Raw genomic sequence first — 63,859 nt, forward strand, 5'->3', positions numbered from 1 at the left:
CCATATAATAATTGACTTTCTCTGCTTGACTTATTTCACTTAGCATTATCTCCAGTCCCATTCATGTTGATATAAAAGTTGGATATTCATCCTTTCTGATGGCTGAGTACTATTCCATTGTGTATATGGACCACATCTTCTTTATCCATTCATCTGTTGAAGGGCATCTCAGCTCTTTCCACAGTTTGGCTATTGTGGACATTGCTGCTATGAACATTGGGGTGCATGTGGCCCTTCTTTTCACTGCCTCTGTGTCTTTGGGGTAAATACCCAGGAGTGCAATTGCTGGGTCATAGGGTAGCTCTATTTTTAATTTTTTGAGGCACCTCCACACTGTTTTCCAAAGTGGCTGCACCAACTTGCATTCCCACCAACATTGTAAAAGGGTTCCCCTTACTCCACAACCTCTCCAACATTTGTTGTTTCTTTCTCTATTTTTGCCATTCTAACTGGTGTAAGGTGGTATCTCAATGTGGTTTTGATTTGAATTTCCTTGATGGCTAATGATGATGAACATTTTTTTAAATTTAATTTAATTTTGTTATGTTATGTTAGTCACCATACAGTACTTCATTAGTTTTTGATGTAGTGTTCCATGATTCATTGTTTGCATATAACACCCAGTGCTCCATGCAGTACGTGCCCTCCTTACCTTAATGCCCATCACCGGGCTAACCCATCCCCCCTTCCTCCTCCCCTCTAAAACCCTCAGTTTGTTTCTCAGAGTCCATAGTCTCTCATGGTTCATCTCTCCCTCCGATTTCCCTCCCTTCATCTTTCCCTTCCTTCTCCTAATGTCCCCCCTGCTATTCCTTACGTTCCACAAATAAGTGAAACCATATGACAATTGACTTTCTCTGCTTGACTTATTTCACTTAGCATAATCTCCTCCAGTCCCATCCAAGTCGATGTAAAAATTGGGTATTCATCCTTTCTGATGGCTAAGTAATATTCCATTGTGTACATGGACCACATCTTCTTTATCCATTCATCTGCTGAAGGGCATCTCAGCTCTTTCCACAGTTTGGCTATTGCGGACATTGCTGCTATGAACACTGGGGTGCATATGGTCCTTCTTTTCACTACAGCATGGTACTGGCACAAAAACAGACACATAGACCAATGGAACAGAATAGAGAACCCAGATATGGACCCTCAACTCTATAATCTTTGACAAAGCAGGAAAAAATATGCAATGGAAAAAAGACAGTCTCTTCAATAAATGGTGCTGGGAAAATTGGACATCCACACGCATAAGAATGAAACTCGACCATTCCCTAACACCATACCAAAGATAAACTCAAAATGGATGAAAGACCTCAATGTGAGACAATAATCCATAAAAATCCTGGAGGAGAACATAGGCAGTAACCTCTTTGACATTGGCCACAGCAACTTCTTTCAAGATACATCTCCAAAGGCAAGTGAAAAAAAGCAAGAATGAACTTTTGGGACTTCATCAAGATAAAAAGCTTCTACACAGCAAAGGAAACAGTCAACAAAACAAAGAGGCAACCCACAGAATGGGAGAAGATATTTGCAAAGGACACTACAGACAAAGGGCTGGCATCCAAGATCTATAAAGAACTTCTCAAACTCAACACCCAAAAAACAAATAATCAAATCAAAAAATGGGCAGAAGACATGAACAGACACTTCTCAAAGAAGACATACAAATGGCTAACAGACACATGAAAAAGTGTTCATCATCATTAGCCATCAGGGAAATTCAAATCAAAACCACATTGAGATACCACCTTACACCAGTTAGAATGGCAAAAATGGACAAGGCCAGAAACAACGAATGTTGGAGAGGTTGTGGAGAAAGGGGAACCCTCTTACACTGTTGGTGGGAATGAAAGTTGGTGCAGCCACTTTGGAAAACAGTGTGGAGGTGCCTCAAAAAATTAAAAATAGAGCTACCCTATGACCCAGCAATTGCACTCCTGGGTATGAACATTTTTTCATGTGTCTGTTAGCCATTTGTATCGATTACTGACTCTATTTCTTTTCAGTTATTGATCTGCTCACATTTCCCATTTCTTCCTGTTTCGGTTTTGGCACTTTATATGTTTCTAGGAATTTTTCCATTTCTTCTAGGTGATCCAATTTTTTGGCATACAGTTTCTCATAATATTTTCTTAGAATTGTTTGTATTTCTGTGGTGTTGGTTGTTATTTCTTCTCTCTCATTTCTGATTTTATTTATCTGGGTCCTTTCTCTTTTCTTTTTGATCATCAGTCTGACTAGGGGGTTATCAATTTTATTAATTTTTTCAGAGAACCACCTCCTGGGTTCATTGATCTGTTCTACTATGTTTTTAGTTTCTATATCATTTATTTCTGCTCTAATCTTTATTATTTTCCTTCTAGTGGCTTTGTTGGTTGTTCTTTTTCTATCTCCTTTAGGTGTAAGTTTGGGTTGTTTATTTGAGAATTTTCTTGCTTCTTGAGGCAGGCCTGTATTGCTATATGCTTCCCTTGTAGGGCTGCTTTCAGCTACATCCCTAAGATGCTTAGGGATGCTTAGGCTGCATCCCTAAGGTTTTGGACCATCATGTTTCATTTTCATTTATTTCCATGTATTTTTTATTTCTTCTTTGTTTTCCTGGTTAGTAGCTTGTTGTTTAACCTCCACATATTTGTGGTCTTTCCACATTTTTTTTCTCCTGCTTGACATCAAGTTTCAAAGCATTGTGCTCAGAAAATATGTATGGTATGATCTCAATCTCTTTGTACTTATTGAGGCCTGATTTGTGACCTAGTATGTGATCTATTCTGGAATATGTCCCATGTGCACAAAAAGAATGTGTATTCTGGGCGCCTGGGTGGCTCAGTCGTTAAGCGTCTGCCTTCGGCTCAGGTCATGATCCCAGGTTCCTGGGATCGAGTCCCACATCGGGCTCCCTGCTCCGCGGGAAGCCTGCTTCTCCCTCTCCCACTCCCCCTGCTTATGTTCCTGCTCTCGCTATCTCTCTCTGTCAAATAAATAAAATTTAAAAAAAAAGAAAAGAAAAGAATGTGTATTCTGCTGCTGTAGGATGGAATATTCTGAATTTGTCTGTTAAGTCCATCTGGTCCAGTGTGTCATTGAAAGCCATTGTTTCCTTGTTAATGTTCTGCTTAGATGACTTGTCCATTCATGTAAGTGGGGTGTTAAAGTCCCCTGCTATTATTGTATTATTGTCCATGAGGTCCTTTATGTTTGTTGCTACTTGTTTTATATATTTGGGTGCTGCCATGTTGGGCACATAAATATTTACAATTGTAAGATCTTGTTGCATTGCCCCCTATATTATGATATAATGCCCTTCTACATCTCTTGTTACAGTCTTTGACTTAAAATCTAATTTTTCCAATATAAGTATTGCTCCTCTGGCTTTCTTTTGACATCCATTTGCATGATAAATGTTTCTCCATCATCTCACTTTCTTTTCTTTTTTAAGATTTTATTTATTTATTTGTTAGAGAGAGAGCTCACAAGCAGGGGTAGCAGCAGGGAGAAGAAGCCGCAGGCAGAGGGAGACACCAGCAGAGGGAGACGCAGGCTTCCTGATGAGCAAGGAGCCCGATGTGACACTCGATCCCAGGACCCTGGGATCATGACCTGAACCGAAGGCACATGCTTAACTGACTGAGGCACCCAGGCGCCCCTCCATCATCTCACTTTCAATAAGAGTGATCTTTAGGTCTAATAGGAGTCTCTTGTGGGCAGCATACACATGGGTCTTGTTTTTTTATCCATTCTGACAACCTATGTCTTTTCATTGGAGCATTTAGACAATTTACATTCAGAGTAATTATTGATAGATATTTTTTAGTGCCATTTGATTACCTGTTTTGTCCTTCTTTCAGGAGATGGTCTCTGTCCATCTCTTGTCTTTGTCACTTTTGATCTTTCCTTTCCACTCAAAGAGTCCCCTTTCATATTTCTTGCAGGGCTGGTTTAGTGGTCACAAACTCATTTAGTTTTTGTTTGTCCAGGAAACTCTTTATCTCTTCTATTCTGAATGATAACCTGGTAGAATAGAGCAATCTTGGCTGGAGATTTGTTCTATTCGGCACGTTGAATATATCATGCCACCTTCTTCTGGCCTGCCAAGTTTCTGTGGACAGATATGCTGCTAACCTCACGGGTCTTCCCTTGTAAGTTAGGGGCTTCTTTTGTCTTGCTGCTTTTAAGAGTTTTTTCCTTATTGCCATATTTTTCCAATTTACTTACAATATATCCTGGTGTTGACCTGCTTTTGTTCACATTGATGGAAGTTCTCTATGCCTCCTGGATTTGGATGTCTGTTTCCTTCCCCAGATTAGGGAAGTTTTCAGCTATTACTTCCTCAAATTTTCTACCTCCTTTTCTCTCTCTTCTTCTGGGACTCATATGATATGAATGTTATTATGTTTGATGGAATCACTGAGTTCCCTAAGTCTATTCTTCTGTTGCATAATTCTTCTTTCTCTTTTGTTTAGCTTCATTATTTTCCACTATTTTGTCTTCTATGTCACTTATTCATACCGCAGATTCTTCTATCCTTCTGTTCATTGCATCAAGCCTGTTTCAAAACTCAGTTATTGCATTTTTCATTTGTGATTGATCATTTTTAACTCTCTTATCTATGTGCTAAGAGTCTCCAAGGTGTCTTCTTTGTCTTTATTAAGCCCAGCGAGTATCCATATAACTGTTGCTTTAAATTCTCCACCAGGCATGTTCCTTCCATCTGTTTCATTTTGATCTCTGTCCATGACCTTATCTTGTTCTTTCTTTTGGGATGAATTCCTTTGTCTTGGCTTTTTTTTTTTTTTAAGTCTCTGCCTTCTTCTCTGTGTTAGGAAAGCCAGTTATGTTTCCTGCTCCTGAGAGTAATGGTTTTCTGAAGAGGCCATATAGTGTCCAGGGCCTGGCACTTCAGGGATTGTCTCTGGTGCTGCTGCATCCACTCTGCTGTTGTGTTTTGGCTGCTCTATCCTTCAGATCAGTCATCTGCAGATGCTCTCCTTTTCTGCAGTGGGGAGTGTTTGGTCCTTGGCCAGAATGTGGTGAGTTTTAAGGAAGTATGCTCTGGTCTGCTTGTTAAATGTGACCAGATACTACTTGCACTAGAACTGAAACCCTGCAGAACTCTCTGGTCAGGAGACATGCTGTGGACAGGGGCCTGCACTGGTCTGCTGGGGGACAGTCTCACTGCACTGGGACTGAGACAAGCTTAATTGAGAAGGGCAGTCACACTAGATGCAGTGTCATGGGACCTTGTGTAAGTAGGCTGGGAAGCCAGTTAATGGCTGAACAGTTTTCTGCAGGTGGATCTGTATTTATGCTGAGGGGCAGGGGAGGGAAATGGTGCTAGCAGGCTCCTTTGTGCCCAGAGAGGCACCTCCATGAACACTAGTTCTCAGGGACTCCTCCAGGAAGAGTGAATAGTCTCCTCACTGTGTGCCCCAAGCACTATCCAGATGGCTATTTCCACATTGTCTGCCCCACCCCACCCCACCCCCGCCAGGGATGTTTGCCTGCCTTCTCTTCAAGATCAGGGCTCTATCCCAGCCAAGCCAACCAAACTTTAAAACTTCAGGCTTTAAACCCTGCTGGTTGCAGTAATGCACAAAAATCAGCCCCTCTTATTTTCCCAGCCAATTGCTTTTTGGGATTTTCTCCTTGTACATGCCCCTGTCTGTTCCCATCTCTCTCCTTTCTCCACAACCACAGCTCCTTTCCCTCCACAGAACCTACAATCTGTTTCTTTCCTAAACCACGTCTCCACACTTCCTACCTTCTTCAATATGACTCCTTCTCCCACTTTAGTTGTGGAGTTTGTTCTGTCTGGCTTTTGGTTAATTTCTGAGGTATTTAGAATGATTTGAGAGTTATCTAGTTGTGTGCAAGGGATGAGACAAGCCTAGGGCCCTCCAACTACACCTCCATCATAGCTATCCCCTAAAGCGTCTTTGATATCCATAATATTCACCAACCAGAATGAACCACACCTAAGTTTCCATTGAAGACCTCAATCAAAGATCATTGTACAGTGAGGTCTGGTCTCTTCTTCATTCCAGGATGATTTTCCTATTGTTTTTCTGCTCTCTATTTCATTTATTTCTACTCTGATCTTTGCTATTTCCTTCTGTCTGCTAACATTGAGTTTAGTTGGCTCTTTTCAGTTGTTTGAGGATTAAAGTTAGGTTATTTATTTGAGATTTTTTTCTTAATGTAGGTTTTTATTCCTGAAAAGTTCCCCTTAGATTGCTTTTCCGGTATCTCATACATTTTGGTAATTAGTGTTTGTATTTTCATTTTTTCAAGGTATTTCTTGATTTCCCTTTGATGTCTTCTTTCACCCATTGGTTTTGGGGGAGTGTGTTGTTTAATTTTGACATATTTGTGCATTTTCCAGCTTTCTTATGGTTATTGATATTTAGTCTTATGCCATTGTGATAAACAAAAATAGCTACTTGCATGAGTTCAATCCTCTGAAATTTCCTAGGGCTTGTTCTGTAAATTATCTTGGGATCTATCCTAGACAATGTTCCTGGTGTGCTTGACAAGAATGTGTATTCTGCTGCTGTTGGATGAAATGTTCCATGAATATCTGTGAAATTTTTTAGTCTAAAGTATAGTTTGTATCTAATATTTCCTTATAATTTTCTGTCAGAATGATTTATCCATTGTTAATATTATAATATTAAAGTCCCTACTATTAAATTGTTGTCATTTCTCCCTTCATACCTGTTAGTATTTGCTTAATATATTTAGGTACTCTCATGTTGGATCCCATATGTTTACCATTATTGTATCTTTTTGATGAATTGACCGCTGTATTAAATAAAGTTTTTGTCTCTTGTGACCATTTTTGGCTAAAAGTCTATTTTCTCTGAGATAGGTACAGCTACACATCACTCTCAAACACTTTACAAAGAACTTGCACCAGTCCTCCTCAAACTCTTCAAAGAAATTGAACAGGAAAGATGTTCTTACCTCATTTCACAAGATTAGCATTATCCTGATATCAAACATAGAAAAATACTACAGAGAAAAAATAAAGAAAGAAACCTATAGACCAGTATCTTTGGCCAATATAGATGCAAAATTTCTCAACAAAATATTAGCAAACCAAATTCAGCAGCACATGGAAAGGTATAAACACCACGATCAAGAGGGATTTATAGCAGGGACACAGGATGAGCCAACTGCACAAATCAATAGATGCCATGCACCACATTAGTAGAATGAAAGATAAAAACCATATGATTTTCTCAATAGATGCAGAAAAGCATTTAACAAAACACAACATCTTTTCATGGTAAACACGCTCAACAAATTAGATGTAGAAGGAATGTGCCTCCACGTAATAAAGGCCATATAGGACAAACCCATGGCTAACATACTCAATGGCAAAAGGTTGGAAGCTTTTCCTCTAAGATCAGAAGTAAGACAAGGATGCCAGCCTTTCCTACTGTTCCACAACACGGACTGGAACTCCTAGCCTCGACAGTTAAGCAAGAAAGGAAATAAATGGCATCCAAATAAAAAAAATGAAGTATAATCATCTTTGTTTGGAAATGATATGATCTTATATAGAGAAAATCCTAGACACCACCAACACACTGTTAGAACTCATCAACAAGTTTAGTAAAGTTGCAGAATAGAAACTCAACATACAGAAATGAGTTGACTTTCTACACAATAACAACAAAATATGGGAAAAGATTTGTTTAATCCTGCTCACAGGAGCATCAAAAACAATAAAACACTTAGGAATGAATTTAACCAAGGAAGCAAAAGATCTGTACACTTCAAACTACAAGATTCTGATGAACGAAATTGAAGAAGCATTAAGATATCCTGTGTTCATGAATTGAAAGAATTAAAACTGCTAAAATGTCCACAATACTCAAACCCATTATAGATTCAATGCAATCCCTATAAAATTTGACTGGCCTTTTTCACAGATGGAGAAAAAAACTATCTAAAATTTGTGTGGAGCCACAAAAGTCCCCAATTGACAAAGCCACTATGACACCAGAACAAAGCAGGTGGCATCCCACTTCATGTTTCAAACTATATTATAAAACTCTAGTAGTCAAACATTATGGTACTGGCTGAAGAAACAGACATAAACACCAAAGGAACTGAATGAATAGCCCAGAAATAACCCACCCATATACACACAACTGAATTTGACAAGAGAGTCAAGAATATTCATGAGGAAACATAGTCCCCTTAATAAACAGTCCTGGGAAAACTGGATAACTACATACAGATAAATGAAATTCGAACTCTATATTACATGATTCACAAAGATTAACCTGAAATGGAATAAGATGTAAACATAAGACCTGAAATTGTAAAACTCCTAGAATACAACATAGGGAAAATGATTCTTGACATTGGAGGTGTTGACAGTTACCAAATGAGGGTGTTCTAGCATTATCCTATCTACTAACACAGTCCACTCTCTGTGATCTAAATTTCAATGCAGAGACTGAAAGAATGGCACTTCTATGTTTTTTAACTTATATGTTTCTATTATGACAGCACAAAGGGTATAGTTTGTTCCATGGAGCTCCTGAGTGGTACAAGATTCTACCAATAAGATACTCTCACCAACTTCAGGTAAGTGGCTTTTTCTATTCATTGTGACTTACAGGAATAAACTGTTGTCACATACACTTGGGTATATTTCTACATATTTCAGAAAATATTGGAAATACACCATTAATAAGCCTGTCACTTTGAAGTAGTACAAGCTACAGGAAACATATTCTCTTCTACTATTCATCTTCGCAAAAGGATTAAGACATTGATCTAAAAGAGATTGCATGTGGAGTACATGCTTTGTACATGTTCATATCTGTATATGCATAATAATATATTAATATATATGCTGCTTCAAACTAAATACAAACTTAAATGTAACATGTTGTGGTGCAATATGAGGAGAAACATTCTTTGGGAAGGACAGGATGGATTTTCCATGAAGGGTGTGTAACCTGAGAGAGGTTGAGTTCATGAGAAAAATGACACACTGTTAGTCAAGATGCTGCCTGTAAATACATTGAAACAGAGTTCTAATTTCCACAGATAAATTAATGAAGACGTTTTCCCAAAAGAATCTTGCAAAACTATTTCAATGTTTCCAAATGCTTGAAATGGGGGCTTAAAAATAGGTGGAAAGCACTCTTTCTGACCTGATACCACAGAATCAGGATGGGGCCGGGGTGGGGGCTGGGGTCCAGGATCTCCTAAGAAAGGCTTTGACAACTGACTGTGACATCCCACTGACTGTGAGGATCGCAAATAACCCAGTCATTAGACATGTCCAGGATGCTTCACTGAGACTAAAGACACAGGTACAACAACTGAACAACTTCATTCTCGAAAGAAGTTAAAAAAAACTATCCACAGAAATGTTGCCTAATCAGAAGAACTTACACTTCTTAAAGACTGCATAGATTTCTATCAGTTCAGAATGGTTAAAGTATTAAGGAGGGCACGTACTCATGGAGCACTGGGTGTTATACGCAAACAATGAATCATGGAACACTACACCAAAACAAATTATGTAATATATGGTGATTAACATAACAATAAAAAATTTTAAAAAAACCTAATGATGTAATGTATGATGATCATCATAACATAATAAAATTAAATTAAAAAAATAAAAATAAATCCACCCATCAGTGTAAATCAATGGAATTACATTTTTAAAAAGGAGCAAGTGTAGAAGCCCAGGGCAGATCCCCAAACGGGCCTCAAGGGCATATTGCTTGTTCTGAATGGAAGCTACTTGAGAAAGAGCAGGTGCAAGGACATCACACCCTCCTCTGTCCCCCTGAAAGCAGGAAACAAATCTTCCCTATTCAAGGCACCCTCCCAGGAATGAGAAGTAAAAACCATCCTTATCACCAGAGGTAGGGACATGAGAGTTGACAAAGCTGTAGAAATAAGCCTTGCTACTTTTTTACGAATCTACTGCCTCAGCCCAAATTCCACTTAGAATGCCTTCCCAACTAAAGCTCCCGAACACCTGTTTTCTTTATCCTGACAATTCCCCACACATTTCTTGTCTCTGTGTAAAAGGTATAAAAATTGCCTGCCTTGGTCATTTCTTTGGGTCTCAATTTCATTATTGGGCCTCCATGTGCAGGTAATAAATCTTTGGCTCTCCTGTTAACTCTGCTGGAAGGATCCTGGGGGGAGAAGGAAATGTGTCCCTCCCCAGAGCAAGTGTCCTGTCCCTAAGGCCACCTCAGGGACCCCATCCCCTGACCGCTCTGATCAGCAGTCATTCATCCTCATTTCTGCATTTACACAGAGCCTACCTTCCCAGCAAACCACATTTCCATACAGAGTGGTTCCCAGATTCTGCACAGCCAGGTCTGAAATACACTACAGTACCACAATGATGAAAGAAAGCTCTCACCTGTATTATAAAACAAGCATTCAAAAATAAGTCACCTACAAAAGAAAGAGTTCACAGGAATCTATAACCTGTTCCTCCCTCCTCAGTGAGCCTGGACAAAGCAGAACTCTAGCAAAGAGTAACTGTGAAATGCACAGACTACAAGATACATGAGGGTCTTACAGGGGTGGCTCTATTCTGATTACTGACCTAGTAGTGATTTCAGCATGATGTCGAGGGTCTGGTTAGAACCAACACTCTACATGCTGCAGATATGTTACCAAACAACAGTCCTAAAGCCAGAACAGGGTTACAAAGTTAGGGACACATAATCTGAGAATCCCCCAAGCCTCTCTGTGCTGACTTGTACCACAGAAGAGATGGTAGGGAGATGGATTACATAGGTGATGGCAAACAAGGAGTATATCTGTGATGACAGAAGTGTTGAATCACTATACTGAACACTAGAAACTAATGTAACACTGTAGGTTAACTATATTGGAATTAAAATAAAAATTTAATTAAAAAAACTAAAATAAAATGAATAAGGTAATTTCAAAAAAATTTTTGACCAAAAAAGTATTGTGTTTCAAAACTAAGGGAAAACCTACTGAACGGGATAAGATATCTGCAAATGACATATCTGATCAAGAGTTAGTATCCAAAATACATAAATTTCTTATACATACAACACCCCCCAAAAATATTTTAAAAACTGTTCAAAAGACATAAACAGACATTTCTCCAAAAAAGACATACAGATACATGGAAAGATGCTCAACATCACTGATCATCACTAATCACCTGAAACTAATTAACAATGTATATTAACTATACTTGAATTAAAATAAAAACTTAATTGGGGGGCCTAGGTAGTTCAGTAGGTTAAGCATCTGACTCTTGATATCATCTCAGGTCATGATCCCAGGGTCATGAGATCGAGCCCCGCATCAGGCTCAGTGGTGGGCATGGAGGAGAACCTGCTTAAGATGATCTCTTCCTTGAGAAGGGCATAAGGTATATTGGAGCAAATTATAGCAGAGAACTTCCTTCTCTGGGGAAGGAAACAGGCATCCAGGTGCAGAAGGCATAGAGAACCCCCCTCAAAATCAATAAAAATAGGTCAACACCACAACATATAATATTGAAACTTGCAAATCTCAGAGACAAAGAGAAAAATCCTAAAAGCAGCTCAGGAGAAAAGGTCTGTAATCTACAAGTATAGAAACATTAGACTGACAGCAGACCAGTCCACATGACCTGGAAGGCCAGAAAGGACTGGCATGATATGTTCAGTGTGATAAATGAGAAAAATATGCAGCCAAGAATACCTTATCCAGCAAGACTGTCATTCAGTATAGAAGGGGTGATAAAAAGCTTCCAGAAATAGAAACTAAAAGAATCTGTGATCACTAAACCAGCCCTACAAGAAATATTAAAAGGGATCCTCCAAGCAAAGGGAGAGACAAAAGTAACATGGAACAGAGACAATCTACAGAAACAGTGACTTTACATGTAATACAATGGCACTAAACTCATAATATTCAATAGTTACTCTGTCAATGGGCTAAATGTCCCAATCAAAAGACATAGGGTATCAGATTGGATAAAAAAGCAGGACCCATCCTTATGCAGTCTGCAAGAGACTCATTTTAGACCCAAAGACAGCTCCAGATTTAAAGTGAGGGGATGGAAAACCATTTATCATGCTAATGGACACCAAAAGAAAGCTGGGGTAGCAATCCTTATGTAAGACAATTTAGATTTTAAATCAAAGACTGTAATAAGTGATGAGGAACGACACTATATCATACTTAGAGGGTCTATCCAACAAGATCTAACAATTTTAAATATCTATGCCCCTAACATGGGAGAAGCCAATTAATAACAAAATCAAAGAAACACATAGACAATAATACAATAATAGTAGTGTATTTTAACACCCCCCTCACTGAAATGGACAGATCATCTAAGCAAAACATCAACAAGGAAATAAAGGCTTTAAATGACACACTGGACCAGATGGACTTCACAGACATATTCAGAACATTCCATCCCAAAGCAACAAAATACACATTCTTCTCTAATGCACATGGAACATTCTCCAGAATAGATCACATCCTGGGCCAAAAATCAGGTCTCAACCGGTACCAAAAGATTGGGATCATTCCCTGAATATTTTCAGACCACAATGCTTTGAAACTAGAACTCAATCACAAGAGGAAAATTGGAAAGAACTCAAATACATGGAGGCTAACGAGCATCCTACTAAAGAATGAATGGGTCAACCAGGAAATTAAAGAAGAATTAAAAAAAATTGGGGATAAACAGTATTACAAAACTGTTTTTCTACTGGCATACATGAAGTATTACTACGGTGTCAAGATATATCCCAGGTGTTGATTTCAAGTGGGAATATTATTATGTTGCTAGTGATACAGAGAGAACCTTACCATGTGCATAATCTCCCCTGGCTGTCATTTCCAGCCTCCAAATGCTGTCTCTATACAAAGATCACTTGTCATAAGCATGACCAGCTCAGGGGGTTCAAGGCCCTGGGGGATGCTGGTTAGCTGTCAGGATAGGGAACAGTACATTTGTTATGCCTGTGTCCAGTCCAAGACACAAACACATTTACCTGCACTGGGCTACATGTTGGGAAAACCTACCAAAACTCAGAAATATTTCTTTGAAGATGGCATTGTCAAAGCTCCAAGCTCCATAGGACAATACACTGTTTGTGACAATACACATGTACAAAAACCCAGATCCACACCCCAAAACACATTTATGTGCAAACTGAGTCTGAGTTAAGATTTAAGAGCTAAAATGTCAGATTCAATTGTTCTGGCTCGGATGTTCATATATATTACTCATAATTCAGAACTGTATGTCATTTTGTTCATAATGAGATGACTATTCATAAAATTAGACATATGGAGATATTTAATAATTAATGTATATTTTATTTTTTCTTTCAAATTTCTCCTGGCAAATCTGGTAAACTGCACAGAACATTGGATGTCCTGGGAAATAGATAATTTCCCATAGTTTTATAACCCCTGCATTCAAATTGTATGGGGCCTTTGGTAGATTTGAGATACAAAAGCACTGGTCAGTTGATATCTCAATCAAAGAACTATAAAATGGTATGAAGAGAGAATCTAAGTGTATATTACCCTTTGAAACCTTTCCTGTATTACTGCAGATAAAAAGTGTAGAATACAAAATAGGATATGATAATGTCCTCAAAAGTCATTTTTAACTAATGGGGTGGTTCACAAGCTCAAAATAACCAACTTGCAGACCTCACGTTAGTGCCTCTCTGGCTATGGCATAATTACAAAAAAGCACCACCTCTTGTGTTACCAGCTGATGCTTCCCATGTCTCCCTCCCCCTTCTGTAATATATAGGCTACATAAAAACACTCACACTGGCGATGTCACAGTACGGCCTGATTTCTAATGGCTTTGTCAGAATTGATGTTACCAAGTTTTTCTTTGACGTAAAAGTTTGTTTTACCAACAGTTGCCCACCTCCTTCTGCAAAAAAGCTGTGATTCAGTCAACCTATGAACCTTGTCATAGGGCCATGATCACAATGCAAGAATAAGTGAGATGCCTCCAAGAATTGCTAGAAAATCCTAAAACATGAATATTTCTTACACTATTTCAGTGGTTCATATTCTTATTTTTCCTATGCCTTTATGGTATGAGTGTAAAGATCTTCTTGCAAGGAGAAAGGGAGAAGTATTCCCAATGGGGGGGAAGAAATAAGAAAAACCTGGGGAGCTTTTTTATAATAATGATTCATATGCTCTAGGAACACAATATCAGCATCTCTGGAGGCTGCATGAACCATGGACATAGATTTTGAAAACTCACTTGCATAAAAGAATCAGGTAAGGAAATTCCCTTGAGTTGTCAAGAAAAATTTTGGATGACACAGGGAGGGCACAAAAATTTTAATGGCTCTGGCACAGAAAGTCTTCCATCAAAGGGTCTTCCCATGGGATGCCTGGGTAGCTCAGTCAGTTAATTGTCCAACTCTTGATTTTGGCTCAGGTCACGATCTCAGGGTCATGGGATCGAGCCCCACGTTGAGCTCTGTGCTCATCACGGAGTTTGCTTGTCCCTCTCTGTCTATACCTCCCCCCATTCTCTCTCTCTAAAATAAATAAAAACTAGAAATCCCACCATTTCAAGTGGGAATATTATTATGTTGCTAGTGATACAGAGAGAACCTTACCATGTGCATAATCTCCCCTGGCTGTCATTTCCAGCCTCCAAATGCTGTCTCTATACAAAGATCACTTGTCATAAGCATGACCAGCTCAGGGGATTCAAGGCCCTGGGGGATGCTGGTTAGCTGTCAGGATAGGGAACAGTACATTTGTTATGCCTGTGTCCAGTCCAAGACACAAACACATTTACCTGCACTGGGCTACATGTTGGGAAAACCTACCAAAACTCAGAAATATTTCTTTGAAGATGGCATTGTCAAAGCTCCAAGCTCCATAGGACAATACACTGTTTGTGACAATACACATGTACAAAAACCCAGATCCATACCCCAAAACACATTTATGTGCAAACTGAGTCTGAGTTAAGATTTAAGAGCTAAAATGTCAGATTCAATTGTTCTGGCTCGGATGTTCATATATATTACTCATAATTCAGAACTGTATGTCATTTTGTTCATAATGAGATGACTATTCATAAAATTAGACATATGGAGATATTTAATAATTAATGTATATTTTATTTTTTCTTTCAAATTTCTCCTGGCAAATCTGGTAAACTGCACAGAACATTGGATGTCCTGGGAAATAGATAATTTCCCATAGTTTTATAACCCCTGCATTCAAACCCCTGCACCCACTAGAAAATCTAAAATAAATAAAAAAATTAAAAAAAATTTTAAAAGGGGGGGGTCTTCTCCGCCCAGTCATGTGCAGTCATGGCCCCTCCAAAGCACCTTCTTCATTGCTCCCGTTACATCCTTATTCTTCAGCGTATATATGACGGGGTTGACCATGGGGGTGATGATGGTGTAGAACAGAGAAATGAACTTGCCCTGATCCTGGGAGTGGTTGTTGCTGGGCTGGAGGTAAGCATAGATGGCCGTGCCATAGAACAGGGAGACCACTGTGATATGGGACCCACATGTCCCAAATGCTTTCCTCTGCCCTGTAGATGACTTTATTCTTAAGACTGCCCTGACAATCTGACCATAGGAAACTGTGATTAATGCCACAGGAATGAAAAGAAAGATCACGCTGACGAAGAACATCTCAGACTCATACACAGTGGTGTCAGCACAGGCAAGCTTGAGCAGTGGGGGGACCTCACAAAAGAAGTGATCTAGTTTATTTCTCCCACAAAGTGGGACAAGGAAGATGAGCACTGTCTGCAAGGAGGAATTGGCAAAACCAAGAGACCATGATGCAGAAGCCATGAGGGCACAGAGACGGGGGTGCATGATCACTGTGTACTGCAGGGGCTTGCAGATGGCTGCATAGCGGTCCAATGCCATGACCCCTAAGAGAATGCATTCTGTGCCTCCCAACCCTAGAGCAACAAACAGCTGAGCCACACAGCCACCAAAGGAGATAGACTTGTCTGCTCCCCTGAGATGCACCAGGAGCTGCGGGACAGTGCTGGTCGTGTAACACAGGTCCAGAAAGCTTAGGTTGGAGAGGAAAAAGTACATGGGAGTCTGAAGATGTGGGTCCAGGTGGGACAAGGCAATGATGGCGGTGTTTCCCAGCAGAGTGAACAGATAGAAGACCAGAAGAACCACAAAGAGGACTAGCTCCAGTTGAGGCCGGTCAGAGAAACCCAGCAGGATAAACCCAGTGAAAGAACTGCCATTTTTCTGTTCCATCCTCTGTTAGCACATGTTTCCTGCAGGACCAAGCATTTAGCAATTTTTAAAAGAAATCTTCAAAAAAGAAATTACGGGGGGGTTGGATCTATCATGTTATAAGACACGGCCATGGGATATTATAAGTAACTATTTCAATAAATGACTGAAACTGACCTAGCTTATACCAGTTTAGTTCCACATTATCATGAAAAGTGAATCATTAATATGTAATATTAGAAAAATGAAATAATGGACCTTGTGTTGGCATCAGTCATAGGTATGAAAGGTCTTTCAGTCTGAGTTTAAAGAGACTTAAAGTGCTATAAGTATGTACATACATTGTAGAGAGAATGGGGGTGAGGGAAAAAGAGGGAGAGCAGTCAGGAAGGATCAGACAGAGATGCAGACCGAGGGAGAGACGTTATTGTAAATGTGTATCTCATGATAGTACACACCTGGATTTGCTCACACCTCAGTAGATTATAATACAAAATAAACTCAAAAATGCATTCAGATAGAGGAATTTATGATCTAGAATATACTTATACAAAGAATTTAATTACATTCAAAATATCTCAACTAGTCTGCATATAAAAATTTTGGCACAATTGTCTCTCTAAATAAGATATTATATTTAGGAAACCTACACTGGTTTTTCTTTTGTATGGGAGAAGACAATTACATACTCAGAGAGGACCTGAGAACACCACCATTCAATTACAGTGCTTAACTTTGCCTAAAGATGCTTAAAATTTACCGTATCAATTTATCAGGAACTCTGAAAATTCCCTGGCTGTGCATGTGCATGGTCAGGTGGAATAAGAACTCTAAAATTCAGTGGCCACCACACCTTCCTCTTCCTTCTGCAGATTTCTATTTCACACATTGCCAACTAGAATGGGTAAAATTCCTGAAAGAGGTAGGTTTATTCCCTATCAACATTCTAATCAGAATTGGCACTTTATGGCTGCCTGGGTGGCTCAGTCGGTGAAGCGTCTGACTCTTGATTTTGGCAGGTCATTATCTCAGGGTTGTGGGATCAAGCCCTACATCAGGCTCTGTGCTGGGCATAGATCCTGCTTAAGATTCTATCCTTCTTCTCCTTCCTCCAAAAAATAAAAAGAATAAACACTTTAAAAAGTTATCCAATCATGTAATCTATGTACAAAGTGTAATGCTTTACATCACTTCATATGATACAATCATTAATAGATAAAAATCAGATACATGCTGAAAGCAATGACAGGTCAAAGCACTATATTGAAAAACTTAAAGTAATACAAGGAAAGGCACAAAGAAAAAGATATTTTGGTATTATAAACATCTCAGACAGCTGTCGACGTTAGGTTAATTATCACCTTTCTAGAAGCTATCTTTAAGGGTTAGTGACACTGGACCCAATATACGGCTGGCTCTAAGGTGAGTCTGATGTTCATTTTTATCCAGCTGCTCAGTACTGAAGAACCATAGTTACATGCCAACCAAAGAGGCATCAGAAAACGGGAATTTCAGTTCTATCATATACAAATGTTTAGGCATACAGTACATTTTTAAAATTCTTCTAAGACTTTTAAAGTCTGAATATCGGGTTTTGGAGTAGACCCATTGATATGTAAAAGAAACTGGTACAAAACTGGCATAAAATAAATGTTCATAAATTCTGAATAGAGAATGTAGTATTTCACAGTATTTTTTACCTCCTTTGATTTCATATAAGGATGTATTCAGTGGTATCCACAAAAAAAAGTCCATGCACAAAAAATTTCTTAATGGAATTAATTATAAAGATATCTGAAACAGTGTAAATGTGCAACAACAGGGAATATGTCTAGACTCACTCCTGCTCAGAAGAGCAAATAAAAACAAACCATGGTTCAGTCTCACGCACACATGCACAAATACAGATACTTATCTGAAATAAATTGCTGGCAACTTTTTAAATGTGCCTCATAAAGGACACACTCACCAAAGTGAAGGAGGGCAAACATAAAATGTTAATTCATCCAAGGAAAACACCAATTTAATAATGCACCATTAGAATAAAATAATGATATATATTAACATTATCTTATTGATGAGGACTAAGAAGGCAGGAGAGAAAAGATAAAACCCTGGTGAGATGAACTTGTACAAATGATTTGCTGCTTTACAGGATTATATATGTATGTGTGTGTGTATACATACATATAAAGAATGCTAAATGGCTGGGTGATAGACATTGGGGAGCATATGTGCTACGGTGAGTGCTGTGAATTGTGCAAGACTGTTGAATCACAGATCTGTACTTCTGAAACAAATAATGCAACATATGTTAAGAAAAAAGAAAAAGAAGATAGCAGGAGGGGAAGACTGAAGGGGAGTAAGTTGGAGGGGGAGATGAACCATTAGAGACAATGGACTCTGAAAAACAAACTGAGGGTTCTAGAGGGGAGGGGGGTGGGGGATGGGTTAGCCTGGTGATGGGTATTAAAGAGGGCACGTTCTGCACAAACAATGAATCATGGAACACTACATCAAGAACTAATGATGTGATGTATGGTGATTAACATAACAATTAAAAATTTAAAAAAATATTTCAATATAAAGAATGTTAAATGGCTACCTATCTGACAAGTATAAAAATGAAAATCATTTTAAGTTGAAAAATAAAATATCAGGCAGTGGAGATGCCCACTAAAACAGAAAAAAAGAACGTGGTTGTCTCTGCATGTTACAATTGCTTCCAGTGCCTTGTGGGAGATGTACAAATACCAAGCTGCAGAAGAAAAAGTAGGAAGAAACCTGAATGTTTAGTTAATGGACGAATTAGGCAAATAACAAGTTGTGTGTGTGTGTGTGTGTGTGTGTGTGTGTGTGTGTGTGTGTGTGTGTGTGTGAAGTAATTGGGAGGGAACTAGAACACTCATGTCATAGTCTATCATGCTACTTTTATTTTTATTTCTCATTCCATTCAGGAAAATTACTATCCTTTAGTAACACTGAATATGGGAAAGATCAGGCTGTGCATTGCATTCTCCCATCGATTCTCAAGAGTATGTTCTGCTGATTGGGTCACTTTCTTCCCTTTCACCTCCCCTCCTCAGCATCCATCCCTCTCCAATCTGTGTGCACCACCACAGAACACAATCTTCCTAGAGGAAGGATATAGTTTGATTAAGGTTATATGAGAAATTTCACTTCATCTCCTTCTTACCACATTTAAGACTTGTGTAATTAGACTAAAAACCATCATCTATGTGTAGGTAAGCATCAAATGACTGAATGCAGTAAGAGAGATTGATTCCTCTTAGACAAACTATGTAAATAATACTGGCTGGAAATATGAAACACACTCCCTCTCTAAAAAAATAATAATATAAAATGTTCTAGCTAAGAAACAGAATTTTAAACTTTATTTAATTTTAATTAATTTAAATTTAAGTGACTTCCTGTGGCTACTTACTCCTGTATTGGACAGCACAGCTCTGGAGCATGAATTGCATCAGATTTAGTCCTGCCTTGGCATTGGCAGCCTTGTCTATCCCATGAGTCTGTCACTGGCTGTGAGCTGCCCCCACCCTGTCCCTGAGACCACCTGGCAAAGTGGCTCCCTTTCAGCTGAGGGCAAATCTCTGAAGAAGGGAATGGCTGTGAATCTTGCAGCCCATGTTCCTAACACATAGGGTAAGGATTGGATCAGCAGCCAGGTAGACAGCATCTGAGCAGGGCACCAACGGCATTCATACAAGAGTCCATTCAGGATCCTGGGCAAGGATAGAAGGATGGAACCCAGTGTACCTCACACATCACCTCAGTGCAATCACACACACACACACACACACACACACAACTTGTCATTTGCCTAATTCATCCATTAACTAAACATTCAGGTTTCTTCCTACCTTTTCTTCTGCAGATTGGTATTTGTACTCTAGAAATATCATCATTTCTTGTTAACAATAAAGTCAACATAAAGATACATTGACAAAATATTCCCAAAATGGAACTTCTCTGTTGTAAATTTCAACATAGCATTTTTATTTTGCTTTTCAAATTTTTATTTAAATTCTAGTTAGTTATTACATAGTGTAATATTCGTTTTAGGACTAGAGTTTAGTGATTCATCGCTTACATATAACACGCAGTGCTCAACATAAGTGCCTTCCTAATGTCCCTTTCCCCACCCACACCCTCCACAAACCCTCACTTCGTTCTCTATGATTAAGATTCTCTTATGGTTAGTGTCTCTATTTTTTCCCCTTCTCATAAGTTCATCTGTTTTGTTTCTTAAATTCCAAATACGAGTGAAATCAAACAACATAGCATTTTTAAACTCCATACATATTTTAGATATTTTGGTAACCAATAAGTGAGAAAATGAGGATTTAGAAGATATAACTACTGGTGCTGAGTAAGCATTGAGAACAAATATTGTCTAATTTCACAGACAATAAAGACCAAAAGGAAAGCATAGAAGCATATAATCTGATACACATATGTATATAGGGCATATTTTATTACCACTGATATACACATATTTAAAATTATTTTCCACATGTGCATACACAGGTATAATGAAAGTACTACAGTAGAATGAAATGTCTGGGAACGACTTGGTGGAGTCTATAATGAACAACTAAACTTAGTTCCTGTGTTTGGTGACCTTCCACAGTCTTCCTTGAGACAGTGGACCACATATGCAAACCAATACAGCTCTTCTGTTTCAAGAACAATTGCAACTGAAAATAAACTAACTTCCAATTCCTAAAGCAACACAGAAACCAAGTGCCATTTCACTCACCTTTGAATTTAAGCTATTTCACTACCCCCTTTCCAAGGCACTGCCTAAAGACAGTAATGGGGATTGGCCCTTGGACATGTAGAATCAGTTGCACGTGGTAAATGCAAAGGCTGACTATACCAGCACTGGCTTATCCATAGATTTTTCCTAAGTGAAAGGATGCTTTCTCGTGATGACTTCATGTGTCTTCAGGTGGTACAGAGATCTGCACTTTGCCTCTAGGAGGTAGGAGATGAAGTCCCTTGCAAACTCTCACTATGCTTTCCCGAATACAATGACCTGCCTGTATGAGCACAGGAGAGGGTGCTGTGACGCTCAGCTGTGGCTGGGCTGGCACTGAGAACCAAATGTGTTTCCCTGGCTGACGTCTCTGGGGAGCAGATGCCCACACTGCTGATGAGCCCCTGTCACTGAGCGGTCCAGAGATGGCAGTCCTCAGGGAGAATGACGACTAAGGACAAAGCCAGAGGAGACCTCATCCATCTCTTTTGTTATTTCATATATTTCACAGAGGACAAATAACTCCCTAGATCTCCCAAACCACCTTGTTCACATCTATGAATGACCTACATGTTTTACAAAACACTTGAGTTTTTTTGTCACAATCACCCAAAAATTTCTTCTAAATATATAAGTAAGAGTCTATTCAGTTACTTAATTTTAATGTAAATATGTAAATAAATTCTTAATTTCATTGATAACCATCATATATATGGGATCACAGAGCTAATATTTAGGCAATTCTTATCTTTACCATGAATATAAAGGAGGGCAACCAAATTCTACCAAACTTCTAATGTGGCAAAGGAAAAAAACCCTCAAATCCTCTAAAACACTCTTCAGTTTATATCCACAGGTTTTAATGATGTACTCAAACAATTTTTATAAAAATTATCTGTGTTTTGCGCATCTGGGTTGCTCAGTCAGTTAAGTGTCTGCCTTTGGCTCAGGTCATGAGCTCAGGGTCCTGGAACTGAGCTCCACATCAGGCCCCCTGCTCGGCAGGGGGTCTGCTTCTCCCTCTACCTCTGCCCCTCCCCTTTCTCATGTTTGCTCTCTCTAAAATAAATCAGTAAAATCTTTAAATAACATTATCTGTGTTTTTAATAAAACATACATTGTTTATTTAAATTCAACTAGTCTTTGCATTTAAGTTCCAAATGATTTTGACTTTACCGGGTTAATTAAAATAATCACTACAGAAAAACAGAAGGAAGTTGATGGGTGGTTTGTGGCTATTTCTCGTAGGTCCATAAGTTTCAATTTCATTTATCATGTTCGACCAGAAGAGATAAACTACTTCCTGCTAAAAATGTTCTTAGATTTGAATTTTCTCAGTTATTCCCAAGGCAGTTAGATTCCCTCCTGGGAGTTAGAGGGAAAATTGGCAGACTCTATAGCCAGGGTGTCCTTTGAAGAGGGAGGGAATCACAGTCCTGCTATTACCTGCTGTTACACTTTGCATCCCCTGGCAGCCTTACATGCTCAAATGGCTTTAATAATAGTGTGGCCTTATGTAGTAATGTGGACCCACACTTACATCCTAGACTCAATATTATCTAGGATAACGCTCAGGCACCTACTCCAAGATACGCATATAAGGACGGCCAACAGCAGCATTGTTTGTATTAATGGAAACTAGAAACAATCCAAATGCTTATAATGGTAAACTAGGTAAACTGTGGCCCATTATTATAAAAGAGTACTCTACAACAATATGAACAAATCTTAGCTAAACAGGGACACCTGGATGGCTCACTCCCTTAAGGATCTGACTCTTGATCTCAGGGTCATGAGTTCAAGCTCTGTGCTGGGCTCCACGCTGGGTGTGGAGCCTGCTAAAGAACATCGGCTAAACAAACAGAAACTGTTTTTCACACAAAGTGCTGAGCAAATGATGCAAGTCACAAAGTAATCCTTCCGTCTACATAAAGCTCAAAAACAAGTAAAACAAATTATTCTTTATGAATTCGAATATGGGTGGTAAGACTATAGCTAGAGTAAAAAATTATGGTAAAAACTAAAAACGATATCAAAAGGCTGATTATAACAAAGTCAAGATCAAAATAGAGAGAAAGGTGTGCAGTTGAGTAGAGTCCAAGGTTCTGTCCAGGTTCTAGTGAAGGGTGTCAATATCATGACCATTCACTTTTCCATGATTCTTTAAATTAAACGATTTATATGTCGGTCAATTTATATGTCATATTTTTATATGACAGTGTTGTACCCAGTATTATACCTATGACAATAAGAAAGCAGGAAACAAAGTTACTATATAAAAATAATATAAACGATGAAGAGTATTTTTAAAAGGATGAAAGTGGCTGATAAAATCACATTTGGAAAAGCTAACTTTAGACAAAAAAGATACACTATCAAGGACTTGTAAGGAATCACACAGGCGGACTCCAATGAATACCTACCAAAATAAGATTTTACCGAAAAGCAACATAATTGAAAAAGGAAGGAGCAAGAATATTTCTCCAGCAGGAGCCTGGACACCATCCTCCCTGCAAAGCTGCAATTGTGAGGACAGTCTTTCATCTCAAAGATCCAAACTGCCACCAGCTCAGTACATTCTCCAAGAGGCTACTTCTGGTCTCTGAGTTGTTCCCAGCTCTCTGATCCTCTCCTCATTACTTGTCCCCCATCTGAGGGAAGCAGTGGGAAGAGCCCAACCTTCCTACTAAGTGAGATTCCACTGCCCCTGCACTGCTGCCCTGTGTTGGGATCTGTGGTTACCACTGGGTAAACAGATAAAGAGCCTAAGAGGAGAACGTGAAAAGGAAAAGCCTCCAAGAAAAGGGAAAGAGACAGATGACAAATCCAGAAGGACAAATGACAGAAGCTGAAACAGACAGGACATATACACAGAGATTCCAGTTACACAGAAAACAGACATCCAGACGGCTGACAGACACATAAAAAAATGCTCAACGTCGCTCGGCATCAGAGAAATGCAAATCAAAACCACAATGATATATCACCTCACAACTGTCAGAATGGCTAAAATTAACAACAGAGGAAACATCAGATATCGGGGAGGATGCGGAGAAAGGGGAACCCTCCTACACTGTTGGTGGGAATGCAAGCTGGTGCAGCCACTCTGGAAACAGAATGGAGGTTCCTCAAAAAATTAAATATAGAGCTACCCTACAACCTAGCAATTGCACTATTAGGAATTTATCCAAAGGATACAAAATACAGTCTCAAAGGGATATATGCACCCCAATGTTTATAGCAGCATTATCAACAATAGCTAAATTATGGAAAGATCCCAAATGTCCATCAACTGATGAATGGATAAAGAAGATATGGTATAGATAGATAGATAGATAGATGGATAGATAGATACACACAATGGAATATTACTCAGCCATCAAAAAGAATGAAATCTTCCATTTACAATGGTGTGGATAGAGCTGGAGGGTATTATGCTAAGTGAAATAAGTCAGTCAGAGAAAGACAAATACCATATGATCTCATTCATATGTGGATTTAAGAAAGAAAACAGATGAACATATGAGAAGGGGAAAAAGAGAAAAAAGAGAGGGGGAATGTAGCCGTAAGAGATTCTTAATGACAGAGAACAAACTGAGCATTGATGGAGGGAGGGAGGTAGGGGATGGGTTAAATGGGTGATGGGTATTAAGGAGGGCTCTTGTGAAGAGCACAGGGTGTTGTATGTAAGTGATGAATCACTGAGTTCTACTCCAGAAACCATTATTGCACTGTATGTTCACTACTTAAAATTTAAATGAAAAAAAAGACACATTTTTCCCTCATGGTTCTGGAAGCCAGTCCAAAATCAGGTGTCATCCAGGTACCCTCTTTCTGAAGGTTCTAAAGGAGAATGTGTTTAGGTCTTTCTGTTAGCTTTCCTGTTGCCAGAAATCCTTGGTGTTCTTTGGTTTGTAGATTCATCTTGATGAATCATTGCTCTAAATTTGCCTCTGTGGTCACATGGAATTCATTGTTGTTCCAATCTTTCCTTCACATGGCGTTCTCCCTGTATTCTGTGTCTGTGTCTCTGTTTTCCCTTCTCATGAGGACACTGGCCATTCTGGATCAAAGCCCACCTTCATCATGGATGACTTCATCTTCATTAGATTACATCTTCAAAGGCTCTCTTTTCAAATAAAGTCACATTCATATGCACAAGGTGTTAGGATATGACCACATCTTTTGTCTGGACATAATTCAACCCAAAAGAGGAGCTTTGCTTCTTGGCTTCTCTACTTCTAACAAAGGGATCAGCTGACCTCTCAGTCACCAAGACTGGCATCCATAATGATACTGGGATATCCTGATAATTCCCCTGTAGTCACTCATTATATGCTGCCCTGTCTTAGGCTGCCCGCAAGCTCCATAAGCAGATCCAGAATTAAGGGCAGAATTGATATACCATAGCATATACTTGAAAATTGTTAAGAGAATAGATCATAAAAGTTCTCATCTCTAGAAAAAAGAGGTAACTATGGGCAGCAATAGATGTTAACCAGACTTACTGCAGTGATGATTCCACAGTATACACCAGTATTGAATCATTACATTGTATGCCTAAAACTAATACAAATGTTATGTGAATAATGTATCTCAAATTAAAAAAGGAATTTATTTTTTTAAAGATTTTATTTATTTATTTGAGAGAGAGAATGAGAGAGAGAGAGCACATGAGAGGGGATAGGGTCAGAGGGAGAAGCAGACTCCCTGCCGAGCAGGGAGCCCGATGCGGGACTCGATTCCGGGACTCCAGGATCATGACCTGAGCGGAAGGCAGTTGCTTAACCAACTGAGCCACCCAGGCACCCTAAAAAAGGAATTTAAATACTAGGGGAAAAAATATTGTGTCTAAACTATTAAATAGTATTGGTAAATAGAAGTTAAGTAGAGACAACAGTTTCACTCCCAGTCATTTTGGCAGGAAGAGACTGACTACCTGTTGATGTCACCTCTCCAGAGCCTTCCTCTTTGGCTGCCTTTGGGGAGCCAAACTCTGAGTACTTCAACTGAGGTTAGTGAGTTACATGAGACAGGACACTATTGGGACCACTAAAAACACACACAGCTTCAGTCCCTAAAGCATGTACTTTCACTCTGATGACATAAAAATATCCCTCAGATATAATAGTAGCCCTTTTATTCATGGGCGGATACCATAGAATTCACAGCTTCTAACTTCTGTTTAGCTGCAGACTCAGTTGTCCACTCTAATTTATCCTTGCCACCCCTTTTGGATTAAACTGTATTTTGTCTAATATAAGTCTATCTACACTTTCACTCCCAATCATTTCAGAACTATAAGATAGGGGCACCTCGGTGGCTCAGTCAGGTAAGTGGCTGCCTTTGGTTCAAGTCATGATCCCAGGGTCCTGGGATTGAGTCCCCTGTTGGGCTCCCTGCTTGGTGGGGAGTCTGCTTCTCCCTTTCCCTCTGGCACTCCCGCCGTTTGTGCTTTCTCTCTCTCTCTCTCAAATAAATAAATAAAATCTTTAAAAAATATATTAGCAAACCTAATTCAACAGCAGATTAAGAGGTTCATACACCATGATCAAGAGAGATGTATAGCAGGACACAGGATAAGCCAACATACAAAATCAAAGACGTGGTACATCACATTAGTAGAATGAAAGAGAAAAATCCTATGACTATCTCAATAGATGCAGAAAAGCATTTAACAAAACACAACATCTTTTCATGGTAAACACGCTCAACAAATTAGACGTAGAAGGAATGTGCCTCCACATAATAAAGGCCATATAGGACAAACCCATGGCTAACATACTCAATGGCAAAAGGTTGGAAGCTTTTCCTCTAAGATCAGAAACAAGACAAAGATGCCACCTTCACTACTCTTACAGAACATAGACAAGAAGTCCTAGCCTAAGCAATCTGGGGGGAAAATGAAGAAATAAATGGCATACAATTTTTTTTAAAAAGTGAAATCATCTTTGTTTGGAAATGATATGATCTTATATAGAGAAAATCTTAGACACCACCAACACACTGTTAGAACTCACCAATAAGTTTAGTAAAGTTGCAGAATAGAAACTCAACATACAGAAATGAGTTGCCTCTCTATACAATAACAACAAAATATGAGAAAAGATTTTTTTTCATCCCATTCACTATAGCATCAAAAACAATAAAACACAGGAATGAGTTGATCCAAGGAAGCAAAGGATCCATACACTTCAAACTACAAGATTTTAATGAAAGAATCAAAGAAGAATTGAGATATCCTGTATTCATGACTTGAAAGAATTAATACTGCTAAAACGTCCACACTACTCAAAACCATCTATAGATTCAATGAAATCCCTAACAAAATTTAAGTGGTATTTTTCACAGAGAAAAAACAATCCTAAAATCTGTATGGAGCCACAAAAGTCCCCAATTGTCAAAGCCATCCTGACAGAGAAGAACAAAGCAGGAGGCATCCCACTTCATGATTCAAACTATATTATAAAGCTCTAGTGATCAAGACAGTATGGGACTGGCTGAAGAAAACAGACACATACAACAAAGGAACTGAATGAAGAGCCCAGACATAAACCCAACAAACATAGAAACAACTAATATTTGACAAAGAAGTCAAGATATTCATGGAGAAACATAGTCTCTTTAATGAATGGTCCTGAGAAAACTGGGTAAGTACATGCAGAGAAATGAAATTGGAGGGCGCCTGGGTGGCTCAGTTGGTTGAGCGACTGCCTTCAGCTCAGATCATGATCCTGGAGTCCCGGGATCAAGTCCCAGGATCAAGTCCCAGGATCGAGTCCTGCATCAGGCTCCCCGCTCAGCAGGAGTCTGCTTCTCCCTCTGACCCTCCCCCCCCCCGCTCTCTCTCACTCTCTCTCTCTCAAATAAATAAATAAAATCTTAAAAAAGAAAAGAAATTAAATTGGAGCTTTATATTCTATACCTCACAAAAATTAACTTGAAATGGATTGAGATGCAAATGTTAGACCTGAAATTGTAAAACTCCTGGAAGACAACATACAGGGAAAGATTCGTGATATTGGACATGTTCACATTTATCAAATGAGGGTGCTCTAGCATTATCCTATCTACAAACTAGCCCACTCTTTGTGATCCAGTTTCAACCATAAGCCTGAATATGACACCAAAAGCACTAGCAACAAAAGCAAAGCATTAATAGGTGAAAGTACATCAATCCAAAAACCTTCTGCACAGCAAAAGAAACCATCAACACAATGAAAAGTCAACCTATGGAATGGGAGAAAATACTTACACATCTTCTACCTGATAAGGGGTTAATATCCCAAGTATATAAGGAACTCATGCGAGTCAGTGGCACAAAACCAACAATTCCACTTTTTTAAAAGGACAGGAGAACTGAACAGACATTTCTCCAAAGAAGACATACAAATGACCAAGAGATACATGAAAGGTATTCAACATCACTAATTGTCAGGAAGATGCAAACCAAAACCACAATCAGATAGCACTCACACCTGTTAGAATGGCTATCATCAAAAAGACAAAAGATAACAAGACAAATACTGTGTGATCTCATATAACCGTGGGATCCAGAAAAGCTGAACCTGTAGATACAGAGAGTAGAAATGTGGTTACCAGGGACTGAGGAGGAAGAGACGTGGGAGAGTTGGGCAAAGGGTACCAACTACCAGTTATAACATGAATAAGTCCTGAAGCTAATGTACAGCATGGTCCATGGTACATGTAGTTAATATGATTGTATTACAGACTTGAAAGTTGCTAAGAGAATAGATCTTACATGTTCTCACCACAGAGAAGATAGGGTAATTATGTGATGAGATGGAGGTGTTAGCTAACACTGTGGTGGTAACAATTTTGTTATATATAGATATTCACATTCTCTACTCCTAAAACTTGCTCAATGTTACAAGTCAATTCTATCTTAGTATATCTGGGGAAAAAATAAATAAACACAAGAGATATCATTCCATTTTTTCATCCCATTTCTTATTCCTTTCCTAAAGTCAGATTTTTCTGGCTCTTTAATACAAAAATCCCTCTACAGGGGTGCCTTGGTGCTGCAGTTGGTTAAGTGTCAGACTCCTGGTTTTGGTTCAGGTGGTGTTCTCAGGGTACTGTGATCAAGCCCCTAGTAGAGCCCTGCTCTCAAGGAAGAGTCTGCTTAAGTTTCTCTCTCCCTCCTTCTCTGCCCCTCACCCCTAAAATAAATAAATAAATAAATAAATAAATAAATAAATAAATAAATTTTTAAAAATCTCTCTACAAAGTTAATAAATGACAATATTCTAGAATTATCCTATGTAAAAACACAGCCCACCATTTCTGATCCAATTTTAAATCCAGAGAATGAAGGAATGCCATTTCTAAACTTTTTAATCTGTGTCTGTCTATTATGACAGCAAAATGAGTATAGTTTGTTCTATTCTGCTCTTTAGTGGTGTGAGATTTTATCAATAGCAGATACCCCACCACCTCCTGGTAAGTGGTTTTTTCTTTGCAATGTGACCTGAAGGAATAAACTGTTACCACACACACTTGGGTATATTTGTACACATTTCAGAACACATTGGAAATACATCATTTATTATCCTGTCACTTCAAAGTAATACAAGCCAAAGAAAACATATTTTCTTCTATTATTCATCTTCACAAAAGGGTTAAGAGATTAACCTACAAGAAATTGCAGGTGGAGTACATTTATTTGTGCACGTGCATATCTGTGTGTGTGTGTGTGTGTGTAATAATATACTAATATATATGTTACTTCAATCTAAATGCAAGCCAAAATGTAACATGTTGTGGTGGAATTTGAGGAGAAACATTCTTTGGGAAGTATAGGATGCTTTTTCCAAGAAAGGCAATGAATCAAAGGAGAGGATGGTTTCATGCTTAAAACAACACATTGTAGCCAAGATATTTCCTTTAAATACAAAAAAAACAGAGTTCTCATTTCCATAAATTAATAAAGAAGCTTTCCCAAAAGAATCTTGCAAAACTATTTCAATGTTTCCAAATGCTTGAAATGGGGACTTAAAAATACATGGAAAGCACTGCTTATGACCTGCTACCACAGAATCAGTGGGAGCTCCCGAGAAGGCTTTGACAATTGATCATGACATCCCATTGATCATGAGGATCCCAAATAACCCAACCCTTAAAAATGTCTAGGATGCAGGACACTTGGGTGGCTCAGTCAGATAAGCATCTGCCTACAGCTCAGGTCATGATTCTGGGGTCCTGGGATTGAGTCCCGCATCTGGCTCCTTGCTCCACTGGGAGCCTGCTTCTCCCTCTGCCGCTCACCCTGCTTGTGCTCTCTCTCCCTCTCTCTGACAAATAAATAAAATCTTTAAGAACAAAAATGTCCAGGATGCTTCACTGAGACTAAAGTCAACAGCAAGAACAAAACCTCATTCTCAAAAGAGCTTAAAACTGTCCTCAAAAATGGTTGCCTAATCAGAAGAACTTACACTTATTAAAGACCGCATAGATCTCAACCAGTTCACAATGGTTAAAAAAAATCCACCAAAAGTGTAAATCAATGGAATTAAATTTTTATAAAGGAGCAAGTGTACAGCAAGTGTAGAGGCCCAGGGCAGATCTCCAAATGGAACTCAAGGGCATATTGCTTGTTCTGAATGGAAGCTACTTGAGAAACAGCAGGTGCAAGGACATCACACCCTCCTCTGTCCCCCTGAAAGCAGGAAATAAATTCCCCCATGAAAGGCACCCGACCATGACTACGAATTAAAGACATCGTTATCACCACAGGTAGGGACCTGAAAGTTGACAGCACTATAGAAACAAACCTTGCTATTTTTTTATGAATCTACCACCTCAGCCCAAATTCCAATTAGAATGCCTTCCTAACTAAAGTTTCCAAACACCTGTTTTCTTTATCCTGACAATTCCTCACACATTTCTTGTTTCTGAATAAATGTATAAAAACTGCCTGGCTTGGTCATTTCTTTGGGTCTCAATTTCATTATTGGGCCTCCATGTGCAGGTAATAAACCTTCACGGTTTTTCTTCTGTTACTCTGCTCTTATCCATTTAACTCCAAAACAGCTGGAAGAACTCTGGGGGAAAGAAGGAAATGTGTCCCTCCCCAGAGCAAGTGTCCAGTCCCTAAGGCCACCTCAGGGACCCCATCCCCTGACCGCTCTGATCAGCAGTCATTCATCCTCTCATTTCTGCATTTACACAGAGCCCATCTTCCCAGTAAACCACATTTTCATACACAGTGGTTCCCAGACTCTGCAGGACCAGGTCTGAAATGCGCTACAATACCACAATGATGAAAGAAGCTCTCACCTGTATTACAAAACAAGCATCCGAAAAGAAGTCACCTGCAAAGGAAAGCGTTCACAGGAATCTATAACCTGTTCCTCTCTCCTCGGTGAGCCTGGTCAGAGCAGAAATCTGGCAAACAGTAACCACGAAATGCACAGACTATGGGTACATGAGGGTCTTACGGGGCTGTACTCTGATTACTGACCTAGTAGTGATTTCAGCACCATGCAGAGGGTCCGGTCAGAACCTACACTCTACACACTGCAGATATGCCACCAAATGACAGTCCAAAAGCCAAACAGGGCTATGAAGGCAGGGACACGTAATGTGAGAATCCTGAAGCCTCTCTGTGCTGACTTGTACCACACTGGTTCTGCCTCACATTTGAGAAACAAACTGCTTTCCATTGCAGTGAGGGGGTCTCCGAAGCTGTCTGATGGGTCTGGGGCCTCCTGCATGTACTCTTGCTATTTTGTATCCTTTGTTAATTGGTGATATATCATCCGCTGGTTAAAAATTGTGTTTCATGTGAGTCCGACTGACATTTTGGGTCTCTGCAATCACCCATTACCTGAGCTGATGGTGTGCACCCTGTGTTCCTCAGAAAGCAAAAGAGCTGGAAGAATCCATGAATTGCTCTAAAGTATCATGATCATCCTGACCTCCAGGTGCTAAAGACGGATGGAATAAAATGATTTAGCCAAGCCTTGGGTACAATCCCACAGCCATGCCACAGTTATTGGTGAAAATTCAAAAGGAAACAGTCCAAATAATATTGGTGACAATTTACACAACCCTGGAGTCTGTTACAGCCAAAGCATGGAGAGTGTGCAGAGGCAGATTCCTGACATTAGAAAAATGTTACAGAATGATACTGAACTTGTGTTTGGACTTTCAAATAATTTCTTTTTTATTTTAGCATGGATCCCAGAGAACTTTGTTCTCTATAATTTATTCCCATGTAACAGAAACATGCAAATGCCATTCAAACATTCTCTTAAGGAAAATAAATATTTCACCCCAAGGCTCAGTGTGACCTTAAGAGCAGAGAAGTAGATGCTCACCCAGAACAATAGGCTGTGTAGCTTCATGAGAACTGAGGGTTTTTGCAGTAAAGAGAGTTCATTTGAGGGATTTTAAAGAGACCATTTAGATATAACTGTCAGGATGTGGTTGAAACATAATGGAGAGTGGGAAATTTGTCACCATCAGGGATAAACAGTATTACAAAACTGTTTTTCTACTGGCATACATGAAGCATTACTATGGTGTCAAGATATATCCCAGGTGTTGATTTCAAGTGGGAATACTGTGATCTTGTTAGAGATACAGAGAGAACCTGACCGTGTGCATAATCTCCCCTGGCTGTCATTTCCAGCCTCCAAATGCTGTCTCTGTACCAAGATCACTTGGCATGAGCATGACCAGTTCAGGGGGTTCAAGACCCTGGAGGATGCTGGTCAGCTGTCAGAATAGGGAACAGTACACTTTTAATGCATACGTGTCCAGTCCAAGACACAAACACATTACCTGCACTGGGCTATGTGCAGATTTCAGAACTGCACGACAGTTATTTTATGAGATGGCTATTTATAAAGCTTAGACTCATGGAGATGTTTAATAGTTAATATACATTTTATTTTTTCTTTAAATTTTCTCCTGGTGAATCTGAGTAAGCTCCATGGAATGTGGAATTTCCTGGGAAAGAGAGGTCATTTCTCTTATTTTTAAATATCCTGGCATTCAAATTGTATGGGGCCTTTGGTAGATGTGAGATACAAAGCATTCATCAGTTGATGCCTGGATCAAAGAATTTATAAAATAGTATGAAGAGAGGATCTAAATGTTTTGCCTTTTGAAACTTTTGCTGCATTACTGTAGGTAAAACATGTAGAATATTAAATAGGAATTGAGTTATGTACTGTTCAGATATGATAATGTCCTAAAAGTCATTTTTTTAAAGAGTTTATTTATTTATTTGCCAGAGAGAGAGAGAGAGACAGTATAAGCAGGGGGAGTGGAAGGCAGAGGGAGAAGCAGGCTTCCCGCTAAGCAAGGAGTCCGATGTGGGACTCGATCCCAGGACCCTGAGATCATGACCTGAGCTGAAGGCAGACGCTTAACCATCTGAGCCACCCAGGTGCCCCCTAAAAGTCATTTTTAATGAATGGGGTGTCTCACAAGCTACATAACCAACTTGCAGACCTCACATTGGTGCTTCTCTGACTAAAGCACAAAATTACACGTAAGCACTGCCTGGTGTATTACCAGCTGATGCTCCCAGTGTACTGGCAGCAAGACACCACGTCCTGCCCCCAGGTGAAACAAACGCTACATAAAAACATGTCACATTGGTGACATCACACTAGGCCTGATATCTGAATGGCTTTATCAGAATTAGGTTACCAAGTTACTCTTTGATCTAAAAATTTGTTTTTCCCACAGACGGCCACCTAATTCTGTGAAAAAGCTGTGATATACTCAACTTAAGGACCTTGTAATAGAGCCATGATCAAAATACAAAAATAAGTGACATTCCTCCAGCAATTGCTATAAAATGCTAAAATGTTAATATTTCTTACAGTGCATTAGTAGTTCATATTCTTATTTTGCCTATGCCTTTATATTATGTGCATAAATGCCTTTTTGCACTTAGAAATGGAACAGTATCCCAAATGAGAGTAAAATAAGAAAAACCTGTGGAGCTCTCTAAAATACTAATGTGATGCAGATGCTCAGGGAGCATGGTTGGTGCAGTTGGTTAAGTGTCCGACACTTGATTTTGACTCAGGTCATGATCTCAGGGTTGTGGGATCCATCCCAGCATCAGGTTCTGTGCTCAGGGTACAGTCTGCTTGAGATTCTTTCTCCCTCTCCCTCTACCCCTCCTGCACATGCTCTCTCTCTCTCTCAAATTAAATAATAAATCCTTAAATATATATATGCATATGATCTAGGAACACAAAATCAGCCTCTCTGGAGGCTGCATGAATCCATGAACTTAGACTTTGAACACTCACTTGCATAAAAGAATGATGTAAGTAAATTCACTTGAGACTTATCAGGGGAAATTTTGGATGACCCAGGTAGGTCACAAACATCTTAATCACTCTGGCTTTCAACATCTTGCATCAAAGGGTCTTCCCTCCCAGTCATCTAGAGTCATGGCCTCTCCAAAGCACCTTCTTCATTGCTCCCGTCACATCCTTGTTCCTCAGTGTATATATGACGGGGTTGACCATGGGGGTGACGATGGTGTAGAACAGAGAAATGAACTTGCCCTGATCCTGGGAGTAGTTGTTGCTGGGCTGGAGGTAAGCGTAGATGGCCGTGCCATAGAACAGGGAGACCACTGTGATGTGGGACCCACATGTCCCAAACGCTTTCCTCTGCCCTGCAGATGACTTTATTCTTAAGACTGTCCTGACAATCCAACCATAGGAGACTGTGATTAATGCCACAGGTATGAGGAGAATGATCACACCAACAAAGAAGAGCACAGACTCATTCACAGTGGTGTCAACACAGGCAAGCTTGAGCAGTGGGGGGATCTCACAAAAGAAGTGGTCTATTTTATTTCTCCCACAAAATGGTAAAAGGAATGTGAGCACTGTGTCCATTGAGGAGTTGGCAAAACCAATGAACCATGATGCAGAAGCCATGAGGGCACAGAGACGGGGGTGCATGATCACTGTGTACTGCAGGGGCTTGCAGATGGCTGCATAGCGGTCCAATGCCATGACCCCTAAGAGAATGCATTCTGTGCCTCCCAACCCTAGAGCAACAAACAGCTGAGCCACACAGCCACCAAAGGAGATAGACTTGTCTGCTCCCCTGAGATGCACCAGGAGCTGCGGGACAGTGCTGGTCGTGTAACACAGGTCCAGAAAGCTTAGGTTGGAGAGGAAAAAGTACATGGGAGTCTGAAGATGTGGGTCCAGGTGGGACAAGGCAATGATGGCGGTGTTTCCCAGCAGAGTGAACAGATAGAAGACCAGAAGAACCACAAAGAGGATTAGCTCCAGTTGAGGCCGGTCAGAGAAACCCAGCAGGATAAACCCAGTGAAAGAACTGCCATTTTTCTGTTCCATCCTCTGTTAGCATATGTTTCCTGTCAGGACCAAGCATTTAGCAATTTTTAAAAGAAATCTTCAAAAAAGAAGTTACGGGGGGGGTTGGATCTATCATGTTATAAGACACGGCCATGGGATATTATAAGTAACTATTTCAATAAATAATTGAAATTGAAATAGCTTATACCAATTTAGTTCCACATTATCATGAAAAGTAAATCATTAATATGCAACATAAGAAAAATGAAATAATGGACCTTGTGTTGGCATCAGTCATAGGTATGAAAGGTCTTTCAGTCTGAGTTTAAAGAGACTTAAAGTGCTATAAGTATGTACATACATTGTAGAGAGAATGGGGGTGAGGGAAAAAGAGGGAGAGCAGTCAGGAAGGATCAGACAGAGATGCAGACCGAGGGAGAGACGTTATTGTAAATGTGTATCTCATGACTGTACTCAACTGGATTTGTACACACCTCACAGGCAATAGAATATAATACAAAATAAACTCAAAAATGCATTCAGATATGGGAATTTAAGACCTACTTATACAAATAATTCAATTACATTCAAAAATATCACTAGTAGTTCTGCATATAAACATTGTGTCAGAATTACCTCTCTGAGACACTATATTCATGAAAGCTACACATTTGGAATTTCTGTTTCTTTATAGTAGCAAAACAACTACACACTCAGAGAGAACCTGAAAACACCACCATTCAATTACAGTGCTTAACTTTGCCTAAAGATGCTTAAAATTACCATATCAATTTATCAGGAACTCTGAAAATGCCTTGACGTTGCATAGTCAGGTGGAATCAGAACCCTAAAATTCAGTGGCCACAGCTTTCATTTTCCTTCTGCACATTTCTGTTTCACACATTACCAACCAGAGCACACGAAATTCCTGAAAAAGGTAGGAGTACTCACCATTAACATTCTGATCAGAATAAACATTTTAAAAAGTTACCCAAATGTGTAATCTATGTACAAAGTGTAATGCTTTACATGACTCCCTATGATAAAATAATTAAATAAATAAATACATAGAGATAAAAACAGATTTATTATCAAAGCAATGACAGGTAAAAGCATTAGAGTGGAAACCTTTAAGTAGTACACAGGAAGTCATAAAAAAGGATATTTTGGTATTATATAAAATCTCAGACATCCATCAACATTAGGTTAATTATTACCTTCTGGAAGCTATCTTGCAGCGGAGTTAATGATGCTGAACCAGACACGTTGCCAGCTCTCAGGTGGGTCTGATGACCCTATTCGTCCAGCTGCTTGGTACTGAAGAAGCATCCTTAAAAACCAACCAAAGAGGCATCAGAAAATGAGTATTTCAGTTCTATCATGTTCAAATGGTTAGGCATACAGTACGTTTTTAGTTCTTCTAAGACTAAATATCTGAACCAGGTTTCAGGGTAGACCCACTGGTGTGTGAAAGAAATGGGTACAAAACTGGCATAATATAAATACTTATGAAATCAGAATAGAGGATATAGGATTTCACACTATTTTATACTTCCTTGGATTTCCTGTGGAGATGCATTCAGTGATAGCCACAAAAAAAATTCTATGCACAAAAAATTTCTTAATGGAATTAATTATAAAGGTATCTGAGATGGTGTAAGTGTGCAACAACAGGGAATGTGCCCAGACTCACACCTGCTCAGAAGAGCGAATAAAAACAAACCACGGGTCAGTCTCATGTGCACACACACAAATATAGATAAAGTATCTGAAATAAATTGCTGGTGTTTTAAAGGTGTCTAATAAGGGAATTACTCACCAAAGTAAGGAGGACAAAAGTGAAATGCTAACTCATCCAAGGAGAACACCAATATCATATTGTACCATCGGAATAAATAATGATATATTTTAATATCCTATCAGTAAGGACTAAGAAGGCAGGTAAGAGAAGATAAAACTTTGGTGAGCTGAACTGTACAAATAATTTCCTTCTTTGTATGTGTATGTGCATATACATACATATAAAGAATGCTGAATGGCTTCTATCGGACAGGCATAAAAATGAATATGATTTTAAGGGGAAAAATTAAATATCAGGCAAAGGAGATGCCACTAAAGGAGAAAAAAGAATGTGATTGTCTCTGAATGCTACAATTGCTTCCAATGCCTTCCTGGAGAGTACACTGGGAGGGAACTAGAATACTCTTGTCATAGTCTACCATCTTTTCTTTTTTTGTTTTTCACATTACATTCAGGAAAATTATTATACTTGAGTAACACCGGATATGAGAAAGATCAGGCTGCATAATGCATTCTCCCGATCTCAACAGTATGTTCTGCTGATCTGGGTCACATTCTTCCCTTCCACCTCCTCTACTAAGCATTCATCCCTCTCCCATCTGTGGGCAACACCACAGAACACAATCTTCCCAGATAAAGGATATGTTTAGACTAAGGTTAAATGAGAAATTTCATTTCATCTACTTCTTACCACATTTAAAGACTTGTGTAAGTAGACTAAAAACCATCATCTATATGTACGTAGGTATCAAATGACTGAATGCAATAAGAAAGATTGATTCCTCTTAGACAAACTGTGTAAATAATACGGGCTAGAAATAGTAAACACATCCATCCTAGGTAAGGAGCACGGAATGGTATCTCTAGCAAGTACCATGATATGATATGTTCCAGGAAAATCCAGTTACAAATCCACACATAAATTATTACTATGCATAAAAAACAATAAATACTTGAAAAAGGCACAGGTTATATACTGAGAGAGAAAAATGTTATTAGATAAAATAAAAATAAATAGATTCTACAAAACAAAAACAATGGCATTCTATGTAATAATTGCCATCTAAAAACAATATAGTGGGAAATGACATCTCACAAAAGTACAATTCTATGGTAAAAATGAAGAGAACAGACATCAAATGAAAGAGGTTAAATGTTTACTATAGACACATGGAAGCTGAAGGAGCCATTACCATAAGTGTTCAATGCTGGCATATACGTCTAAAAGTTTAAGTGGAAGAGTCCATATTTCTTGAAAACCAGATACTCAGTAAGCAAACTACACGTTTTAAAGCTCAAAGATCTCAAGAAAATGTCTGCACTGAAGATATTTCAGTTATATAACAGTCACTGATAGAGCTGACATACAAACCCCACCCTATCCAGTTCCCGAATGAATCCTGAAATAGTGCGGGCAGCGCTAGGAATGAATCACTCTTGCTTTAATAATGCGTCTGTCCCCTAGGTCTGAGCTGACCCCAGATACACTAGAACAGGCCCTCCAGGGCAATGCAGGATGAGCTAATGAGGGGGAATGCAGCTATCCTAACACTGGAAATGACAGGTCTAAGGAACATGGACAGTGCTTTCCATCAGGTTCCACGGGAGAAGAGGATCAAGTAAGATTTCCACTGCATGTTTTTGTTCAGGGAATGCTCTCAGGATAAAGGGAGTGAGGGAAGCAAAACAGAGCAGAGAACGATGCTAAGGAAGGATGTGGTCTCAAGTGGAATATGGCATGAGGGAATGGCTGTGAACCTTGCAGCCCATATTCCTAACACGTAGGGAGTGGATTGGATCAGCAGCCCGGTAGAGAGCATCTGAGCAGGGCAACAACGGCGTTCATACAAGAGTCCATTCAGGATCCTGGGCAAGGATAGAAGGATGGAACCTAATGTCCAAGTAGAAATACATTGACACAATATTCACAAAACGGGACTCCACTGTTGTAATCTTCAACAGAGCATTTTTAATAATCCTCACATATTTTAGATATCTTAGTAACTCGTAAGGGAGAAAATGAACATTTACAAACAATAAATACTGGGGCACCAGGGTGGCTCAGGTCATGATCTCAGGGTCTTGGGATTGAGCCCCACATCGAGCCCCACATCGAGCCCCACGTTGGGCTCCGTCCTCCGCAGGAAGCCTGCTTCTCCCTCTCCCACTCCCCCTGCTTTATTCCCTCTCTCACTGTCTCTCTCTGTCAAATAAATAAAATCTTAAAAAAAAAACAATAAATACTGACAATGATTTTTAAGCCTAGAAAACAAATATTGTCTATTTTCACAGACAATAAGAACCAATGGGAAGGCATGGAAGCATATAGCCTCATACTTTTACATATATGCATAATCTCTAATTCTATTACTGAACGGCATATTTTATCACCACTATATATGCATATTTAAAGTATTTTCCACATGTGCATACACGGGTATAATGAATGTACTACAGTAGAATGAAATGTCTGGGAACGACTTGGTGGAGTCTATAATGAACAACTAAATTTAGATCCTATGTTTGGTGACTTTCCACAGTCTTCCTTGAGACAGTGGACCACATATGCAAACCAATACAGCTCTTCTGTTTCAAGAACAATTGCAACTGAAAATAAACTAACTTCAATTCCTAAAGCACCATAGAAACCAAGTGCCATTTCACTCACCTTTGTTCACCCTCTCTGTGGGTTCTAAGCTATTTCCCTACCTCCTTTCCAAGTCACTGCCTACAGACACTACTGGGGATTGGCCCTTGGACATGTAGAATCAGTTGTATGCAGTAAATGCAAAGGCTGACTATACCAGCACTGAGTTATCCATAGATTTTTCCTAAGCAAAAGGACATTTTCTCTGATGACTTCACCTATCTTCATGTGGTACCAGAGTACACTTTGCCTCTAGGAGGTAGGAGATGAAGTCCCTTGCAAACTCTCACTATGCTTTCCCGAATACAATAGCCTGCCTGTATGAGCACAGGAGAGGGTGCTGTGACGCTCAGCTGTGGCTGGGCTGGCACTGAGAACCAAATGTGTTTCCCTGGCTGACGTCTCTGGGGAGCAGATGCCCACACTGCTAATGAGCCCCTGTCACTGAGCGGTCCAGAGATGGCAGTCCTCAGGGAGAATGACGATCAAGGACAAAGCCAGAGGAGGCCTCATCCGTCTCTTTTGTTATTTCATATATTTCAGAAATAACTCCCTAGATCTTCCCAACCACCTTGGTTCTCATCTATTAAAGACCTAAATGTGGGTGCCTGGGTGGCTCAGTTGGTTAAGCGACTGCCTTCGGCTCAGGTCATGATCCTGGAGTCCCAGGATCGAGTCCCGCATCAGGCTCCCTGCTCAGCAGGGAGTCTGCTTCTCCCTCTGACCCTCTTCCCTCTTGTGCTCTCTCTCTCTCTATCTCATTCTCTCTCTCAAATAAATAAATAAAATCTTTAAAAAATAAATAAATAAATAAAGACCTACATGTTTTACAAAATAGTTTAGGCTTTTCTGTCACAACTGTCCAAAACATTTACATATAAATATATAAATAAGAGTCCATTCAGTTCCTTAATTTTAAATGTAAATATGTGAGGTCATGATCTCAGGGTGTGGAATGAGCCCAGCTTAGGCATAGAGTTCTCCACCCAGCAGGGAGTCTGCTTCCCTCTCTGTCTCCTTCGCCTCGCCCCACTCATGCACACTCTTTCTCTCTCTAAAATAAATAATCTTTAAAAATAAATAAATAAACGTAAATATGTGAATTCTTTTTTCACTTACTCTCCATAACCACTGTACACAGGATCACAGAGCTAATAATGAGGCACAGTCTAATCTTTAAGCTGAATATAAAGGAGGGCAACCAAATTCTACCAAACTTCTCATGAGGTTATTGGGGGAAAAAATGATTTTTTTTTACTTAAATTTGATTAATTATCATATAATGTATTATTTGTTTCAGGGGTACAGGTCTGTGATTCATCAGTTTGTTTTTTAAGATTTTGTTTATTTGACAGAGAGAGCAAGAGAGCACAAGCAGATGGAGTAGCAGAGTGAGAGGGATAAGCAGACTCCCCGCTGAGCAGGGAGCCCAAAGCCGGGCCCCATCCCAGGACCCCGAGATCATGACCTGAGCTGAAGCCATCTGAGCCACCCAGGTGTCCTTGTGATTCATCAGTCTTACACGATGCCCAGTGCTCAGTATAACACATACCCTCCCCAATGTCCATCACCCCGTTACCCCATCCTTCCACTCCACTCCCCTCCAGCAACCCTCAGTTTGTTTCACAAGATTAAGAGTCTTCTGTGCTTTGTCTCCCTCTTTGGTTTTGATTTGTTTCATTTTTTCCTCTCTTCTCTATGATCCTCTGCCTTGTTTCTTAAATTCCACACATCAGGGAGATCATAGGATAATTGCCTTTCTCTGACAGACTTATTTCACTTAACATAATACACTCTAGTTCAATCCATGTCATTGCAAATGGCAAGATATCATTTTTTGTTGGCTGCATAATATTACATTGTACATATATGCCACCTCTTCTTTATCCATTCATCTGTCACTGGACATCTGGGCTCTTTCCATAGTTTGGCTATTGTGGACATTGCTGCTATGAACATTGGGTGCAGGTGCCCCTCTGGATCACTATATTTGTATCTTTGGGGTAAATTACCCAGTAGTGCAATTGCTGGGTCATAAGGTAGCTCAATTTTCAACGTTTTGAGGAACCTCCATACTGTTTCCCAGAGTGGCTGTACCAGCTTGCATTCCCACCAATAGTATAGGAGGGTTCCCCTTTCTCCATATCCTCACCAACATTTGTTATTTCCTGTCTTGTTAATTGTAGCCATTGTAACTGGCATGAGATGGTATCACATTGTGGTTTTGATTCATATTTCCCTGACACAAGATGTGATGTTGAAAACTTTTTCATGTGTCTGTTGGCAATTTGAATGTCTTCCTTGGAGAAATGTTTGTTCATGTCTTCTGCCCATTTCTTGGTTGGATTATTTGTTCTTTGGGTGTTGAGTTTGATAAGTTCTTTATAGATTTTAGAGACTAACCCTTTATCTGATATGTCATTTGCAAATACCTTCTCCCATTCTCTCCATTGTCTTTTGGTTTTGTCGACTGTTTCCTTTGCTGTGCAAAAGCTTTTCATCTTGATGCAGTTCCAATAGTTCATTTTTGCTTTTGCTTCCCTTGCCTTTGGAGACATTTCTAGCAAGGAGTTGCTGCTGCCGAGCTCACAGAGTTGTTGCTTGTGTTCTCTTCTACGATTTTGATGGATTCCTGTCTCACATTGGGGTTTTTCACTCAATTTGAGTTTATCCTTGTGTATGGTATAAGAGAATGGTTCAGTTTCATTCTTCTGCATGTGGCTGTCCAATTTTCCCAACACAATTTGTTGAAGAGACTGTCTTTTTTCCATTGGATATTCCTTCCTGCTTTGTGAAAGATTAGTTGACCATAGAGTTAAGGGTCCATTTCTGGGCTCTGTATTCTGTTCCATTGATATAAGTGTCTGTTTCTGTGCCAGTACCATACTGTCTTTATGATTACAGCTTTGTAATAGAGCTGGAAGTCCAGAATTGTATGCCACCAGCTTTCGTTTTCGTTTTCAACATTCCTTTGGTTATTCAGGGTCTTTTCTGGTTCCATACAAATTTTAGGATTATTTGTTCCAGTTCTATGAAAAATATTGATAGTATTTTGAAAGGGATTGCATTGAATGGGTAGATTGCTCTAGGTAGCATAGACATTTTAATATTTATTCTTCCAATCCATGAGCATGGAACGTTTTTCCATCTCTTTGTGTCTTCTTCAATTTCTTTCATGAGTGTTCTATAGTTTTTAAGTACCGATCCTTTACCTATTTGGTTAGGTATTCCTAGGCATCTTTTGGTTTTGGGTGCAATAGTAAATGGCAGTAACACCGTCATCTCTCTTTCTTCTCTCTCACTGATGGTATAGAAATGCAACTGATTTCTGTGCACTGATTTCGTATCCTGTCAATTTACTGAATTCCTATATGAGTTCTAGCAATTTTGGGGCAGAGTCTTTTGGGTTATCCATACACAGTATCATGTAATCTGCAAAGAATGAGAGTTTGACTTCTTTGCTGAATCCGATGCCTTTTATTTCTTTTCTTTTCTCTCTCTCTCTCTTTTTTTATCTGATTGTTGAGGCTAGGACTTCTAGTAATATGTTAAACAGCTGTGGTGATAGTGGACATCCCTCCTGTATTCCCGACCTTAGGAGAACAGCTCTCAGGTTTCCCCATCGAGAATGATACTCACTATGAGTTTTTATAGATGACTTTTATGATATTGAGATATGTTCCCTCTATCCCTCCACTGTAAAGAGTTTTAATCAAGAAAGGATGCTTCACTTTGTCAAATGCTTCTTCTGCATCTATTGAGAGGATCATATGGCTCTTGTCCTTTCTTTTATTTATGTAGTGTATCACTTTGAATGATTTGTGTGTGCTGAACCAACCTTGCAGCCCAGGAATAAATCTCAGTTGGTTGTGGTGAATAATCCTTTTAATGTACTGTTGGATCCTATTGACTAGTATTTTGGTGAGAATTTTGGCATCCATGTTCATCAGGGACATTGGTCTGTAATTCTCCTTTTTGATGGGGTCTTTTTCTGGTTTTGGAATCAAGGTAATGCTGGCCTCATAATAAAAGTTTGGAAGTTTCCCCTCCATTTCTATTTTTCAAAACAGCTTCAGAAGAATAGGTATTAATTCTTCTTTAAATGTTTGGTAGAATTCCCCTGGAAAGCCATCTGGCTGTGGACTTTGGTTTTTTGTGAGGTTTTTTATTACTCCTTCAATTTCCTTGCTGGTTGCGGGTGTGTTCAGGTTTTCTATTTCTTCCTGGTTCAGTTTTGGTAGTTGATAAATCTCTAGGAATGCATCCATTTCTTCCAGATTGCCTAATTTGTTGGCATATAGATGCTCATAATATGTTCTTATAATTGTTTTAGTTTCTACATTGTTAGTTGTGATCTCTCCTCTTTCATTCATGATTTTATTTATTTGGGTCCTTTCTCTTTTCTTCTGGATAAGTCTGGCCAGGGGTTTATCAGTCTTATTCATTCATTCAAAGAACCAGCTCCTACTTTCGTTGATCTGTTCTACCATTCTTTTGGGTTCTATTTCATTGATTTCTGCCCTATTCTTTATTATTTCTCTTCTCCTCCTGTGTTTAGGCTTTATTTGCTGTTCTTTCTCCAGCTCCTTTAGCTGTAGGGATAGGTTGTGTCTTTGAGAACTTTCTTGTTTCTTGAGAAAGGCTTGTATTGCTATACACTTCCCTCTTAGGCCGCCTTTGCTGAATCCCAAGATTTTGAACAGTTGTGTTTTCATTTTCATTTGTTTCTGTGAATTTTTAAGGTTCCTCTTTAATTTCCTGGTTGACTGATTCATTCTTTAGTAGGACGCTCTTCAGCCTCCAGGTATTTGAGTTCTTTCCAACTTTCCTCTTGTGATTGAGTTCCAGTTTCAAAGCATTGTGGTCTGAAAATATGCAGGGAACAATTCCAGTCTTTTGGTACCGGTTGAGGCCTGATTTGTGACCCAGGATGTGATCTGTTCTAGAGAATGTTCCGTTTGCACTCAAAAAGAATACGTATTCTGTTGCTTTAGAATGGAATGCTGTGAATATGTCTCTGAAGTCCATCTGGTCCAGTGTGTCATTCAAAGTCCTTGTTTCCTTGTTAATCTTCTGCTTAGATAATCTGTCCATTGCAGTGAGTGGGTTGTTAAAGTCCCCCATTATTATTGTATTATTATCGACGTGTTTCTTTGATTTTGTTTTAATTGCCTTATATAATTGGCTGTTCCCCTGGTAGGGGCATAAATATTTACAATTGTTAGAATTTCTTGTTGGATAGACCCTTTAAGTAGGATATAGTGTCCTTCCTCATCTCTTATTACAGTCTTTGGTTTAAAATCTAATTTGTCTGATCTAAGGATTGCCATTCCAGCTTTCTTTTGATGTCCATTAGCATGATAAATGGTTTTCCATCCCCTCACTTTAAATCTGGAGCTGTCTTTGGATCTAAAATGAGTCTCTTGCAGACAGCATGTGGATAGATCCTGCTTTTTTATCCAGTCTGATAGCCTGTGTCTTTTGATTGGAGCATTTAGCCCACTGACAGTAAGAGTAACTATTGAATGTTATGAATTTAGTGCCATTGTATTACCTGTAAAGTCACTGTATCTGTAGATTGTCTCTGTTCCTTTCTGGTCTATGTTACTTTGGGGCTCACTGTTTGCTTAGAGGATCCCCTTTAATACTTCTTCTAGGGCTTGTTTGGTTATCACATTTTCTTTAATTTCTGTTTTTCCTAGAAGCTTTTTATCTCTCCTTCTATTTTGAATGACATTCTAACTGTATATAGTATTCTTGGCTGCATATTTTTCTCATTTAGCACCGTGAGTATATCATGCCAGTCCTTTCTTGTGGGCCAGGTCTCTGTGGATAAGTCTGCTGCCAGTCTAATGTTTCTACCCTTTTAGGTTACAGACCTCTTCTCCTGAGCTCCTTTCAGGATTTTCCCCTTGTCTCTGAGATTTGAAAGTTTCACTATTAGATGTCGAGGTATTGACCTATTTTCTTGATTTTGAGGGGGGTTCTCTGTGCCCCCTGGATTTTGATGCCTGTTTCCTTCCTCAGATTAGAGAAGTTCTCTTCCTTCTCCCTCCCTTTCTTCTTCTTCTGAGATCCCAATTGTTCTAATATTGTTTACTTTCTTATATCACTTATGTCAGATTCTCACCTCGTCATCCAGTAGTTGTTTATCTCTTTCTCTCAACTTGATATTCTCCATCGTTTTGTCTTCTATATCAGGAATTCTCTCTTCAGCCTCATTTGTCCCAGCAGTCAGAGCCTCCTTTTTGATTGCATCTCACTAGTAGCCTTTTTTAATTTGACTTGGTTAGATTTCAGTTCTTTTATTTCTCCAGAAAGGGATTCTCTAGTGTCTTCTATGCTATTTTCAAGCCCAGCTAGTGTCTTTATAATCCTTATTCTGAACTCTAGTTCTGACATCATACTTATGTCCATACTGATTACATCCCTGGCACTCAGTACTGCCTCTTGTTCTCTTTTTTGAGGTGAGTTTTTCCATCTTGTCATTCTGTCCAGAGAAGAAAGATGAACAGGAGAACAAAATACCAAAATGGCAACAACGACCCCTGAGAAATATACACTAAACAAATCAGAAGAGACCCAAAACTGGGAGAGAAAAAAAAGGAAAGAAAGAAAAAAGGGGGAGGGAAGAGTATATAATCAGAGGTGAGAAGAATGAAGACATACACTGGATTCTATGTATATTTTGGTCTGTTTTTTGGACAACTAGATCCCTAAATTTTAAAGAAAGAAAAACATATATGTACAAAAGTGTAATTAAATACAATGAAAGCATAAATTGTAACTGTAAAAATGGAACTTAAAAGACAAGAAAAGACAAAAGAGGGGGAAGAAACCAAAAACAACAACAACAAAGGAAGGGATATAAGCAGACAGGTGAACAGAACAGAGGAATACACTATCTTCTGAGTGTATTTTGGTCATTTTGTTGGAAGAAACTACATCTCAAAATTGTAAAGAAAAAAACCTTATATATACAAAACTAAAATTAAATACATTGAAAGGATAAATATAACTGTAAAGATGAAAATTTTAAAAAGACATTAACAAAACAAAACAAAAGGAAGAAGGAAAAAACAACAACAAAAAAGAGAATATGGTCAGACAGGTGACTAAGAACACAGCCCTACACTAGATTTTGGGTGTATTTTGGTCTGTTCAAAGAAAATATATCCCAAAATTGTAAAGTAAGAAAAACTTATAAACATACACAAATAAGGTTAAATGCAATGAAGGGATAGAAGGTAACTGTAAAAATGAAAATTAAAAAAGATTTTAAAAAAGGAGTTGATAAAATAAGAAATTCATTGAAAAAAGTAAAGGAAAAATTTTTTTTTAATTTCAGTTGAAATTATGGGGTAAATCATGGGGGAAGAGCCATGAATTCTGTGTACTGTTTCCCCTAGTGCTGGAGTTTTGCAGTTCTCATTGATCGGAAAACTTGGTCTTGGCAGGATGTTCTTGCTGATCTTCTGGGAGAGGGGTCTGTTGCATTGATCCTCAAGTGTCTTTGCTCGGAGTGGAATTAAACCACCCTTGCCAGGGAGCCAAGCTAATTAATCTGCTCCAGTGTGCTCTATGTGACTTTTGTTCCCTGAAGGCTTTTCATGCAGCTTTAGAGGATGAGAATGAAAATGGCAGACTCCCAACCTCCAGCCCCAGAGAGGAAAGCTCAGGCCCCCACTCCTCAGTGAGCCCTCAGAGAAAAGCGGTGAGTCACTCCTGTCTCCCTGGTCTCCTGCCGCATTTTGTGCTCACCTGGCCTGTGACTGAGCATTTCTACCTCAGGCACTCGACCCCATCTGGAGTCTCCAAACCCTGCACACTCCTGCAGCACACTCCCGCACCACTCCTCCCAGGGGAGAAAGAAGAGTCTCGCCATTCTGCCATTTGTTGGGCCCCTGTTCAGAGAGCAGTCGCCCACCTGTGCTGAGGTTCACAGTTTATGGCAAACCCGAGCCAAGAGCCAACTCCTGAGCTCACCCATTGCAGCCAGCCTCCCCACACCAATGCCTGTGAACACTGACACACTCAGGCACCACCAGTCTTCCCGTGACCCTGAGGATCCTAACACCACACTGTCCCAGCTAGGGTTCCGCCCCTACTTGTCCACCTGAGCAATGGTCCTCATATGGGAACAGACTCTAAAAGTTCTGGTTTTGTGCTCCACTGCTTTATCACTTGCCAGTAGCCAGCTAACAGAGGTTACCTCCTCTCATGATCTGTCTTTCTGTATTTCACCACGGATTCACTTCTCCACACCTCCCACCTTGCAGAAAGTAGTCGCTTTTCTATTTTTAGAATTGCAGCTATTCTTTTCTTAGATCCCCAGTTGAGTTCCCAGGTGTTCAGAATGATTTGATAGCTATCTAGCTGAATTCCTGGGACCAGACAAAATTATGGTCTCCTACTCCTCTGCCATCTTGGACTCCTTCCCATCAGTTTTCTTTTTGACATCCCACATATGAGTGAGGTCATATGCTATTTGTCTTTCTCTGACTGACTTATTTCACTTAGCATAATATACTCTAGGTTCCATCCATGTCGCTGCAAATGGCAAGATTTCGTCCTCTTTCATGGCTGAGTAATGTTCCATTGCAAATGCATATACCACATCTTCTTTAACCATTCATCAGTTGATGGTCATTTGGGCTCTTTCCATAACTTGGCTATTGTTGATAATACTGATACAAACATCAGGGGGAAGGGACACCTGGGCGGCTCAGTCAGTTGAGTGTCTGCCTTTGGCTCAGGTCATGATCCCAGGATTTGGGATCCAGGCCTGAATCGGGCTCCTTGCTCAGCATGGAGCCTCCTTCTCCCTCTGCCTGTCACTCCCCCTGCTTCTGCTCTCTCTCTCTCTGACAATAAATACATAAACATAAGAGTGCATGTACTCCTTTGAATCAGTATTTTTGTATCCACTGGGTAAATATCCAGCTGTGTAATTGCTGCATCATAGGTTAGTTCTATTCTTAAGTTTTTGAAGAACCTCTATACTGTTTTCCAGAGTAGCTGCACCAGTTCGCATTCTCAGCAGTAGTGGAAAAGAATTCCCCTTTTCCACATCCTCACCAGTATCTGTTGTTTCCTGTATTATTAATTTTAGACATTGTGACAGGTGTGAGGTGATATCTCCTTGTGGTTTTGATTTTGTAATTCCATGATGATGGGTGATGTTGAGCATCTTTCATGTGTCTGTTAGCCATCTGTATGTCTCCTTTGAGAAAAAGTCTATTCCTGTCTCCTTGTTGAAGGGCTTTCACACACATGTTCATCTAACACAAAAGGTAGGACATCGTGCATATGTTCACCTGCATTTCCACCCAGAGTCAGTGGTAACAAACGTGCTCGCTCCCTGTTCAACATACCACACAGTCCCTCACCCTCTCTGCACAAGGCATGACTCTGACCCTTTCACGGAAACGTTCTCCCACTCTGGAGCTGGACGCTCCATTGCTCCTCTGGGGTTCTTGAAGGATGCTCCCAAACTATTTCATCTTGCTGGGAATTTCCTGGAACCTAAACCAACTAGGTAGAGTGATTGTGATGAGGCTATAACTGAGAGCACTAGAAGCCCAAACGTGTGGAAAGAGGCCATAAATCCCTGGCTACATTTCCCTCACCCACACCCTCCCACTCCCAAATACACAACCGTGTACATACACACAAAACACGTGCATTAGGAAGCTTCCAAAATTTGGTTTACTATGTCTTCTTTGAATATTTGACCACTGAACAAATCCCTGCTCAGGCTGCTGAATATACAAGGAAACTTAAAACAGTTGGAGCCAGTTTCTATTTTCATACATTAAAATTCTTTTAAGTTTGGCCATTTGGGGACCAACCCTATAATTCTTGTGTAATTAAGTTCTCTACATTATTAACACCTTAACATTATAAGTTATATAAATTATAAACATAAAGTTTATAAACACAGTGAGGAGATCTTTGCATGCTCAGCACGCTGACTAAAACATTAAGAGCACTTATTATCACTGACTTTTGGTAACCGTTAGTCTCTACCTGCTAAGAGTAGGGCCTTATTGAAAGCAGTTGAAAAATATTTCAAAGTCCCCTGGAAAGAACATAGTGTTGGTTGTCTGGGTTCACATTTTGGCCCCATCATTTAAAATTGTGACATTTCAGGAAAAGAATTTAACCTCCCCATTGAGTATCCTCACCTGTACAGTAACAATAATGTTAACTCTCGGTGCTGTGGGAAATAAGACAGAGAATGTGAAAATTCATAATAAATTAGAAAGCGTGACGTAAATGCAAAGAACTACTAGCAGTTCTGGCTAATGTCACACTTTTTCTGCAGCGCATTTCCGAGTCGCCCTACATTGAGCCATGCTATCCACCACTCTCGGCTTGAAATACCCTTCATGCAGCTTTCATGAAACTATTTAGCCTAAATATACTTACATGGCAGTGACCACTACCATTCTGATTCTTTTAAAACTCTATGTCCTTTACCTTTAATTCTCTTTTTAGACATTTTCCCTTTCAAAAATGATCGTACTTCAACTGAACCACCAAAGTGGGAATTGCCAAAGTGTATCAGGTTCTGAGTCCCTTCCCCAAGTACAATCCTATACTGCCCATTGGCGATCCTGACACATACACTTGAATATTTACAATTAATATGTCTCTCCCATCAAAGGTGACTGTATTCATTTCCTGGGGCTGACATAAAAAGTACCACACACTGAGGACTTAAGACACTTATTCCCTCACGGTTCTGGATGCCAGTCCAAAATCAGGTGCCATCCAGGACACCCTCTCTCGGAAGGTTCTAAAAGAGAATGTGTTCTATTCCTTTCTCTTAGCTTCTGGCGTTGCCAGCAATCCTTGGCATCCTTTGGCTTCTAGATTCATCGTTGTTCCGGTCTTTCCTTCACATGGCGTTCTCCCTGTATTCTGTGTCTGTGTCTCTGTTTTCCCTTCTTATAAGGACACTGGCCATTCTGGATTAAAGCCCGCCTTCATCATGGATGACTTCATCTTCATCTTCATTAGATTACATCTTCAAAGGCTCTCTTTTCAAATAAAGTCACATTCATAGGCACAAGGTGTTAGAATATGAACACAGTTTCGTGGGGGGACAAAATTCACCCAAAACAGAACCTTTTCCTCTTGCCTTCTCTTCTGCAAAGGGATCGGCTGACCTCTCAGTCACCAAGACTGGCATCCTTAATGATGCTGTGGATACCTGGATATATCACCTATAGTCATTCAGCATACGCTACCCTGTCTCAGGCTGCCCTCAAGCTCCATAAGCTGATCCAGATTTAATTGGCAGAATTCATGAGGTACCATATCATGCAATTGAAAATTGCTAAAATAATAGATCTGAAAAGTTCTCCTGAAAAGAAAATAAAGGGAACCCTGTGCAGCAATAGGTGTTAACCACACTTACTGTGGTGATGATTCCACAGTATATACCAGTATCGAATCATTACGTTGTATGCCTAAAACTAACACAATGCTATGTGATTATTGTATCTCAATTTAAAAAAGGAATTTTAACACTAGCAAAAAATATTGCAGCTAATACTATTAAATAGTATTGGCAAATGGTAGTTAAATAGAGACATAGTTTCACTCCCAATCAATGTGGCAGGAAGAGATTGACTACTTAGTCAATTAGCTGTTGATGTCACCTCTCCAGAGGCTTCCTCTTTGGCTATCTTTGGAGAGCCAAACTCTGCATACTTCAACTGAGGTTAATGAGTTACATAGGGCAGGACACTCCTGGGGCCCCTAAAAATAAACATATCCTCAGTCCCTAAAGCATGTACTCTGACTTTGCTGACTTATAAATTATCCCTCAGATATAAAAGTAGTCCTTTGATTCATGGGTAGATTCCATAGAATTCACAGCTTCTAACTTGTGTTTAGCTGCAGACTACACTGTCCACTCTAATTTATCCTTCCTTTTATGTCACCAAACACTGAAATGAGTGGACAATCTTCATGGGTAAACTCTGGGGATGAGACAACTTATTCTAACATTAGTTGTAAAGAGAATTGGTACTACCTTTAACAGACACAGAGTGAGGAGCACTTTTGACTTCCCTTGCCTTTGAGAGTCACCATTTTCAAGGATTATCCTCTCCAAATTAGCATATTTTAAATACATGAATCTGCCTTTATTCTAAGGATTCTTTTCTGTTTCATCCCCTAACACTTTTCTACAATTTCATAACCACACACCACTTGGCAATCACTGAGTGCATTAGCATTCATGGGGACCAGGAGTCATGAGCTTTCATCTGCAGACATTCACTTTGCCATCGATATGCCAATCTCTTAGTTTCAGTTTCATATAACTGTAGTTCCTTCAAAGACCGTCTTGCTTCTTCCAAGAGGTAGCCAGTCAGGCAAGGGAGAACGCCAGTTGCCTACAGAGGCAGTAGATGACCTGCTGCAGCTGCAAGTCAAGGAACCCCCAAACTGCCAGCAAACAAACCTCCAGAAGCTACAAAGGTCCAAAGATGTATTCTCCCTACAACCTTCACAGGCTCTGCCAAGATCTTCATTTTGGACTTCTATCCTCCTGAGCTACAAGACAGTAAGTCTGGTTCTCTTAAGCTACCTAGTTTGTGGCACTCTGTTATGGAAGACTAGGAAAATAATGCCACGTATTGAAATTTATACTAAAATTCCCATATCCATTTAATTCTCCTTTTCTAGTTACAATGAATTTTACATGTGTCTTATCAGAATATATGCTTTCTTGGTTCAGATCACTTGCTGTGCATCACTGAGAAGAATAAAATCATTGAAAATCGTGTTCTCGGCTAAGTTATGAGATATGTTGGTGATCTCTGAGAAATAACAACCTATCTGAAAACCTTCTAAGAGACTTTGGATGGACACCATGATAGACTGGAGAATCTCTTCTCTACCCTTAAAACACAAGGAGAGAGGGAATCACCAAAAGCTAAACCCCAAAAACATATGACAAAACAAATTCTGACTAATTCCCATTGTCTGATTCTGGATATTTTGGATCAGGGACTGATAATGCGGAAGATACAGAAACGAAGAACCATGCTCTCACTAAAGAACATGCAAGGACTGATGGGTGCTTCTTTGAAACTGGACAACGGATCTATTGAAATGCAAACCTACCAGGTTTCCGTAAAGAGCTAAATACATTATGTCTTTTATTTCTTCTTAAAGCTAGTAACATCATCTCCTTTATTTGAAGGAGAGAAGGCCATGCAGGAGGGGTGGGGGAGCAGCCTTTAGAATCTCAAAGCTTATTAGCGGTAGATTTGTACTTACAATCCAAGTATTCTGATTCCCAGTTTATTGCATTTTGAAACCTATTATCCCAAATTAATCTTACCCTTTGGCAACACAGTAACAACAGCCACCAAAACGATCACTGAAAGGATTTAGAAATAAAAGCAAAAGGGAATCGAGAATCCAACAGCAAAGGCATAACAGAGAGGTAGCCGAATATCCTCTTCTTGGTCATGGATTTTGCTAATAGAAAAGTGACATTTACAAAAGAGACAAAGTCCAGCAAAGTTCCAGACAACACAGCTTTCTTTTAAAAACCTAAAGTTTGTGTGGCACCTGGGTGGCTCAGGCAGTTAAGTGTCTGACTGTGGATTTGGCTCAGGTCATGATCTCAGGGTCGTGAGATTGACCCCCACCTGGAGCTCTGCACTGGATGTGGAGTCTGCTTAATATTCTCTCTCCCTCTCCCTCTGCCCTGCCCCCCACCTCCACCCTGCTCACTCACACCCATTCTCTAAAAAAAATTAAAAAGAAAATAAATAAAAACCTGGAGTTTGAATAGTCAAGACAATTAATTACCTACTTTCAAGATATTTTTTGCTTTATTATTCTCTATAAATTTCTGTAACCTCTAGATTCACTTTCATTGCCTGTTACATTCTTGTTTTATTTTGTTTTGTTTTGATTTGTTTTTGAGAGAGAGCAGGGGGAGGGGCTGAGGGAGAGAAAGAATCTCAAGCAGACTCCACACTGAGTGCAGAGCTGCGCAGGGGGGTCAATCCCAGGACCCTGAGATTGCAAAACTGAGCCAAAATCGAGAGTCAAACATTTAACCAACTGAGCGACCCAGGCGCACCTAGCCTGTATTACAGTTTTTAAACTTCTTCCCTATTTGTATTTATTCAACAAAACCTTCTTTTGACTCTACTACGTTCCAGACTCTTTTCCAGGTTTATGTGATATTACAAGATGTTACTCTTGGTTTGGTTGTATTTACTTTTAAATGTGTATCACAGGGTGTATGGGGGTAGGGAGGTCATTCTAAGAAAAAAAAACAGTAATTTTAATACAAAACAGAATGAATTCTGCAAGATTGTATTTATAAGAAATACTGATAAGATGTTGAATAAATATTTTTTTCCATTACATTAAAAATTTTAAAAGACAGGGTGCCTGGGTGGCTCAGTTGGTTAAGCGACTGCCTTCGGCTCAGGTCATGATCCTGGAGTCCCAGGATCGAGTCCCGCATCGGGGTCCCTGCTCAGCGAGGAGACTGCTTCTCCCTCTGGCCCTCCCCCCTCTCATGTGCTCTCTCTCTCTCTCACTCTCTCAAAATAAATAAATAAAATTTTAAAAAAAATTTAAAAGACAGTGGTAAAGTTATAAAAAAGACTATGAGTGCCTGGGTGGCTCAGACAGTTAAGCATCAAACTCTTGGTTTGGGCTCAGGTCATGATCTCATGCTTGGTGGTATCCATTCCACTCAGTGGGGAGTCCCCTTAAGGAATCTCTCCCTCTGCCCTTCCCCCATGCTCTGTCTCTCTCTCCCTCTCTCTCTCTCAAAATAAATAAATAAATAAATACTAAAAATAAAAAGACTAAACTTTGGATTGGTGATTTCCTGACATTTGGCTGAAAGTGGTGTCACTAATGATTACCACAACTTCTTCATCCATTCATCAGTCAATGGATATTTGGGCTTTTTCCAAAATTTGGCTATTGTTGATAATGCTACTATAAACATCAGGATACCTGTAACCCTTCTAATCTGTAATTTTGCATCCTTTGGGTAAATACCCAGTAGGGCAATTGCTGGATCCTAGGGTAGTTCTATTTTTAACTTTTTGGGGAACCTCCATCTAGTTTTCCAGAGGGCAGCACCAGTTTGCATTCCCACCAACAGAGTAAGAGGGTTCCCCTTTCTCTGCATCATCGGAAACACCTTTAGTTTCCTGAGTTATTAATTTTAGCCATCGTGATTGGTATGAGGTGGTGTCTCATGTGGTTTTGATTTCTATTTCCCTGATGCTGAGTGATGTTGAGCATCTTTTCATGTGTCTCTTAGCCATCTGGATGTTTTCTTTGGAAAAATATCTATCCATGCCTTCTGCCCATTTTTTAACTGGATTATTTGTTTTTTGAGTGTTGAATTTGAGAAGCTCTTTATAGATTTTGGATACTAACCCTTTATCTGATACGTCATTTGCAAGTATCTTCTCTCATTCCGTATGCTGCCTTTTAATTTTGTTGATTCTTTCCTTCCCTGTGCAGAAGCTTTTTATCTTGAAGAAGTCCCAATACTTCATTTTTGCTTTTATTTCCTTTGCTTCCAGAGATGTGTCTAGTAAGTGGATAATGTCAAAGAGGTTTCTGCCTTTTTTCTCCTCTAAGATTTTGATGGGTTCCTGTCTCACATGAAGGTCTTTCATCCATTTTGAATCTATTTTTGTGTATGGTGTAAAAGAGTAGTCCAGTTTCATTCTTTACATGTGGCTGTCCAGGTTTCCCAACACCATTTGTTCAAGAGACTGTCTTTTTTACCACTGGATATTATTTCCTGCTTTATCAAAAATTAGTTGACCATATAGCTGTGGGTTAATTTCTGGGTTCTCAATTCTGTTCCATTGATGTCTCTATTTTTGTGCCAGTACCATATTTCTTGATCACTACAACTTTGCAGTATAAATTGAAGTCCGGGTTTCTAATGCCTCCAGCTTTGCTTTTCTTTTTCAAGATTGCTTTGAGTATTCTGGGTATTCTGTGGTCCCATACAAATTTTAGAATTGATTGTCCTAGCTTGGTGAAAATGTTGGTGGTAATTTGATAGGGATTGCATCAAATGTGTCGATTGCTTTTGGTAATATAGACATTTTAACAATATTTATTCTTTCAATCCATGAGAATAGAATGTTTTTCCATTTCCTTATGTCATCTTCAATTTCTTTCAACAGTGTTGTATAGTTTTCAGAACACAGATCATTTACCTCCTTGCTTAGGTTCATTCCTAGGTACCTCATTGTGTTTGATGTAGTTGTAAATGGGATTTGTTCATTTCTCTTTCTGCGGCTTCATTATTGGTGTATAGAAATGCAACAAATTTCTGTACATTGGTTTGTATCTTGTGATTTAACCGAATTTGTGTATCACTTTCCACTTCCAGGTGGAATCTTTTAGGTTTTCAATATAGAGTATCATGTCTTCTGCAAATGCTAAAAGTTTCACTTATCCCTTGCCCGTTTGGATGCCTTTCATGTCTTTTTTGTTTTTTGTTTTTTTTAAGATTTTATTTATTTATTTGGCAGAGAGAGACACAGCGAGAGAGGGAACACAAGCACCGGGAGTGGGAGAGGGAGAAGCAGACTTCCCGCAGAGCAGGGAGCCCGATGCAGGGCTCTATCCCAGGACTCGGGATCATGACCTGAGCTGAAGGCAGACGCTTAACGACTGAGCCACCCAGGAGCCCCTCTTTTTTGTTTTCTGATTCTTATGGCTAGGACCTCCAGTACTATGTTAAATGGTAATAGTAAAAATGGACATCCCTGTCTTGTTTCTAACTCTAGAGGAAAAACTCATTTTCCCCACTGAAGATGATTATTAGCTGTGTGTTTTTCATATATAGCCTTTATTATGTTGAGGTATATTCCCTCTACATCTACTTTTTGGAGGATTTTTATCATGAATGGATGCTCTAGTTTGTCAAATGCTTTTTCTGAATGTATTGAGAGGATCATGTGGTTCTTTGCCTTTCTTTTATTAATGTGGTGTATGACGTTGATTGATTTTAGAATATCGAACAATGGTGCCGTGGTGGTTCAGCCAGTTAAGCGTCTGTCTTCAGCTCAGGTCATGATCTTGGGGTCCTGGGATTGAGCCCCATGATGGGCTCTCTGTTCAGCAGGAAGTCTGCTTCTCCCTCTCCCTCTAAGCTTGCTCTCTCTCTCTCAAATAAATAAAATCTTTTTTAAAAAATAGAATATTGAGCTCTCTGGGCTCAGACCTAGTTCACGGCGACATGGCTAAACGCACCAAGAAGGTCAGAATCATGGGTAAATATGGGACCGTTATGGTGCCTCCCTAGGGAAAATGGTGAAGAAGATTGAAATAAGCCAGCACCCAAGTACCCTTGCTCCTTCCATGGCAAAATCAAGATGAAAAGACAAACTGTGGGGATCTGGCATTGTGGCTCCTGCATGAAAACCGTCGCTGGTGGTGCCTGGACCTACAACACCACTTCTGCTGTCACAGTAAAGTCAGCCATCAGAAGACTGAAGGAGTTGAAAGACCAGTAGAAGCTCCACCATTTGAAATACTGCTAGCTTATAATAAATGGGTTAATTTATGTAACAAAAACAAAATGGAACATTGAACAACTCTTGTGGCCCAGGAATAAATCCTACTGATCATGGTGAATGACTCTTTTAATGTACTGTCGGACTTGATTTGCTAGTATCTTGTTGAGAATTTTTGCATCCATGTTCATCCAGGATATTGGCTTGTACTTCTCTTTTTTAGTGCAGTCTGTATTTGGTTTTGGGATCAGAGTAATGCTGGCCTCATAGAACAAATTTCAAAGTTTTCCTTGCATTTCCATTTTTTGGAATAGTTGGAGAAGAATAGGTATTAACTCTTTAAATGCTTGGTAGAATTTACCTGTGAAACCATCTGGCCTTGGAATTTTGTTTGTTAGGAGTGTTTTGATTACTGACTCAATTTCTTTTTGGTTATCGATCTGCTCAAGTGTTCTATTTCTTCCTGTTTTGGTTTTGGCAGTTTATATGTTCCTAGGAGTTTTTCCATTTCTTCCAGGTGATCCAATTTTTTGGCATATAGTTTCTCATAATATTTTCTTAGAATTGTTTGTATTTCTATGGTGTTGGTTGTTATTTCTTCTCTCTCCTTTCTGATTTTATTTGGGTCCTTTCTCTTTTCTTTTTGATCATCAGTCTCACTAGGGGATTATCAATTTTATTAATTTTTTCAGAGAACCACCTCCTGTGTTCATTGATATGCTCTGTCTTTTTAGTGTCTATATCATTTATTTCTGCTCTAATCTTTATTATTTCCCTTCTAGTGGCTTTAGGCTTTGTTGGTTGTTCCTTTTCTAGCTCCTTCAGGTGTAAGGTTGGGTTGTTTATTTGAGAATTTTCTTGCTTCTTGAGGTAGGTGTGTATTGCTATATGCTTCCCTTGTAGGGCTGCTTTGGGCTACATCCCTAAGATGCTTAGGGATGCTTAGCCTGCATCCCTAAGTTTTTGGACCATCATGTTTCATTTTCATTTGTTTCCATGTATTTTTTATTTCTTCTTTGTTTTCCTGGTTAGTAGCATGTTGTTTAACCTCCATGTATTTGTGGTCTTTCCACATTTTTTTCTCCTGGTTCACTTCAAATTTCAAAGCAATGTGGTCAGAAAATATGTATGGTATGATCTCAATCTCTTTGTGCTTATTGAGGCCTGATTTGTGACCTAGTATGTGATCTATTCTGGAATATGTCCCAGGTGCACTTGAAAAGATTGTGTATTCTGCTGATGTAGGATGGAATATTTTGAATTTATCTGTTAAGTCCATCTGGTCCAGTGTGTCATTGAAAGCCATTGTTTCCTTGTTAATGTTCTGCTTAGATGACTTGTCCATTCATGTAAGTGGGGTGTTAAAGTCCCCTGCTATTATTGTATTATTGTCCATGAGGTCCTTTATGTTTGTTGCTACTTGTTTTATATATTTGGGTGCTGCCATGTTGGGCACATAAATATTTACAATTGTAAGATCTTGTTGCATTGCCCCCTATATTATGATATAATGCCCTTCTACATCTCTTGTTACAGTCTTTGACTTAAAATCTAATTTTTCCAATATAAGTATTGCTCCTCTGGCTTTCTTTTGACATCCATTTGCATGATAAATGTTTCTCCATCATCTCACTTTCTTTTCTTTTTTAAGATTTTATTTATTTATTTGTTAGAGAGAGAGCTCACAAGCAGGGGTAGCAGCAGGGAGAAGAAGCCGCAGGCAGAGGGAGACACCAGCAGAGGGAGACGCAGGCTTCCTGATGAGCAAGGAGCCCGATGTGACACTCGATCCCAGGACCCTGGGATCATGACCTGAACCGAAGGCACATGCTTAACTGACTGAGGCACCCAGGCGCCCCTCCATCATCTCACTTTCAATAAGAGTGATCTTTAGGTCTAATAGGAGTCTCTTGTGGGCAGCATACACATGGGTCTTGTTTTTTTATCCATTCTGACAACCTATGTCTTTTCATTGGAGCATTTAGACAATTTACATTCAGAGTAATTATTGATAGATATTTTTTAGTGCCATTTGATTACCTGTTTTGTCCTTCTTTCAGGAGATGGTCTCTGTCCATCTCTTGTCTTTGTCACTTTTGATCTTTCCTTTCCACTCAAAGAGTCCCCTTTCATATTTCTTGCAGGGCTGGTTTAGTGGTCACAAACTCATTTAGTTTTTGTTTGTCCAGGAAACTCTTTATCTCTTCTATTCTGAATGATAACCTGGTAGAATAGAGCAATCTTGGCTGGAGATTTGTTCTATTCGGCACGTTGAATATATCATGCCACCTTCTTCTGGCCTGCCAAGTTTCTGTGGACAGATATGCTGCTAACCTCACGGGTCTTCCCTTGTAAGTTAGGGGCTTCTTTTGTCTTGCTGCTTTTAAGAGTTTTTTCCTTATTGCCATATTTTTCCAATTTACTTACAATATATCCTGGTGTTGGCCTGCTTTTGTTCACATTGATGGAAGTTCTCTATGCCTCCTGGATTTGGATGTCTGTTTCCTTCCCCAGATTAGGGAAGTTTTCAGCTATTACTTCCTCAAATAAAGCTTTTGCCAATCTCCCCTAGTCAAGGCACTCTCCCAGGAATAAGAAGTAAAACACATCCTTATCACCTGAGGTAGGGACCTGGAAGTTCAGAAAGCTGTAGAAATAAACTTTGCTACTTTTTTACAATTCTACTACCTCAGCCCAAATTCCAAGTGGAATTCTTTCCCAACTAAAGCTCCCAAACACCTGTTTTCTTTATCCTGTCAATTTATCCTGTCATTCAAATCCTGACATTTATCCTTTCAATTCCTCACACATGCCTCTGTCTAAAAGGTATAAAAACTGTCTGCCTTGGTCATTTCTTTGGGTCTCAATTTCATTATTGGGCCTCTGCATACAGGTAATAAAATTTTGGGTGTTTCTCCTTTTACTCTGTCTCATGTCCATTTAATTCCAAAACAGCTGGAAGAACCCTGGGGGGAAGAAGGAAATGTGTCCCTCCCCAAAACAAGTGTCCCATCCCTAAGGCCATCTCAGGGACCCAATCCCCTGACCCCTCTGATCAGCAGTCATTCATCCTCTCATTTCTGCATTTACACAGAGCCCACCTTCCCAGCAAACCACATTTCCATACACAGTGGTTCCAGAGTCTGAGGACCGGCTCTGAAATGTGCTATAATATCACAACAATGAAAGAAGCTCTCACCTGTATTACAAAACAAGCATCTGAAAAGAAGTCACCTGCAAAGGAAAGGGTTCACAGGGATCTATAACCTGTTCCTCCGTCCTCAGTGAGCCTGGTCAGAGCAGAACTCTGGCAAAGAGTAACCATGAAATGCACAGACTATGGGTACATGAGGATCTTATGGGGCTGTACTCTGATTACTGATCTAGTAGTAATTTCAGCACCATGCATGGGTCTGTTTAGAACCTACACTCTACACACTGCAGATATGCTACCAAATGACAGTCCAAAAGCCAAACAGGGCTACGAAGGTAGGGACACATAATCTGAGGAACCCCACCCCCAAGTCTTCTCTGTGCTGACTTGTACCACACTGGTTCTGCCTCACATTTGAGAAGCAAAATGCTTTCCATCGCAGTGAGGGGGTCTCCGAAGCTGTCTGATGGGTCTGGGGCCTCCTGGATACTGCAAGGGCTCTCACTATTTTGTATCCTTTGCTAATTGGTAGTAAATCTTCTTCTGGTTAAAAATTGTGTTTCATGTGAGTCTGACTGACATTTTGAGTCTCTGCAATCACTCATTATCTGAGCTGCGGGTGTGCAGTGTTCCTCAGAAAGCAAAAGAGCTGGAAGAATCCATGAATTGCTCTAGAGCATCATGATCGTCCTGTCCTCCAGAGGCTAAACACAGATGGAATATAATAATTTAGCCAAACCTTGGATACAATCCCACAGCCATGCCACAGTTATTGGTGAAAATTCAAAAGGAAACAGTCCAAATAATATTGGTGACAATTTACACAACCCTGGAGTCTGTTACAGCCAAAGCATGGAGAGTGTGCAGAGGCAGATTCCTAACACCAGAAAAATGTTACAGAACAATTCTGAACTTGTGTTTGGTCTCTTAAGTGATTTCTTTTTTATTTTGGCATGAATTCCAGAGACCTTTATTATCTGTAATCTATTCCCATGTAACATAAACATCCAAATGCCATTCAAACATTCACTTAAAGGAAATAAATCTGTTTCCCCCCAGGGCTCTGTGTGTCCTTAAAAGCAGAGAAGTAGATGCTCACCCAGAATAATAGGCTGTGTAATTTCATGAGCCCCTAGGGGTTTTGCACCAAAGAGAGTTCATTTGAGGGATTTTAAAGTGACCATTTGCATATAACTCTTAGATATGGTTGAAACATAACAGAAAGTGGAGGGGTGCCTAGGAGATTCAGTAGACTAAGCATCCAACTCTTGGTTTCAACTCAGCTCATGATCTCCATGTCACAAGATGGAGACCCCATCGAGCTCTGTGCTCAGGCCAGAGTCTGCCTGTCCCTCCCCAAATCCCTTGGCCTGTCCCCTGCCAGGTCTCTCTCTCCCTCTCTCTCAAATAAATAAATAAATAATAAAATCTTTAAAACAAAACAAAACAAAATAATGGAAAGTGGGAAATTTGTCACATTTGGGGATAAACAGTATACATGATGCATCACTATGGTGTCAAGATATATCCTGGGTGTTGATTTCAAGTGGGAATACTGTGATGCTGTTAGCGAAACAGAGAGAACCTGACCGTGTGCATAATCTCCCCTGGCTGTCATTTCCAGCCTCCAAATGCTGTCTCTGTACCAAGATCACTTGGCATGAGCATGACCAGCTCAGGGGGTTCAAGGCCCTGGAGGATGCTGGTCAGCTGTCAGGACAGGGAACAGTACACTTGTTATGCATATATGTCCAGTCCAAGACACAAACACATTTACTTGCACTGGGCTACACATTGGAAAGAACTACCAAAACTCAGAAACATTTCTACAATGATGCCATTGTTATAGCTCCAGCCTCCATAGGAAAATACACTGTTTGTGACAATACATATATACAAAAACCCAGACCCATACCCCAAAACACATTTATGTACAAACTGAGTTTGAGTTAAGATCAAAGGGCTACAATGTCAGATTCAATTGTTCTGGGCTGTTTATATTCATTACCTAATTCAGAATTGTGTGACAATAATTCAAACTGAGATGGCTATTTGTAAAGTTTAGACACATGGAGATGTTTAATAATTAATATATATTTTATTTCTTCTTTAAATTTCCTGCTAGTGAATCTGGTAAGCTCCAGAGAACATGGGATTTCCTGGGAATAAGAGGTATTTTCCTTTTTTTTTTTTATAATATGTTCCTGCATTCAAATTATGTGGGGATTTGAGATACAAAAGCATTGATCAATTGACACCTGGATCAAAGAAATTATTAAATGGTATGAAAAGAAGATTTAAATATACTTCATCAGGATCGATGTTAGCAGGATTTTCTTTGAATTAAAGATTTCTTTTCCTCACAGTTGTCCACCTATTTCTTTGAAAAAGTTGTGATACAGTCAACCTATGGACCTCTTAATAGAGACATGATCACAATGCAAGAATAAGTGACGTGCCTCCAACAACTTGCTAGAAAATGCTAAAATGTTAATGTTTATTACAGTGTTTTGGTGGCTTATATTCTTAGTTTCCCTATGCCTTTGTGGTATGTTCCTGAATGTCTCCTTCTAAGTAGAAATGAAACTATGTTCCCATAGTGGGGGGAAATAAGAAAAATCTGTGGAGCTTTTTAAAATAGTAATGATTCAGGCACTCTAGGAACACTAAGGCAGCATCTCTGGAGGCTGCATGAGTCTATGGACTTAGATTTTGAGCACTCACTTGCATAAAAGAATGAGGTAAGGAAATTCCCTTGAGAGTTGTCAGAGGAAACTTTGGGTGACATGCGGGGGGACACAATCATCTTAAGTGCTCTGGCATTCAACGTCTTCCATCAAAGGGTCTTTCTGCCCAGTCATCTAGAGTCATGGCCCCTCCAAAGCACCTTCTTCATTGCTCCCGTCACATCCTTGTTCCTCAGTGTATATATGACGGGGTTGACCATGGGGGTGACGATGGTGTAGAACAGAGAAATGAACTTGCCCTGATCCTGGGAGTAGTTGTTGCTGGGCTGGAGGTAAGCGTAGATGGCCGTGCCATAGAACAGGGAGACCACTGTGATGTGGGACCCACATGTCCCAAACGCTTTCCTTTGCCCAGCAGTTGACTTTATTCTTAAGACTGCCCTGACAATCTGACCATAGGAGACTGTGATTAATGCCACAGGTATGAGGAGAATGATCACACTGACGAAGAACATCTCAGACTCATACACAGTGGTGTCAACACAGGCAAGCTTGAGCAGTGGGGGGATCTCACAAAAGAAGTGGTCTATTTTATTTTTCCCACAAAGTGGTACAATAAAGATGAGCATTGTCTGCAATGAGGA

The 63,859-nt window shown here is 39.6% G+C and overlaps 3 protein-coding genes across 3 annotated transcripts in view; all 3 read right to left on the bottom strand.

The window, feature by feature from the left end:
* Positions 1–15,347: 15,347 nt before the first annotated feature.
* LOC114199756 (olfactory receptor 2B8-like) lies at positions 15,348–16,301 on the bottom strand. Its single transcript, XM_028091747.2, has one exon. It carries the CDS (start codon positions 16,284–16,286, stop codon positions 15,348–15,350), a length of 939 nt encoding a protein of 312 aa, XP_027947548.2. The 5' UTR covers positions 16,287–16,301.
* Positions 16,302–34,397: 18,096 nt separating this feature from the next.
* Positions 34,398–35,438, bottom strand: LOC148164208 (olfactory receptor 2B8-like). The gene has a single exon (XM_088024208.1). The coding sequence runs from the start codon at positions 35,415–35,417 to the stop codon at positions 34,479–34,481; it is 939 nt and encodes a 312-aa protein (XP_087880334.1). The 5' UTR covers positions 35,418–35,438; the 3' UTR covers positions 34,398–34,478.
* Positions 35,439–63,385: 27,947 nt separating this feature from the next.
* Positions 63,386–63,859, bottom strand: part of LOC114199787 (olfactory receptor 2B8-like) — a 960-nt gene continuing 486 nt past the window's right edge. Inside the window, exon 1 of the mRNA XM_028091796.2 lies at positions 63,386–63,859. This exon is cut by the window's right edge and continues 486 nt beyond it. Within this exon, the coding sequence (XP_027947597.2) occupies positions 63,386–63,859 (474 nt within the window).

This window comes from Eumetopias jubatus, unplaced genomic scaffold (genome assembly GCF_037043125.1).
Source record: "Eumetopias jubatus isolate StellerSeaLion01/CBP00866 unplaced genomic scaffold, mEumJub1_p1.0 scaffold_6, whole genome shotgun sequence".
In the NCBI taxonomy this organism is placed as follows: domain Eukaryota; kingdom Metazoa; phylum Chordata; class Mammalia; order Carnivora; family Otariidae; genus Eumetopias; species Eumetopias jubatus.

Bases quoted from the DNA above. Each gene is read 5' to 3' on its own strand.
- LOC114199756 (XM_028091747.2), bottom strand. From the start codon at position 16,286: ATGGAACAGAAAAATGGCAGTTCTTTCACTGGGTTTATCCTGCTGGGT.
- LOC148164208 (XM_088024208.1), bottom strand. From the start codon at position 35,417: ATGGAACAGAAAAATGGCAGTTCTTTCACTGGGTTTATCCTGCTGGGT.